General features: G+C 40.4%; 4 protein-coding genes across 7 annotated transcripts; 2 read left to right on the top strand and 2 right to left on the bottom strand.

Moving 5' to 3' along the window:
- Positions 1-13,166: 13,166 nt before the first annotated feature.
- On the top strand, positions 13,167-14,084 carry LOC130565171 (olfactory receptor 51I2-like). Its single transcript, XM_057351755.1, has one exon. It carries the CDS (start codon positions 13,167-13,169, stop codon positions 14,082-14,084), a length of 918 nt encoding a protein of 305 aa, XP_057207738.1.
- A 2,502-nt stretch (positions 14,085-16,586) lies between these two features.
- Positions 16,587-24,743, top strand: LOC130565202 (olfactory receptor 1D2-like). The gene is made up of 4 exons (XM_057351787.1): positions 16,587-16,601; positions 16,736-16,985; positions 19,913-20,196; positions 23,796-24,743. The coding sequence occupies exons 1-4, from the start codon at positions 16,587-16,589 to the stop codon at positions 24,741-24,743; spliced, it is 1,497 nt and encodes a 498-aa protein (XP_057207770.1).
- Positions 24,744-27,014: 2,271 nt separating this feature from the next.
- On the bottom strand, positions 27,015-40,688 carry pgm2l1 (phosphoglucomutase 2-like 1). 2 transcript variants are annotated; one of them, XM_057351795.1, is made up of 14 exons: positions 39,992-40,688; positions 38,602-38,769; positions 36,299-36,405; positions 35,072-35,156; positions 33,208-33,291; positions 32,766-32,959; positions 31,914-32,103; positions 31,100-31,197; positions 30,813-30,993; positions 30,585-30,678; positions 29,727-29,856; positions 29,250-29,439; positions 28,835-28,968; positions 27,015-28,613 (listed from the first exon to the last, which is right to left on the bottom strand). In XM_057351795.1, exons 1-14 carry the CDS (start codon positions 40,091-40,093, stop codon positions 28,511-28,513), a joined length of 1,860 nt encoding a protein of 619 aa, XP_057207778.1. In that variant the 5' UTR covers positions 40,094-40,688; the 3' UTR covers positions 27,015-28,510. The 2 variants fall into 2 exon arrangements, with proteins under 2 accessions (XP_057207778.1, XP_057207779.1); XM_057351796.1 differs by lacking the exon at positions 29,250-29,439.
- Positions 40,689-41,173: 485 nt separating this feature from the next.
- Positions 41,174-49,188, bottom strand: LOC130565149 (interferon-induced GTP-binding protein Mx-like). Of its 3 annotated transcripts, XM_057351727.1 has the most exons (14): positions 48,528-49,188; positions 48,316-48,371; positions 45,858-46,066; positions 45,624-45,758; positions 45,378-45,532; positions 44,954-45,092; positions 44,363-44,561; positions 44,125-44,203; positions 43,129-43,251; positions 42,918-43,050; positions 42,667-42,825; positions 42,329-42,405; positions 41,961-42,227; positions 41,174-41,708 (listed from the first exon to the last, which is right to left on the bottom strand). In XM_057351727.1, exons 2-14 carry the CDS (start codon positions 48,363-48,365, stop codon positions 41,484-41,486), a joined length of 1,950 nt encoding a protein of 649 aa, XP_057207710.1. In that variant the 5' UTR covers positions 48,366-48,371; positions 48,528-49,188; the 3' UTR covers positions 41,174-41,483. The 3 variants fall into 3 exon arrangements, with proteins under 3 accessions (XP_057207710.1, XP_057207711.1, XP_057207709.1); XM_057351728.1 differs by having other exon boundaries at positions 45,858-46,055; positions 48,316-49,188; XM_057351726.1 differs by having other exon boundaries at positions 48,316-49,188.
- Between the last annotated feature and the right edge of the window lie 22,901 nt (positions 49,189-72,089).

Here is a 72,089-nt window from a genome sequence, read left to right on the forward strand (position 1 = left end):
GATTGACAGTGTGATGCAATCATTTTGCTCTCCAGTATAGAGCACTTCATCGGACGCGTGCGCGCCTGACCCCCAGTTACCTTACGGTTTGTGTTTGGCTAGTGTCTAATAATAACTATTTATACTTTATTTAATTTATGTTAATATTCATTAATATTATTATTTTACTTTATAATAATTGTAATAAATAAACGATTTGTTGAATTTTGTTGTCTGTTCACTTTATTAAAAAAAAACTATTTGTTGAATGGGTCCTGTAGTTCGGTCGCATTTAAACAAACCGTATGGTACACTGACAGCTAGTGGTTGAGCTTGGTATCGCAGTCTAAATTCAAAATATTGGAGAGACAAGTTTAGCCAAGTAACGATTCTTCTCGGTTACTTTTGATTGTTATCATAAATAATCTACAGGCACTCTACTGTTTGTGAATGTGTACCGGAAGTTCAGTTGGGGTCACAAAAGTGCGTATGCGCAGGAACGTTTGTTAATGTTGTTAAGATGAAACCGTCTATAAGCATATCGAGTTTCATTTAATTTGATTCCTTCTTCACTACAATGTTTCAAAAGTTCAACATTGCTATTATATTAAATATTCATGTAATATATTGTAGGAGCCTGTTTGATTTTGGGTACGTTTTACTTTTTGAATAATATTTGTTTCTGAGGCTCTCAAGACTACATGCAGCTACTATCACTTTTAGCCAAAAACAGTGGTAAATGATGGTATATTTATATGATCATTGTTATTGCAATATACCAGACAATAGTGTGATATTGTTTTAAATCCAATCGCCTGTCCCTAGCTTGGAACAGATTATACGTACATAACCAACTGTCTTTGGTAAACTGTAGTTTTATAGATAAAATGGTTTGTCTTAAAGCAAATTAAAAACACCACATAGACACATATAGACACATTAAACTTGAACTTAATTTTAACCACAACGCTGAAAATGTAAAAGGCAACCAGTTGAGGCCACTAAGACATTTTATATTTTATAATTTATACAGGGAGAGGGTAGATGACAGTTTCATATAATGATCAGTCTTCAAAGAAAACCCTTCCACACACTCACACACAAAATCCACTTTTATTTATATTTTTGTTCATAAACGTCCTTATATATATAATAAAAGACCAGCATTACTTCCACATTCCATTCTCCCAATGTCTACGGGAGTGTCGCAACTCTGTTTTTTTAACGGCTCTGGGATAATTTATTAGGCCATAAATGTCTTCATAGTCAGTGTGAAAAATAAAATAATTAAAACTTTCTAGTGAAGTTAAACCTGGTGTTTAATCTACACACAGAAATCAAATAACCAGGAAATATGTAACATTTTTATTACATGTTTTATTAAATGTTTGTATTGCTTTAACAATGTCAAAAGAAAGGGTTTGTGTTCTTCATGCAAATGTATCTCATGACACATTACAAGAAATAAAAGTACAAGCACATATACTGGTGAGCCATAACAACAGACGCAGCGATACAGAAGTAAGTTACACACATATTCCAGGGAAATGCTGAGATGATCATTAGGAATAACACAGAAAGTATTTCAGTGAAGCAGTGTTTGTAATATGTGTTTACATGGTTAAACATTTGTCTGATATTGATACAAAATGGATATATTTTATTAATATTGTTAAAATACTTACAATATAAACAGTACACAATACTTCCATATAACATTTTCAGAGAGTTGATTTGCTTTACTGCATGTACTTGATGCATTTTATAACTAAACAGTTCTATTATTTTGTTTCTATAATGTAATCTTAATATAAATATTACAAATCGTTTCAAAGCAGCTTTATAGAAAAACAGTTGCAGTTAATGCAGTTTAATGAATTGAATTTCTATATTCTTCAGCCACCCGTGAGGAAAGGTCAACTGTGGCAAGAAATAAACTGAAGTCAATAAAACCATATTGTGTTAATGGAAAATCAAACATATTTTTACTTCATGTTGTTTGAAAGGCTTGGACATATGTGATATGCTTTGTTCAGTTTGGGGTTTGTTTTATACTGTGTCATTATATTCCTTAATGCACTTATTATTCTTGCAGTATGTCTGGAAAGGACGTTGCACCAGCCCATGTACATTCTGATTTCATGTTTGTCCATTAACTCTGTGTATGGTACAGCTGCCTTTTATCCCAGGGTACTGACAGACTTGCTGTCTAATACAAACATAATCTCCTTTAACGCGTGTCTCTTGCAGAGTTTTGTTATTTTCTCATATACAGCAAATGAGTTTGCAATATTAATGCTAATGGCATTTGACAGATTGGTTGCAATCAGTAAACCTTTAGAATATCATATCATAATTACTTCCAGGCTTCTAATTGTTTTAATAGTTGTAAACTTGATTTATCCATTAATTTGTCTTGGTATAGGCAGTCTTTTAACTGCCAGACTAAAAATGTGTGATAATAAATTGTGGAATGTGTACTGCCACAACTATGAAATTGTCAAGCTCTCTTGTGTGAACTCTTTACTTTTAAATATTTGGGGCTTTTTTATACTGTTTGTAAATGCTGTTATCCCTTTTATTTTCATTTTTTATTCGTATGTTAAAATTCTTATCGTTTGTCACAGAAGCTCATCAAAGTTCAAGAGCAAAGCTTATCAAACTTGTATTCCACACATAGTGATTCTTCTAATTTTTTCACTCGCTATTGTTACTGAAGTCACTTTGAGTCGGATGGTAAATTTAGAAATTCCTAAATGGCTGTCAGTGCTTCTTTCGTTGCAGTTCATTATTGTACCACCCATCCTCAACCCACTTATTTATGCTTTAAACTTCACTGATATTCGCAAAACAGTTCTTCTCCATTTAAGGGTATCCAGGTGATGTGTTGCTGCAATGATTGATGTTACACCAAATGTTACAGATTGATTGCAGGATTTGTAAACTTGGTTATTTGTAAGCTATTTTTAAGTTTAAACCCATGTAATTGTTGTAAAATATGCTCTATAATTGCATACTCTACATGCTAAACCACACGTTTTAAAAATATTAATTAGAATAGAGCTCTTAAATGTGCCGAAAAGTACCTGTTATGTTACCTGTTGCATATGTAACGATTATAAAATCAATACATCAATACATCCTTGCCATTCATTCTTTACTGCTGAAGTTGTTTTTTTAATGCTTTTTATATGATATGATATGCATTATTACAACACTAAATTAGTCATTTTACCCTTTCTATCAATTATATAGCCTATTTTGCATAGTTTAAAAAAGGCTTATACTATATATTTAAAAGCGGAAAAATAAAACAGAAATGTGCTGCATTTTTTTATTCTGCAATACAAATATACAAACGTTTTCAATCAAGATACATTTACTTGAGAAGCAAGACTAAAGATATTGTTTTCTAAAGAAATTATTAGAATTAAGTGAGTTTATGCTTAAAACAATAATAATAATACAAATAATAAACTTTTTTTATCTTTTAAAGTGTATTTTTCTTACCCCACTTGTAGATATTGTTTTAAGTATAAACGTGATGTTTTCTGAAAATAACTTAATATATAATGGAAATATAAATATAATACATGCAGTATATATTATATAAATATTTTAGGACATTGGATCATTTTCCCCAAAATCGTCATGTTTTTAGTCAGTTTCGTAAAAAATCATTAACTTTCTAGTGGAATGAAATTCCAGCTTCCAGATCTGCAGCCTTAAACAATAAAGCCTAGTTGATGACATATTTCTGTGTGAGACCCATTCACAGCTCATGCGGAGCGAAAACAATTAAGTAGATGTTTAAATAGATGCCTGCTTCATACAGGACGCGTGAGCAGAGCGTACTGCGTGCAGCAGTGGCTTATATTTAATAATTTTAATACACGTAGGCTAATCAGGTCCGGGCCCATATGCAAAAACTTCTAAAGGGCCCCCTCCATCTGTTTGCGACCGTGTTGCGAATAACTGGACATCGGTTGTTTGCCTACTTAAATGTTGATGCGCTAAATCTACGTGAACAACAATTAGGCCTAGATACAACATATACGCACAAACACATAATACAGAAACGAAGAATGAGTGTGTGTGAGGGAGAGCGAGCGACCACATGGCATCCTAGCAGTTAACATCTGGACATCTGTTAAAACAATCACATTTCAAAAGCTTGAAAACGGGCTCGACTTAAACGTGTCGACTTAATAGATACTTAAAGATAACAAGGGTTCTCTCAAAACAAGGCGAGTCAGCGTTTAGCCATTACGCCACCCGTAGCTGGAATCTGCTTCCAGAAGACATCAGATGTTCACCAACAGTAGCTACTTTTAAATCCAGGCCAAGATAAGAAGACCAGAATACTTGCATTTTCTCAGTTAAGAAGCGCAGTTTATGTACATGTGGTTATGCTGTTTAAGTTCCACGTCCCGAACCTGTTGCAGAAAAAAACAACAACGGGGCAAATAAATCTCCAGAAAACTTCATATCATATAACGATAATTGTCCAAGGGGGCAACATAAAATTGGTGTTTCCGCTCGGTTTGCGATGGATTTCGGGAGAAAAGAACAGCAAATGCAGGCAACGGAGCGGCCTTTGAGTAATGAAGCGACCCGTGAGTGCAGCGCGTGAAAAGAAACCAGCCGCAAGTGCAGCGCGAGCAGAGAAACGAGCTGCAAGTCACGGAGAGAGAGAGAGAATAACTATAAATCTGAGTTGTCTATGTGAAATGCTCAAGTTTAATGTTGGGGAGGGTGAAACGCTCACGCCTCGCGCACTGAGAAGACGCATTCTGCAGTATTTGGAGGGAGATTATGTTGTTTCACTTGAAGATGAGGGGTTTTCTGTGTTGCCTGCATTTGCTGTTCTTTTCTCCCGAAATCCGTCACAAACCGAGCAGAAACACCAATTTTATGTTGCCCCCTTGGACAATTATCAGTCTGGTTTCCGTCAGCATCACAGCACAGAGACTGTGCTCATAAAGATAATGAATGATATTCGATGTTTTGTCTCAAACCAAGATTTGGAGAAACTAGTTCATGCTTTCATCACCAGCGGGGTGGATTACTGTAATGGACTCCTTACAGGTCTTCCCAAAACGACCATCAAACAACTGCAGCCAGGATTCTGACCATAACCAAAAAATCTGAGCATACCACTCCAATCCTCAGGTCCTTACACTGGTTACCAGTTACTTTTAGAATCAACTTCAAAGTATTATTAATTGTCTATAAATCACTCAATGGTCTAGGACCTAAATACATTTCAGATATGCTTATTGAATTTAAACCAAACAGACTTCTCAGATCATTAGGATCAAGTCAGTTAGAGATAACAAGGGTTCACTCAAAAAAGGCGAGTCAGCATTTAGCCATTACGCCACCCATAGCTGGAATCTGCTTCCAGAAGACATCAGACATTCACCAGCAGTAGCTACTTTTAAATCAAAAACAAACTTGTTTAGCTGTGCATTTACAACCTGAGCACGTTTACATCAACTGCACTTCTATTTCTAATTTATTTTTCATTTGTTCTTATTCTTTTTATATATACACTCTCTTTTTTAATCAATGTTATTGCTGTTTTATTGTTTCTTAAAATCTAAAGTTGTATTTGTGATCTTAAATCATGTAAAAAATGTCACACTCATGCATCCAGTTTACAAAAAATAACGTCTCGGTTACGTTTGTAACCTCGGTTCCCTGATGGAGGGAACGAGACGTTGTGTCGAACCGACAGATGGGGTTCGTCCTGCATCTGTCGGTTCGACACAACGTCGAGAGACCGACAGAAAGGGAACGTCTCGGTTACGTTTGTAACCTCGGTTCCCTGATGGAGGGAACGAGACGTTGTGTCCTCTTGCCACAACACGTGCTGTCCACTGCAGCAGTCGTGAGAGGTCTCAGGCTCCTCAGAACTAAGGTGAATGAATGAGGCACGCCGTCTCCCTTTTATACCCGGATATCCGGGGGCGGAGTCCGGCATGCAAATTTCATTTGCCAATTTTCATTGGCCTTTTCTAAGAAATCGGAAGTGATTGGTTCTCAAGGACGAACCCCATCTGTCGGTTCGACACAACGTCGAGAGACCGACAGAAAGGGAACTGAAAATAATTGGACAAATTGGCGAACCTGGTCAAAGAGACAAATTAAACTTTACCAGCCTTGACAGACAGATTCACAGAGCATGCAAAAGAGGTTATGATGAAGGAGAGATTGTTGAGGCAGTCATCCAAGCTATCGTACCAGGTGTCAGTTTGAGAAGCTACCTTGAGAGTAGAACAGATTTAACATTACCTGTCTTAAACAAATTCTCAGAGCACATTTCATTGAAAAAGATGCAACAGAATTATTTCACTCACTAACACGTGCAGTTCAAGAGCCAAAAGAAACCTATCCAGTTCTTAGTCCGAGCAATGGATCTCAGGCAGAGGATTTTGTCAGTATCTGAAAATGTAAAGACATGATTAAAATACAATCATGAACTAATCCAGAATCCATTTTTGCAGACAGTCCTGACTGGCCTTCACAATGACAGTATCCGCACAGATTTAAAGCCCTACCTGGAAAACCCGCTTGTGGAAGATGAACTGCTTTTGGAGAGGATGAACATGTCATATGTCTGGACCTGGAAAGAAAATCCAAGTTCTCAGCCACTCGACCCAAGATCACCAAGGTTTTCTCGGTCAGTGAGAAGAGACATTCACATGCACATGCTGCACAAGATCCGAGTGTCAGTGTAAAGAAAGAGAAAGCTTCAAAGCCTAACACCCTGATGGAAAAGCTGGAGCCAAGGTACACAGTGATCTTTGGAGCAATTCAGAACCTTACCTCTCAAGTGGCGAGCCTTACTCAAACATCACGACCTCAGCCAGGTAGAAGCAGTAACCAACGATTCACTCGTAATCAATTTCCATCTGCTCAAGCAAACACTAGACGCTGTGCACATTGTGAGCAGTCCAACCCAGATGGAAAATATGAACACTGTTACAAGTGCGGAAGTAGTGAGCACTGGGCAGCAGGCTGTCGGAAACAAACAGTGACCAATGCAACATCAAATAAGATTGAGATTGCAGCAGGCGTCCTGGAAAGTCTTCCAAAAACGTGCTTACCTAAAGGTCTGTGGTCAACCAAACAAGAGAAGACAGCCAGTTTGGTTGGACGAAGGTGCAAATAGGAGGTGTAAATACATCAGTGCTCTGGGACACGGGGTTACAAGTTTCAATTGTGGGCTCAGAGTGGAAGAAAAGACATCTTCCTGATGCAGAGGTGAGACCGGTAAGAGAGCTGCTTGAGGAGGGAGAACTCAACCTGACAGTGGCAAATAGAACCAGCATTCCACATGAAGGCTGGATGAAAGTGGAGTTTTGTCTGTCTGGAAACACTGAGGACGAAGGAAAGGGTAAAAACTAGGGCTGTCAACGTTAACGCGTTAACGCATGCGATTACTTTTTTCAAATTAACGCGTGAAAAATATTTAACGCAATTAACGCAGCATCCGTTTGTTTTGACATTTTTTGTCTAGCGTTACATTATGTAATCACGCTCTTATTCGTGTACAGGCTTTTAAACCACTTAAGCGCCATTTTAAACAGTTGCTTTGATGCGTTCAATGAAGATAGACAGCTTCTAAACTGTGGGACGCGGCAAAACGCAACGCGAGGTCCAGTCTGGTGTAAACAATCATGGGCTGAAGGCTGCGTTGGTGAATCTCTGTCAGACAGCGCATCCGTGTTAAGTTCTCTTTCGTGCTTGAATGGATAAACCCCCACAAGATTATGTCAGAAAGCCCGTTTTGTCTAGCATTTTCTTAAGCAAGTCTTCAAAGTGTAAAATAAAATCTTAAATGAATGCAAAGAGTTGAGAAAATGGGAGTGCGGTGACGGTCAGATCTGCGTACTGAGACAGCTCTTAAAGGGGCCACGTTCTTAAACGTGCTGCTGTGACTCCTGTCACTAATGTTAATCAAAGAACAAAATAAAAGAAGAAATCAATGTGATTTTGTAGCTTTAATGAGAATTCTTCTGCATTTAATTTATAATTTAGCATTAAAGACTGTAAAGTGTTTGAGAACTTCCTTCAATTTCTGTATATTTCATGATAGCTCTCAATTATATTGTTGAATGGCTATAATTAATGTTAAAATAATCAATTTAATAGAGACATCAGTTACAGTACTAATATCAAAATGTTTTCTTTCATTCATAAAATGATGCTGTTAAAGAAATATGTTGTTTCTACATCAATTTGAAGATTAAATGTGAAATTATTCAAATGTAAAAGTATATTTTAAAATATTATTGTTATGTGTGATTAATCGTGATTAATCACAGAAAATGTGTGATTAATCCGATTAATTTTTTTAATCGATTGACAGCACTAGTAAAAACCTAATGGCACCAATTCTAACTGTACATTTACATTTATGCATTTGGCAGACGCTTTTATCCAAAGCGACTTACATTGCATTATCCTATACATTTGTTTCTAAACGTAACCAGTGCGTTGGAGAAACCAATAATTGGCTTTAATGTGATTGAGGAATTGATCCAAGCCAATGCAGTCCAGCAAATTCCTTTGAGTTTCATGGTGAGCATGTTGAGTTCATCTCTGGAAGTTAGCCCTAGGAAAGCAAAAGCTGTTGTATCACTCCTTAAGAAAAACAAAAAGCACAGTGGCTGTCATATTGCAAGACTGGGACAAAAATCCATCATCCTTTCCGAGGTGCACAAGAGTGAGTGTCAGATGTGGCAGACTGAATAAGACGAATTCCCCTGGGATCACATGTGATGCTGGTGCCCAATCCAGAAGAACCCTGGCCTGTAGGGATAAAAGCAAACAAACAGCTCATTCAAATGCCACTGAAAGATAATGACAACATCACAGTGATGGTGGGAAACACCACGGATAAAGAGATGACCCTTGCCGCACGGACAGTCCTGGGGTGGCTGCATGCAGTGGATGCTATCCATCAGCTGGAAGTGAAATCAACGCCTCTGACTGAATCCCAACCTCAGCCATTACCACATGACAATAACCCACCTCCAGAGACTCAGCTCAGGGTAGAGGAAAGCGAAGAATGGGACCCTGCAGTGGACCTTAGTCACTTACATGTGAAACAGCAGGAACGTGTGAGACAGCTATTGAGAGAAAATAGCGGAGTGTTTGCTCAGGATGACTGGGACACCAGATGTATTCAAGACCTTAGAATGGATATTAATTTGAAAGACAACATCCCTGTCCAAAGACGTACAACGCAATCCCGCGACCCCTGTATCAAGAGGTGAAGACCCACATACAGAACTTGCTAAGTCAGGGATGGATCCAACAGTCGACATCATCCTATTCCTCGCCGGTTGTTTGTGCAAGGAAAAAGGATGGGAGCTTGCATCTATGTGTAGACTACAGGCTGCTCAATGAGAAGACACACCCTGACAGGCAACCCATCCCACGGATCCAAGAATTCCCTGAGAACCTAGGGGGAAACTCCTGGTTCACGGTGCTAGACCATGGCAAAGCCTATCCTCAGGGCTTTTTGAGTGAAGACAGTAGGTACTTTTGCATCCTCTTTCGTTTCTGCTACCGCCTTCCTCAAGATACCGCCTTCCTCTAACTCTGATTGGCCCTGAACAGGCGCGGATTAACGCACAGGCTTGCCTAGGCTGCAGGCTAGGGGCCCCCCTGTTAAGGGGCCTCTGATTTTCAAGATTATTATTTTTTAAAATTTACTTCAGCGAGAACAAAAAATATACTCTCATTGGCCCATAAGAAATATAACAAAAAATAAGCCAGTGATTGGATAGATGTGACATTTGGGTTACATCTGTCCAATTAGCTGCAGGTGAAATCATGTCAATAATTTTCATTTACGTCATTGCTATTGCTAGACGGCATAGCAGCAAAATGTCCGAAAGAAAGTACAATAGTGGAGCTACAAAATCGGAAAATACAAAGGTTAAAAGAACAACGTGACTAAGATAGCAGGAGGAGGACTGGCAGCTCGCATTGGCTGATCGGTTGATACAACTGCAGCGGGATCCTTAGCTGTTGCAGCAGTTAGCTCATCATGTCATTGGTAATATTTCAGGGAGTTATTCCACAATGACACCCATATTATACAGGTAGGTTTTTAATTATGGCTTTGTTTTATACACAGTTTATGTAATGCACAGTGGTTTGTGTCTCAGTAAAGATCCACCGAGGCGTTTTTAGTGTTTCGCGTATACTTGTATAAAACTGGAGCTTGCGCTCTCCTGGTGTTTGCCGTTGCAAAGTAACCAGGAATGTAGAGGAAACACTGTAGTATTTGCTGTCTCAATGTGTGTGTATCCGAGTGCGATTGTTCTGACGCCCCTCGCAGCGTTGGTTTGTGTCTCAGCTTGATTCTATCGAACGCTGGTTGTTAAATTTCTGGTTCCTTACGAACACTAAATTTCTTTCTGTGTTTTGGATCACCAGTAAAATCAAATCATAAATAGGTTGGATGTTGTGAGAGAATTCTTCTGCAGATCTGGGAGCACAAAAACAAGACACAGAGAGGCATCAAGCTTTTGAACTCATTTATTCTAGAAACTACAAGTCTTTATATACGGTGCCAAAAGACATCTGGCAGGTTTCATATGTCCAGGGATTCACAGAATGACCAAATAAGGTATAGCAGTTCGGACAAAGAATGTTTAGCTTAGAAGGAATCCCCTCCTCCCAGGAATAGCCAGAAGGAATCCCTTGCTCCTATATAGCCAGCAATGTATTCAGTGAGCTTAACAACTTCACAATTCATTATTTTGTGGGCTTGTATTCATTTATGCGGAAATTAAATCTAACAGTTGCATTTGCATTCTTTTACCTCATCACAAACGTGCATGACACATGATAGTAAACAGAACACGGGTCAATATATTGTGTCTTTTATTCACTTGATGCTATTATGCGCAGTGAAGAGTAAACAACACTTGGTCTTACTGTATGTTCGCTTAGGGGCTGTGTCCACCGGGGAGCTTTTACGCGGCTGAAAACACTGCAGCGTTCTGCCCCAAGTTGAGCATTTTTCAACTCTGGGCGCCTGGTCGAAAGCTGGTGCTGAGCGTGGGAAAAACACAGAGCGCAGGCGCTGAGCGTGGAAAAAAACTGCCAGTTGCTCGCGTTTTCAAAAAATGCAAAAACGACTGGAAACATCGTATTACCATTCATTTGCCGCTCTGATTCCACTCGCAATGCACAAAACAATGCAGGCTCACTCTTGCTCAAATCCAAGGTAAATTACCAACGCCATCATCTCTTACATGTGTTTTATTGAATGAAATACATTGTAATCGGCTAAAGCGCATGCGCAGGGTTCGGTTCCCTGGTGTGCACCTAAGTTAGTGTGACAGCTTTTACATTAGCGATTTTTCATGCAAACCGTGCTCCGTTTCCGAACTAAACTGCAAACGTGAAAGGCACCTGAAAGCCACCTAAGGGGGGCCTCACCCAAAGAGCAACCTAGGGGCCCCTGACCCCCTTAATCCACCCCGGGCCCTGAATAAGAATCAGAAAGAGCTTTATTGCCAAGTGTGCTTTACAAACACAATGAATTTGTCTTAGTGACAGAAGCTTCCAGTGCACATATATTTGAAAGTGACAAGACATGTAACAAAAAAGTAAAACAAATAAAAAGAAATATGTAAAGACAGTACACTTTTGACCAAAGAAAATATATGACAAAAGAGCAACAGAGTAACAGTGTATATTGTATAGATGTGCTACATACAAGTTGTAATGTGCTATATACAAATTATGTAAGGGAATTGTAAACAGTATTAAATCAGTAGCCTAAGTATAATAAATGGATATGAGTATAAGTAGTTGGTATTACACATATTTTATTGCACAGTGGGGGAGAACATTTAACTGTCCATGAGGTAAATGGCCTGAGGAAAGAAACTTTTCTTACATCTGGCTGTTTTGGCGCTTAGTGCTCTGTAGCGCTGGCCAGACGGCAGCAGTTTAAATAGAAAGTGTGCAGGGTGTGAGGGGTCCAGAGTGATTTTGCGAGCCCTTTTACTCACTCTGGGTAAACTTGACAGTATTAAACAAACCAATCAAACCAATGATGGCAGCGAGTATTAACCAATCAGGGGTATAATAGGACAAGTCTTATTCACAGAATGCAGGTGGCATGATTTTTATGGGACGCCGATTTAAGACAACTCGGAAATGCGGGACAAACCCCATCCTGTATTGATTCAAAACGGGACGCGCTATTTCATTCTCAGATATGGGACGATTCCGTATTTTGAGGGACAGGTGTGGCAACCCTAAGTGTTTGGGAAACACTGAAATAAAATGGGCTTCAGTTCAATGTTTGGAATTATAAAGCCCTACATGTCACAAGTTACTTCCGCATTCCATTCTCCCAATGCACATATGGGAGTGTTGCAACTCTGTTTTTTTTACGGCTCTGGGTTAATTTATTAGGTCATAAAGGTCTTCATAGTCAATGTGAAAATAAAATAAAAACTTTCTACTCAAGTTCAACATGGTGTTTAATCTACACAGAAATCAAATAACCAGATAAGATTTAACATTTTACAGTTTGTCTTATATGGTTGTATGGCTTTAACAATGTCAAAAGAGGGGGGGGGTGTCTTCATGCAAAGCAAGCCATGTGTCTCCTGACACATTACAAGATATAAAAGTACAAGCACATATACTGGAGAGCCATAGTTCCTCTAAAACAACAGACACAGGGATTCAGAAGTAAGTAACACACATATTCCGGGGAAATGGTGAGATGATCATACAGAAGGTATTTCAGTGAAGCAGTGTTTGTAATATGTGTTTACATGGTTAAACATTTGTCTGATATTGATACAAAATGGATATATTTTATATTATTATTGTTAAAATAAATGAATCAGGCCAAATTCCTTTTAACATTTTCAGAGAATTTATTTGTTTTACTACATGTACTGTACGTACTTAATGCATTTTATAACTAAAGAGTTTCACTATTTTGTTTCTATAATGTAATATAAATATAATGTGATATAAATAATGTATATCGGTTCAGCTTTGTATAAGAACATATTGTACTGTTTTTAATGCCTTATTAAGCAGTTTAGTGAAATTTCCTCAATGTCTCGAATTTCTTGTCTCCAGCCACCCGTGAAGAAAGAACCTGAAGTCAATAAAACCATCTTGTGTTAATGGAAAATCAAACATATTTTTACTTCATGTTGTTTGAAAGGCTTGGACATATGCGATATGCTTCGTTCAGTTTGGGGTTTGTTTTATACTGTGTCATTATATTCCTTAATGCACTTATTATTCTTGCAGTATGTCTGGAAAGGACGTTGCACCAGCCCATGTACATTCTGATTTCATGTTTGTCCATTAACTCTGTGTATGGTACAGCTGCCTTTTTTCCCAGGGTACTGACAGACTTGCTGTCTAATACAAACATAATTTCCTTTAACGCGTGTCTCTTGCAGACTTTTGTTATTTTCTCATATACAGCAAATGAGTTTGCAATATTAATGCTAATGGCATTTGACAGATTTGTGGCAATCAGCAAACCTTTAGAATATCATAACATAATAACTTTGAGGGTTCTTACAGCTTTAATCGTCATACACTGCACTTTTCCAATGTTTTGTCTTAGTATCTCTGTTCTTTTGACTTCTAGACTGAAAATGTGTGATAATAAATTGTGGAAGGTGTACTGCCACAATTATGAAATTGTTAAGCTCTCTTGTGCAAACACTTTAATTAGTAACATTTGGGGTATTCTTTTATTGATTGTAACTTGTGTTGTTCCATTAATTTTAATATTATATTCATATGTTAGAATTCTTATCGTTTGTCATAGAAGCTCATCACAGTTCAAGAGCAAAGCTTATCAAACTTGTATTCCACACATAGTTATCCTTTTAAATTTCTCAGTTGCCATTGTTTCTGAGATCACCTTAAGCCGGTTTGTGAATTTAGAAATGCCAATAGGGCTGTCTGTCCTTATTTCATTAGAGTTTATTGTTGTACCACCCATCCTCAACCCACTTGTTTATGCGTTAAACTTTACTGATATTCGCAAAAAGATTATTTGCCTCATGAAAGCATCCAGGTAGATGTGTTGTGTTGTGTAAATCTGGTAGAGAGTTTCACTGAACCTATTTAAATTGTAAAATCAAATAAATGGTAAAAAGTAAAGGACAAATGGGATCCCTTTTTCGAAATCAAAGTTTGCTTTTTGATGCAATCACATTTTCCAGTGTTTATGTATGTTTGGTAACACTTTAGTATAGGGAGCAATTCTCAGTTTTAACAAATTGCCTATTAGCTTGCTTATTACTATCATATCGACTGTTATGTGTACTTATAAAGAACATATTATTCTGCATGACCACATTCTACATCCCTTATACCCCGCGCCTAAACCTAAACGCTACAGCTACCTTTAATACCTATTGGCATGATCACAGATACATTTATAATATACAATTTTCTAAAACAACAGTGTTATAAGCTGGGGTCTCAAAACACTGAAATACCACAAAAATACCAAGAAATTATGCACATTTACTTTGCAAATAAGGAAAGCAATTTTCACTACATTTCCTTACAACTCACTTTTCTCTACATTAGTCCACTTGAAAGAATAAATGAAAATGATTAAGTGAATTTGGCCACTCGATAATATCCACTACAAATTCAGACTGCCTGATATTTACACTCTTTTACGTGATACATTATACATTTATATAGCCAATGCCAGTCTTAATCTATTAAGCCATGCAAGTTATCATAGCAGGGGTAAAAAATATTTATAGTCAAGCTAAACTTCGTGTTTGATGCTAATAATGCAAAAGGTCTTATTTAATAGTAAAGTAATTAAAATTAAGCTTAATTTAAAATTAAAAAGAAAATTACAAATGTTAAGCCGGTTTGTGAATTTAGAAATGCCAGTCGGTCAGTCGATCATTATTTCATTAGAGTTTATTGCTGTCCTCAACCCTCTTGTTTATGCTTTAAACTTCACTGATATTCGCAAAAAAAAATTTCCTTTATGAAAGCATCCAGGTATATGTGTTGCTGTACAGATGTGTAAACCTTGTTGATCAAAGGAGTTACAAGCAACCTCTTTTACAAAATCCTTGACCAATGAAAAAAATGTTTTGCTTACATGGAAAACAGAATGCCATGAGGCTCCACAACAGGGTTACATCCATCCTCCAACTCCCCTGCTGCTTTGATTTTCTTCTTTGTGGCCAAAAAGGATGGAGGTTCGAGGCCTCAGAGGTATCAATTACTAAGCTCTCAATAATATCAAAATCAAGTTCCACTATCCACTTCCCCTCGTCCCAGCAGCTTTAGAACAGCTTTGTGGAGCCAGGATCTTCACCAAGTTGGACCTCAGAAGCGCATACAACCTCAAGTGGAGGACGGCCGTTATGACCCCTACTGGCCATTATGAATACCTTGTCATGCCATATGGACTTGTCAATGCCCTCTCCATATGCCAGGGTTATATAAATGAGGTGTTACGGGATTTTATCCTTTTAATCATTTGAACTGATTCGTGAACCTATTCAGACGGTTTTGCCCATTGTTCAACTAATGCTTTAAAATAATCGACTCAAAAGAATCAATCACTGGGGAATGCCACAGTAAAAAGAGACGACAACCTTGAAATAAACGACGCAATTTATAATGCATATTTTAAAATGAAGGAACGTAATGCAGTGTAATGAAGTAAAAGTACAGATTTTCTATTAGAAATATACTCAAGTAAGAGTAAAAGTACCCACTTTTAATTTTACCTCAAAAGTACATATTTTCCAAAATGTTACTCAAGTAAATGTAACGAAGTAAATGTAGCGCGTTACTACCCACCTCTGATTCTGAGGTCCTCCAATGGCTCCGCAAACACCATCTGTTCCTCAAGGCAGAAAGGTGTACATTTCACCAATCAAGTATTCATAGTCCCATTCATCATCAAGTAGGACATGTCAACATCTGGAGTAGGAATTGTTCTATCTCAGCAGTACTGGAAGCCTCCTCGCCTCCATCCATGTGCCTTCTTCTCCAAAATGTTCTCCTGGAAAAATAAATATGACAATGAACTTCTAGCAATCAAGCTGGCCCTAGAAGAATGGAGGCACTTTCTGAATTGATTCTCAGTACTATTCATTGGTCCCTGGATGAAGAAACTGCAGCTGTCAGTGCCTCCAAAGACACTTCAACAGGGTGTCCTCCCAACCACAAATATATTCTAAGAACCCAAAGAACTCTATTGATTCAAACCACTCACACATCCCTGGGCACTGGTCATTCTGGGGCCAATGATACCCTCTCACTGCTAAAAGGCAGTTTAACTTCTGAGGGCCAGGAATGGCAGAGGATATCAGAAGGTACAGATGCCAGGTGTGTGCTATGTCTAGGACACCCCACTACCTACCATCGGGCAAACTACTCCCTCCTCCCACTCCTTGACATCCCTGGTCACTCCTGGGACTTTGCCTTTGTCACAGACTTACCCTCCTCTGAAGACATATAACAACTGTATCTTGGTGGTAGTCCGATTCTCAAACACATGTCGTCTGGTTCCCCTGAAAGGCCTGCCTACAGTCATGGAAACTGCTGAGGTACTGTTTAATCATGTTTTCCGCAATTTTGGATTACCAGAAGATATTTTATCAGATCAAGGTCCTCAGTTCATCTCACCTATGTGGAAAGCTTTCTTTTCCCTGCTAGGTGTGACCGTCAGTCTGTCTTATAGATATCACCCTCAGAGGAACAGCCAGACCAATCAAGGAGACAGGCCATTACCTCCGTACCTTCTGTCATGACCACCAGAACTCCATTAACCATCTACGAGCCTCACTCTATTTCAGTGCATACTCTGCTAACCACCTCCCCCTCCTCTCTTTCCCTGATCTGGAGAACCTTCCGATGTCCCATCTGTTATCCACTGGTTCCAGGAGAGCAAGAGGGTCAGGGACTCAGCACATCAGCACTTAAAACAGGCAGTACGACAATAACAACTGCATGCAGATTCCAACGAATGAGGTCAGAAGGTTTGGCTCTCCGCTTAAGACATTAGGATGCCTCTACCCCGCAGGAAGGAGTCCCAGATTAATTGGCCCCTTCACCATCATTTGCCAAATCAACCCTGTCACTTATGAACTTCAAATCACTGCACAATACAAGATCCACTCATCATTTCACAAATACCTACCATTATCTACTTGCCAGTACAAAATTGCTTCTTGAATACAGTAAGGTATGTAGTTCACCAGGGATCTTCAAATACGGTCCTGGAGGGCCCACTGCCCTGGATAGTTTAGCTTAAACCCTGATCAAACACCCCTGAGCACGCTAATCAAGGTCTTCAGGATCCCTAAAAATCACAAGTAGGTTGTTTTGATCAGGGTTTGATCTAAACTCCGCAGGGCAGTGGCCATCCTGGACCGAATTTTAAGAGCCCTGAAATAGCAGGTGATTGAAAACACATAAATAAATACCAAGTACTTCAAAGTTGTACTTGATGTTTTTATTTTCACATGAGGTATCTGTCAACTGTTAACAAATTCATTCTAATCTTTAAACTACAGGGTGGGTTACTGTACACTGGCTAGAAAAGTTTTATGTGGAATATTATGGTATTTTCACTGTCCCTGCCTGCATGTACACCACTGGACTACATTTTCCATAAGCCATCTTGATTACACATGCACCTGTCACTCACCGGACTTCTGATTGCACATGCACCTGTTCCCCATCAACCCGGACTCTTTAAATACTCACCAATGCCACTTGTCCTTTGTCAGGTCTAGTTTTAGTACACCTACCTGTTTGAGACTTACCTGTTTGATACCTACTGGTGGCGAGATGAAGCCTCATGAAGTATTGAAGCTTTTCAGCCAAGTGGTTCACAAAAGGGTTCATTTCTCTAGGCTTCATCTGGTGGCCAAAGAGTGTAAAACAAGCAGATTGTGTCGGGACCCAGACTCGAACTCTGGTCCCGGAGTGAGAAAAAGTCCCTTAGCCGGTTGAGCCACTAGAGGGGAGTTTAACCCAGAAGGTAAGACAGCAACAGTACTAGACACAGTAAGTCTAGTAATGAAGTTTATTAAGTGAACATATAATCCATAAGGCAACGAAGAATAATTCCACAAGGTAAAGTAGTAAATCCATAAAGTAAAAATATGATAATTTGAAAAATTGGAAAAAATGTCAAAACCAAGAAAATCAAAAGGTTTCTCTGAGGGAAAACAAAAGGGTACTTTCCGAATAATGATAACGTCCACAATTCCACAAAGAAGTCCACGGGTAATGGGTACACATACTCAAACTCAGAGCGAAGAACTAAAGAAAACTAAAGAGAACTTAAATACACTGGGGGAAACAAGACACAGGTGAAACCCATAACTCAAAAACAAAGGGAACAAAGGAAAGGAACCAAACAAAAGCACAATGGGGGCCTCTGGTGGCCAAAACAGGTAATAATAGGCAGAATGCTGACAGGTACATTACAGATGTGCCTGATGTGGTCTGTGATACACTATATTTTGTGCCAGTTAAGGCTTAGTAATAAAAATAAAAATAAATCCACATAGACTAATCTATTTATTTGGTCATAATAGGCAGAAGGGGCAATATTATTATTCTAAAACTGGAAAGTGTCTGGGTGTAACTGGGCAGAGGGCAGTGAATGAAAGATTCGAACTACTTATTGAACCACTCAGGCGGAAGAGAGGCTTCAGACGTCATCAGTGTTGGGTGTAACTAGTTACTAAGTAATTAGTTACTGTAATTTAATTACTTTTCCCTTTAAAAAAGTAAAGTAAGGGATTACTCTTATTTTTTTCTGTAATTTAATAACAGTTACTTCGGATGTAATTGAACTAAATACTGTGTAATGTATACAATAGTGGAATTGAGATTAAAATTCAAAGTCTAACTTTAAAATGCATGCATTAATGTATTTTTCTCACATTTGTAATACTTTGGTCAGTTACTAAGAGTACTTCAGGTAGTTATTTGTTATTTATTTGATATATATATCTCTTAACTACTCAAGGTTGATAGGATATAGAAAGTAATTAGTAATAAGAAATTAAATAATTTTGGAGATATTAATTTGTATAGTAATCTAATTACACTATTGAATATGTAATTAGTAACTAGTAATTAATTACTTTTTCAGAGTAATGTACCCAACACTGGACTTCATCTATGACGTCATTGGTCTAAAGCCTCGATATGCACTTCACTGAAAGCTTCAAGGATTTCTCGACACACGCTCTGAAGCCTCGGCACAGAACGTAACATCACTATTGATACCTGCCCATTTGTGTCATGATTCTGCCTCTTTTGGTCATGTTTTTCTTAGTCTTGTGGCAGGATCATGACAGACCCACGTGTTTAGTGTGAGAGAGGCATGGCATTGTTTTTTTTGGCATGCCATGCGCTCTCTCCGGTCTCGTCCTTGTTCCCTCCCTCTCGTTTCCTCATTATTGATTGTTAATGATTTCATGCCCCGCACTTGTTCCCCTCTTGATTTGGTTCCCTATTTAATGCCCCTGTATTTTCTGTCCTGTGCCTGTTTGTTTTTGACTACATATTGTTCCTACTCTGTATCTCATAGTTTAGTCGAGTCTACATCAGTTTATGTCTAGTGTTGTCTTAGTTCAGTCTAGTTAGGTTATTGTTCCTGTTGAGTCTGTGAGTGTTATTACCTTTGTCATAGTTGTTTTACCCCCTCGTGGGTTTTTTGCTTTGTGTTTTGTTATTAAAGTCCTTGTTATCTTCACATCTGTCTGCCTCTGGGTTCTCTGTCTGTGCTCCTCCTGACAGAACGAACAGGCCAGAACTGAACCCAGCAGACAGCCGTCAAATCATGGATGGTGCATGATCAACCCTGCGATCCCGCCAAGCCCATTTGATTTTTAAGCTCCGTCAGGGGATCGCGAGATTCGGGAGTTCGTCAAGGACTTCTCGGCGGTCGCGAGGGAGACCGAGTTTGGTGAGGCCGAACTAAAGGTCATTTTTGACGGCTGCCTCACCCACTGCCTCAAGCCAACGGAGAGGGAGATGCTGAGACCCCCGGAGTTTGGCGATATGGTCAGGTACGTGATCAACCAGGACGACCCCTTGCCCGCAGTCCCAGCCTGGGGACTCAACACCTTCCGCCTCAAGCTCCACAGTCCCTGGCCCTCCTGCCAGCATCCATGGCAAGTGGGGTAGGAGAGCTTCATGGGGAAGTCTTTAGACTCCTCCGGGCAGAGCTTCCCACGCCCCCCACCGCTCCTTCACAGTCAGCCACTAGCCTGGTGGTCCGGCTAAGGAGGAAGAGGCGACGGAAGGGGCAATCCAGCCCTGTCCAACCGGCCCTCCTTAAAGTGACCAACAACCTTTTGTTGATTTCGGACTCTGGGAACTCTACTCTTTTAATATTACTTGATTTAAGAGCTGCTTTTGATACAATCCATCATAGCATTCTATTAGATCGCTTACAGCAGGAAGTGGGGATTAATGGTACTGTTCTGCGTTGGTTCTCTTCCTATCTGTCCAATAGGTTGGTTTCAGTTACAATTCGCAACCATTCCTCTCCTTCAGCCCCTGTATTTTGTGGGCTCCCTCAAGGGTCAATTGTAAGTCCAATTCTGTTTTCTTTATACTTTGGGGTTTATTTTTAGGAAATTTGGGATCGCTTATCATTGCTATGCCGATGACACGCAATTGTATGCTCCATTAAACCCAGTTGACAAGTCCTGTTCCACATTGGTTGAGTGCCTGACGGAAGTAAAAGCTTGGATGGCTAAGAACTTTCTCCACTTAAATGAATCTAAAACCAAAGTGGTTGTGTTTGGTCCTCTAAATTCCTCTCCACTTATTTCTAGCCATTTGGGGTCTCTATCTCGAAACATCCATCCTTATGCAAAAAACTTTGGTGTATTTTTTGACTCAGAGTTGAACCTTGTAAAACAAGTCAATAGAGTGGTGAAAATCAGCTTTTACTTTATTCGGTTAATAGCCAAGATAAAACCAATGCTGTCCACTAGTAATCTGGAGACAATCATCCATGCATTTGTATCAACCAGGCTGGACTATTGCAACGCCTTGTATTTAGGATTGTCTCAATCAGTGGTACATAGATTACAGCTTGTTCAAAATGCAGCTGCCAGATTATTGACTGGAAGGAGAAGGAGGGATAGAATAACCCCAATTTTAGCAAACCTACAATGATTTATAGGATCGATTTTAAGGTACTAGTAATGATTTTTAAAATCTTAAATGGTCTCTCACACAGCGTATCTGTCAGATATGGTTACTCTGCATAAGACAGTAAGAAACCTATGATCTGCTGATAAATTACTGCTCCATGTTCTGTTGGAAAGGCGGAAAGGTGATCGGGCCTTCTCAATAGCAGGGCCTCGATTATGGAATAACCTTCCGCCAGCCATTCAATCCGCCCCCTCTTTACCTGCCTTTAAATTTGCTGTGACAAAGCATTTCCTTAGTTTGGCGTTTGACCCTGATTAAGACGGCTTTGGCGAAGTATTCTGGTGTATTGAGTATGTCTAAGAGGGATGTAACATTTGTAATTTATTTTTTATTTTATTTTAATCTCTTTTAGGTTGTGTGGTGAACTGTGTAATGTGTTTTCCTTTTTTTTGTTATGTTTCTTGTTTTATGGTTATTGGATGTATTGTACAGCACTTTGGGCTGTCCTAGTGGCAGTAGAAATGTGCTATATAAGAAATAAACCTAAACCTAAACCTATATTCGAGTTTGCTCCGAGGAGAGCTAAGGTAATTCTTCACCCTAGGCTGGGTTATGTACCCCTTGTGCCCCTGAGTAACTTGCTTCAGCCTATCAGAAGCCCGGAACCACTGTGTTTCACATCCGTTTTTGTAGCTTCCAGCATCCATGGCAAAAATCAGGTCAATACGTGGTCACCTAGTGCCAATCAGAATTGGAGTAGTTGCTCAAACTCTTTAGACACAATCTGTCATGATTCTGCCTCATGTCATGTTTTTATTGGTCTAGTGGCAGAATCATGGCAGAGCCTCATGTTATGTGTGGAGAGAGACATATTATTGTTTTCACGACATAATATGCGCTCTCTCCGGTCTCGTTTATGGCCCCGCCCCTCTCGTTCCCTCGTTAGCTTTCCATCATTGTTGATTCCATGCACCTGCCTTCTGTCAACTTACCCTTGTTAGTTTCCCCTTATATGCCCTCATGTCTATTGTCATGTGCTCGTTCGTATTGTCTACTAGTGTTTACGTCTGCTTACCAGATCGTACTAGTTCTTGTTACTTTGTGTTGTTTGTTCCTGCCTGTTCATACCTTGTGGATTTATTACCTTGCCTAGTGTTACCCAACCTTTTGGATTACCTTGCCCCGTTGGACTTCCTACCCCTGTGTTATTTCCTACGTTGCATCACAGTCGTTGTTTAGTTTTGGTTCCTGTTTTATCATAGTCTGGTTTATTCTGTTCCTTTGTTTTATCCCCCTCGAGGGAAGTGTTAATTTTCAGTTTTATCATTTAGTCCAGTCCTTGTTTTACCCCATCGTGGGTTTTTGTTTTGTCCTGTAGCACCGCTGCCTGCACTTGGGTTCTTCCCCCGAGTTGCTCAGAGAGCCCTGACACAATCGAACAGCATCCATTTTCTTAAAGAGCTTAGTCCCAAACCTGATAAAACACTTGCACAAGCTAATCAAATTCTTCAGGAATAGACGTGTTCAACTTAATGCGGATCTGCGCGGATTGCTTGGCGCATTACATTAATATATCGCGAGAGATTCCAATGCATATGGAGCAGTCTGCAGCTGAATCACTGAATCAAAGACGTTGATTAGCTGTGTTGATTCAGTTGTGTTTTATCAGGGTTGGGGCTAAACGCAGCGGAAAAATGGATCTGACGGGCCAGAGTTGAGAACCACTGCACTAAACTTTTGATTGGTAATTATGGTCGAACGTCATTTCACAATGACACTTGCAACAAAACTTTTTAGTTTTTGTAACTATTTTTTAATAAGCTGCTTTCGAAAATGCCTTGTCACCTTGTTTTTGTAGGATTAAAAAATGTGTCCAACTTGATTACACTGTCTTAATCAACAACTCTGAACTCTTTTTACACTATGAATATATGTGCAACAAATGCATTCATTTAAGTATGGAATCTATGACAAAACAATTTGATATGTCATGCAAGTACGCACATGCCTTAGCAAGTCTTAGCTATTCTCTGTTGTGTGTCCAAGTATTTGAAGCTTGAGTATTTGTCACTATTGTTCTACTAAGAACATCAATTTAAATACTAATTTAGTTTCAAGCAGGTTTCATAGTTGTGTGGTATCAAATATTTTTATCCAAATTTTGATCTTAAACCATATATGGACCAATTATACAGGCAATACAGGCAATTATCGCAGCATCAACAAGCAGAAAAGTTGCCTTTAGAGAGCTTGTTAAAGCTGTTTGTCAATGTTTGTCATCATGGGAATTAGCCAGACCAGAGTCCATATGTAACAAACCAAATGTAACCCTCAAGTCATATGACAAACATACAAACACAGAACATGGTAAGATTTCATGCTAACTGTTTTATCACTGACAGATCATTGAATGCTACTGCTGATATCACAAAGTAATCATCAATTAGCAAGAACAAAATTAGATAACAGTACACAATAAGTTACTTTTTTTCCAATTGAGGAGCTGAATAAGGAGTCTAAAGACATGACAGTTAAGACTAAACCATTTTAAACATATATAAGTTGTCCATTACCTTCATAATAACAACTGTATTTGCATGTCATTACAGATACAGTTATCATTGGAGAACATTTCTAGTGTTTTTGAATTTCAATTGTCTGGACTGAATGAAACAATGGAAAACAGATATGTGTTTTTATCTTTGACTGCGCTGTATTATCCTCTAATGGTTTTGTGTAATGTAGCTGTAATTTTCACTATTATTTCATATCAGAAGCTTCACGAGCCAATGTACATATTTGTGTGTAATTTGTGTATGAATGCACTTTTTGGCACTGCTGGATTCTACCCTAAATTCATGTATGATTTATTATCTGAATACCATGTCATTTCATATGCTGGTTGTCTGATTCAGATATTTGTCATTTATTCATCTGCTTTGTGTGACTTTTCAACATTAACAGTGATGGCATATGACAGGTATGTGGCAATATGTAGACCGCTGGAGTATCATGCAAAAATGACCAAGCAAAGGGTTCTTCAGTGTATATTGTTTTGCTGGCTGGCTCCATTTTGTTGTATGTCTGTTCTTATTGCATTGTTATCCAGACTCACCTTATGTGGCTCGAGTATTGAAAAGCTATATTGTGAAATTTGGGCCGTTGCAAAACTTTCTTGTTTTTCTAACACTGTAAATAATGTGTTTGGGTACATTGTAATTCTTGTATACTTTGGTCATGCGGTATTGATATTTTGCTCATATATTCATTTGATTAGAAAGTGCAGGAAGTCTATAGAAGTCAGACACAAATTTGTACAGACGTGTGTACCACATCTGCTCTCATTGTTCAATGTGACTTTTGCTTTGCTGTTTGATGTATTTTTCAGCCGCTATGGTTCAAAAAGTTTGCCTCAAGGCACACGTAATTTCATGGCACTGGAATTCCTTGTCATACCCCCCATTTTAAATCCCCTCATTTACGGACTAAATCTGACAACAATACGCAAACAAGTTATGCAACTATTTTTCAAGAAACAAGTTGGAATATCTGAGTGAATGGTTGAAGACCCCTCGCTTTCCTTGTTTTGGAATTGTTTGTATTATTTTAAAGCAAGTTTTTTTCTCAAATGGCTTCAAATATTTTCTTATTTTCTTATTGTTATTATAATTATGCCATTAGGCACATGAGATTGTGTTATAATTATTTTGTCACATGTAGTTAGGGGGTGCTGTTAGGTCAGTAAGTGCCCAAAACTTTAAATAATGGGACTATTTTAATACCACACACCCCTGCTGGCTTATGCTTTCTAGGAACAATGGTAACTGCAGTGTGTTAAAATACCATATTCTGAATAACAATAAACAGCTCTGTCAGATATAGTTTTTAACAATTCATTGTTTTTAGCAATTATGCACATATTTTCAAAACAAGAAGTGTGCTTTATGGGGAATAAGCACAGTATGTAACCACTGGTGCTCACTGAATATATAAGAGGTAAATGTCAAATGTAACAACAAAATATTTAAAGACACTCACAGGGGGTGAAAAAAAATACAAAAAGCATAAAACAAATAACATAATAAAAACATATTTTGGCCTAACACAGGCTTCCTCTGGATACACATCCATTGTTCACGCTATAGTGTCCTTTTACAAATGTGAGTGGCTGTATGACGTACATGCCTACATATGTTATGGTTGCCTTATAACTACAAAAAAACTTTAATTAGAAACACATTCAAAATGCCCATTAGTATATTTTTGGTGATGTATAAAGGGTTGCACCCACAGGTTAACTGAACTGAAATACAATTTTAATTTCTGTCTTGTTTGTGTCTCAGGGACCAGTGTTGTCTATGTTATGCTTGTGTTGGACTCTCTGTTTGGATTCCTTCTTGGATTTATTAATGACTGCCTTATATCTTTATCTGTGCCTTTGTGTGTATAACAACATTAGCAGTATCCCATGACAATTCTGAAATGCATTTTATCTACATCAAATTCATGCGAAAATAATGTTGTTCTTGTCACTCAAACCTTTTGTAAGTCCAGGAAAAGGATTAGGAAAGCTTTTTGCTACTTGTATTAATGTATCCCTTTGTGATTTTTAGATTAAAAGTGACAGCCGCCTTGGTATTTTTGTTATTATTTAGTGTAGGCGTCGTATATGCGACGTTCCCTTACTTTTTTCTAGTTTCTAGTATTTTTTAACATTGTGCATTTGTAAATAAATTAAAAATGATCATAACCATCTTGCTTGTTTCCTGGTGTGTCTGTTTGCCCCAGTGTCAATTGTATTTCACTCAACTGTTCAGAAGACATCCCCAGTAACATCAGGCACGTAACACACCCCTGTAAGAGATTTTTGTAATTTGAACATTTTGTAATACTTACAGTAAAATACTGTAACCAGTACAATAATGTAACTAGCAATGGATTCTGGGTATATGCTCACTAATTCTTTGATTTGCAGTGGATAAACTGCTACCAAAAAAGCAAAATACTGGCAAGGGAAATTTCTGACAAGGGAAACACTCAACAAAAAGAATAAAATAGTTAAAACTATTACATAATTATTTTGTGTAAAACTGAGACATTCCCAAGCGCATTCAGCAAACAAACATAAGTAGAGCAAAATAAGGTAGACAAATACTATGTTTAACCTATCCAAAACATTTTAGTAATTAAATAGATTGGATAACTTAAATATTGTGACATTCTTTCTTTTAAATTGATTAATCTGTAGATTAAGCACCATTTATACGCATTTATACGTCTTGAATTACACTCAAAAATAATTTTCCTCATCTTCCTCAAGTGTTATTAAACATTGCAATAACATTAACAGTTCTTGAATCAAGATGCATTTTATTGATGAGCAAACTGACCTAAGAAATTAAGTCTCGTTTTTAGTCAAAAAATATGAAATTTCAGTGAATTTGTGCTTAAAACAAGCAAAAAAATCTGCCAATGGGGTAAGAAAAATAATCTTGAATAAAGGTTGACCTTTTTCTTAGTCACTCAATTCAAGATTATTTTTCTTACCCCATTGGCAGATTTATTTGCTTGTTTTAAGGACAAATTCACTGAAATTTCATTTTTTTTACTAAAAACGACTTATTTTCTTAGGTCAGTTTGCTCATCAAAAAAATGCATCATGATTCAAGAATATTTAGACATTTTTACTGGAAAACAAGAAAAAAGACTAAGAAAGTCATTTTTTGCAGTGTGACTATCACACACAGCCATCATGAACCTACAAAATACTTTGAAAAATATTCAAAATATTTTCAATACTTTGAAAATACAAAATACAAGCCTTTTTGTAAAAGATTTTTAATGTTTCAACTAAACACAGATTATATTTGTCATGTGCACTCAGTATAACAGTACAGCTGCAGTCTTGCTATTCAATGGCACATAATAAAAATTAAGAATATCCCCAATTTATGAAAAGTCAACATACAACTGTAAAAACAAAACGATGTCAGAAATGCATTATTAGTCAAACAGCAACAAAATAAATATATGGGGCAGATTTATTATTGCATTGTCAAAGGTTATACATTATAATTTATATACAAAGGTGAGACTATTTCTTGTCATACCTCCTGCTAACTATTGGACCAACCAAATGGGTAAAGACCGCACGTTTTTCCTGACCTTTATCTGTGGGTTCAGTACAATGAGCTCACGTTATCTCCGACATGCTGTTGACAGCGATAGTTCACCCAAAAATGAAAATTCTCTCATCATTTACTCAACCTCTTGTCATTTCAAAACTGTTTGACTTTCTTTCTTCAGCAGAACACAAAGTTATTTTGAAGAATGTTGTTAACCGGCACCCATTCTCTTGCATTGGTTTTGTGTCCATACAATAGATGTGAATGAGAGCCTGTGCTGTTCGGTTACCAACTTTCTTCAAAATATCTTTTGTGTTCTGCAGAAGAAAGTCATACAGGTTCGAAATGACAAGAGGGGGAGTAAATGACAGAATTTTCACTATTGGGTGAACTATCGCTTTAAACAAGACGACAGGAGCTACTGCTTGACAAGAATCATAAACTGAGTAGGGCAATGTCAGGCATCCAGTGCATTGTGTATGCAACCCACATCTGTTAAACAAACTAAAATGTGCACAGCAGAAACAAAATAGGTTTCATAAACAAGATGTCGGCTCTGTTCTTTAAGATATTTGGCTTGTCATTGACAGCACCAGCTTTCATGCTAAACCTTGCAACCACAGCAACGCCAGATGCTGTCCTGCTCGCCTCCTGATTATCAATGCTTACAAACACTGCATAAAGTGTGCCAGCATAAAAACACACACACATGTACATATATACACAAGCTCATAAGTATGCAGAAATTCACGACTCATAAACCTTGAAAAGGTAGCAGCAACTCTATCAATAAAGTCTCTGAAAAACATTGTGGACAAGGTGGACTAATACAGACTATCAAATGAGTAAACTAGAAATCAACATATAGTCAAATCATGACGCATTGTCAAGGTAGTTTGTCTAATGTGAACTAACTTACTTCAATAGTAATAATGTGAAAGCAAAGGAAAAAGGCCAATCTATGTTATCGATAAACAGTACAGAAATAAAAGTTTATTCTCTGACTGAAACACATTCAGTTGTTCAAATGAAAACTAAAATGAAAAAAAACTATTTTTGTAAGAGGAGTTCTTTGTTTGTGAGCCCAAGTGATAATTCTTCAAATTATTTCACAGTGATAAAACAACATTCACAGGACGGTTCACTTAGAGACTTTTGGGACTGGTTTTAAACAAGACTCCACTCTAACTAAAATAAAGCTATACTGATCTGCGGATCAGGTTGTTTTTATCAGGCTCCAGAAACTCTTCGACTAGAGCTGTTGTCACTTTTGTTAATTCCTCTTCCAGGCTGGAGATATCTCTGCAAAAATACAAAAAGCAAGCAAATAAAATCAAATGTACCATAATCAGTTTCTGCTTTTAACAACACAAAAGATCTAGTATGTCAAAAAAAAGGATAGAAAAGTTTCTAGTTTACCCTCAAGCAAATATGTTATCAGCTGTCCAGTAACCAGAACTACAATAATCTAACTAATCCAACATCATTATCCTTTTTTATTACTTTCAAAACAAGACACAAACCGTTCTCCTGGTGATGCACAGAATTCTGTATAATACTTGATCTTTGGCTCAGTCCCGCTGGTCCTAAGAGTAGCAACAATGCCATTCTGAAATGTGAACGTGACCATTTGGCTGTTTTTTGACAATGGAAGGACCTAAAGCAGAAATGTAAAAATATGAACATTTACATAAACATTTATTTGAGTCAAACTTGGAATACAGATAAATGGGTAGTTCACGAATAAATCGTACATGTGTCCTATGGTGTGACAGCAAAATGTAGAAAACAAACGGTTAATATTTTATATTATTAATATTTATATTTACCATATAAAATAGCATAGGAGAGATTTACCTTCATTGCTAGTTTTTTTTCTAAATTTTGGCCGACAAATATGTCAACTACCCAAAATACAGAAGAATTAAATGGACCTACACATTTTTTGTCAGGCTGGCTGCTGTCATAACCAGTAGTCACATCTCTAATGTGTGTGATGCAGTAACCACCGCATACTCCTGGATATACACCCTGACCTTCGAAGTTTCGCAGACGGCTAAATATTTTATTAATAGTGGGTGGGTCACTGCACATGACATAGGAGGTTCTGGAAATGTGATAGCCATATCTGATAGACAAAAAGTGGGGAAAATAAATAAATAAAAACAGTTTTGATTTATTATTCATTAACTATATTAAAACAATGTGAACAAAGCTAAGTGATCAATTCTCACTAAGCCATGGGAACCATGCTAAAGTTTATCAATCTGTGAAAATTTAAACACTTTAAATAATACAAAGGAAAATTACAGATTATATAATGATGTATCCATTGTATTCATAAAGGTCCATCATCATAATAGATACATAATGAAGTAAAACGTAACATAAACGTAAAAAGGAGCAGATACTTACATTTCATAGATGTTGCGCAGCTGTTGGCTCAGGGAAAGATTTTTGGTGTGTAGATAAGCAGCCATCTCAGCCACAATCGCAGCTGTGCTGACTCCATCCTTATCAAGAACCATGTGACCACATAGAAACCCTGGCACCAAAATAAAAGATCAAGCAAAACTTTACTGGATTCTGACAGGAATTTTACAAAATAAACATGAATGTTGCATAATAGGGATGTATGTAACAATATCAAAATCTCACTGTACGATAATATCTCGGTATTGTGCCCACGGTACGGTGGTACGGTATTTGTTGCGGTATTTAAAATGTCAAATGATGACTACAAAACGTGCCATAAGCATCCTCTTTTCTTTATCCTCTGGTCATAACTGTTGCTTAATGGTATGAGTTATAGTATAAGATGGGTCAAATGACCTAAAAATACCTTTTATTAAATAATTGCACCAGACGGACCTTGCCAAAGGTAACAGCTATTATTTTTTCTAACATTCTCTATGTTAGGCCCAGAAGACCTATTGCTTCATACAGTCATGTGACCACGATAATATTGAGACAATTTTGCTATTGCAAAAAACACGATATCGATAATATTGTTACATCCCTAACGCATAAACACGGTGTCTGGTGGGGGATGTACAAAACAACACATTTTTAAAATGAACTAATTGAAATTGAGATTGGTTGCCTAGGCTGTACTAAGAGTGGTGCTGTAAAGAAGATACATTTAGAAATTCAACAAGAGATTATTTCACTGTGCTAAAAAGACACGCTCTAAATGCGTGCTGGATTATAATAAGTAATAACCTAGTCAATGACCGGATGACAAGTTAACAATATCTGAAAAAAAAAACTCACCTATGGATTCTTCAAATGAAAAAATGACCTCCTTTCCCATTTTTGATAACTCATAGATTCTGTTTCCAATCCACTTGAAGCCAGGCAATGTTTCCTAAGGGTGAGAAAAAAGAAGCAAAAATATTGATATTCAGTCACCAAACCATCTGATCGGATTGATGTTTCTCCTAGGTTTCTCTTTTAAAATTAAAAAGCATTCCGGATGTTCTTGGTTCACTTTTCACAAACCTCAAAATGAAAGCCTTCTATGCGTGCAAAGGCCTTCAATATCTTGGAAGAAACAGTGGTGGCCAACATGTATACTCTCTCTGTGTCCGATGGGTCTGGGTGGGCTTCCTTCCAGTTAAATAACACCCACCAGCCCAGCAATGCAGCTAATTCATTTCCCGTGAACACTTTCCAACCGTAACTGCGCAGCAAAATATTAGACACAGAGCAATGAGCAAACCAATGAAGAATACAGTTTTTTACTATCATTCAAATGAATGTGTGTAAATGACCACATGATAACATACTTGTCATTCTGCTCTGCAACAGCTAAGCGATCAGCATCGGGATCTGTGGCCACAACAATGGAGGCCCCCTCTCTTTCAGCCAAACGTAATGACAGCTCCTACAAAAAAAACAAATCACAAAAATAGTGCTGTCAAATCGAATAATCATGATTAATTGATTTCAAAATAAATGCTTGTGTTTATATAATATGCGTGTGTGTGTGTGGCCTGTATATTATATGTATGTATATATAAATAGTAAATACACAAACATACATGTTTATATTTAAGAAATATGAGTAATATATATATATATATACAAAATGTAAATTATATTTAAATATATTTTTGTAAATATTTGTTATATATATATATATATACACACATGCATGTGTGTGCATTTCTATGACCAAATAAATATACACGCCATACACATACTGTATATTATACAATCACTGACATTTGTTTTGGAATCGCTTAATCGCGCTTAATCGATTTGAAAGCACTACAAAAATGTAAGCATTGATAAATGATGCCAAGATCCTAAACATGTGAAAAGTCTGCGGTGTTTAGGGGCTGTGTCCACCGAGGCATTTCTGCCGGCGTACGTCGTGTTTTTTTCAATCGTTTCCAATGCAGTTGGCAGTTTTTTTTCGTGCTCTGCGTTTTTCCCACGCTCAGCGCCGGCGTTTGACTGGGCGCCCAGAGTTGAAAAATGCTCAACATGGGGCAGCGGGTGTTTTCAGCCGATCTCCTGGCGTTTTCAGCCGCGTAAAAGTGCCTCGGTGGACACAGCCCCTCACTGTGTGGACTAAAATTACAGCAGATCTTTTACCAAAACTGATTCTCCTTCCTCTGGGTTAGGACAGCTGACAGTAGAAAAATCTGGATCTGGATCTTTCTGTTCTGGAACAGGAATGGGAGGTGGGAAGCCAAACTGCTGAAAAGCTTTCTGGACGTAACTGTGACCGACACCATGAAAGGATGAATGCACAAACTTCAGCGGTGACCTTGCGTTAAGTTCTCTGTAATGAGAAAGACTTGAAGAATGAACTTTCTGATCATAGACATTCCCCCCTAGATATTAAAACTTTATGTAAAGCCTAATACTCTTAAAAATGTAGCTGTAAAGCAGTTGGAAAGACCGAAGGCAAATTACCCACTGCTGATATCTTACAGTTCTGCTTCTCTACATAAATATTATTACGGATATATACAAAAGGCAGAGTTCTGTTCTAAGTTATATAACCCAGCCTTAAAGGGACAGTTCACACAAAATTTAAATTCTGTCATCATTTACTCACCCTAGGGTTGTTCCAAACCTGTATACATTTCTTTGTTCTGCAAAACACAAAAGGAAGATATTTGGAAGAATGCCAGTAAACAAACAGATCTCATTCCCCATTTACTGCCATAGTAGGGAAAATAAATACTATGGGGGTCAATGGGGGGTGAGATCGGTTTGGTTACCGAATTTTTTCCAGATTTCTTCCTTTGTGTTTAGCAACAAAGAAATGTATACAGGTTTGGAATAATCTGAAAGTGAGTAAATGATGTCAGAATTTTCATTTTTGGGTGAACTGTCCCTTTAATACTAATGCTGTCTGGTTATATGTAACGTAAATAAAAACATTATAATTGCCCTAGGTCTCCCCTATTTTCTCTTAGTACAGGTGGGAGACTGCACCTGTGAAAGCAGACAGTGCTTAGCTCTTCCATGTACCAGCGGCAAATGTCTTCCAGTGGGTCTCTCCTCAGCGGACTGCTTTCAACTAGGTCCTCATTCCAAGACTCAGGCCAGGGTTCAGTACTCTCTTCAATGCAACGCATGATCTCCTTGTCATGCGGCGAGGAGATCTGTGCACTGTTGTGCCAGTAAACCTGAAGAAAAACAAGAGACAAATGACATGTAACAACGTTCACTTTCCAGAAGGTAATCTGCTCCAAACTAACATCACAGGTTGAGCGTTAACCCTTTACTTGATTACATTCCCGTTACATTTAACAATCAAGAAGTACCAGACTGTCACAAAATGTAACTAAATAATGAATGGACATCAAACAAAACAAATCCTTACAACACAGCAGTGTGGTCTCAATAATTGCATATTATATTTTTTAACGCTCACCTTGTATCCGTTGTCTTCTTTTCTGTTATGAGAAGCAGTGATCATGATTCCAGCAGCAGCGCCAAACTTCATCACAGCGTATGACTAGACAACCACACGTGAAAGGACAGTTCACATTTATTTCACTTTCTCTACTGTATATATTTTATATAACATTTCCATACAGTTTAATTACAAATTAGTTGACACCCACCAAGCGGTATCATCATCTATATTACATCGGTACTAAAAAGGATTGGCTATTGTCACGACCAAAACAATACCAAAGTTCAGTTCTTGACCACAATTCTTGGGTAATCCTGCCACTGCACTGAATCGATCCAACAAGACAATAATTATATGATATTTATATACACTGAACAAAATTATAAACGCAACACTTTTGTTTTTGCCCCCATTTTTCATAAGCTGAACTCAAAGATCACAAAAAAATCACAGGTGTGGCATATCAAGATGCTGATTAGACAGCATGATTATTGCAGAGGTGTGCCTTAGGCTGGCCACAATAAAAGGCCACTCTAAAATGTGCAGTTTTATCACACAGCACAATACCACAGATGTCGCAAGTTTTGAGGGAGCGTGCAATTGCCATGCTGACTGCAGGAATGTCCACCAGAGCTGTTGCCCGTGAATTGAATGTTCATTTCTCTACCGTAAGCCGTCTCCAAAGGCAATTCAGAGAATTTGGCAGTACATCCAACCGGCCTCACAACCGCAGACCACGTGTAACCACACCAGCCCAGGACCTCCACATACAGCATCTTCACCTCCAATATCGTCTGAGACCAGCCACCCGGACAGCTGCTGCAACAATCGGTTTGCATAACCAAAGAATTTCTGCACAAACTGTCAGAAACCGTCTCAGGGAAGCTCATCTGCATGCTCGGCATGCTTGTCATCCTCATCAGGGTCTCGACCTGACTGCAGTTCGTCATCGTAACCGACTTGAGTGGGCAAATGCTCACATTCGATGGCGTCGGGCACTTTGGAGAGGTGTTCTCTTCACAGACGAATCCTGGTTTTCACTGTACAGGGCAGATGGCAGACAGCGGTCACACCAGATACTGACTGGTTTTCGGACCCCCCCAATACAGTAAAACTGCACATTTTAGAGTGGCCTTTTATTGTGGCCAGCCTAAGGCACACCTGTGCAATAATCATGAGGTGGATGGATTATCTCGGCAAAGGAGAAGTGCTCACTAACACAGATTTAGACAGATTTGTGAACAATATTTGAGAGAAATAGGCCTTTTGTGTACATAGAAAAAGTCTTAGATCTTTGAGTTCAGCTCATGAAAAATGGGGGCAAAAACAAAAGTGTTGCGTTTATAATTTTGTTCAGTGTAGATTATTACTTTAACTTCCACCCTCTGAGTTGCATGCAAATGTGGTCGCGTGCAGTCTCTCAAATTCTTTTGCAACTACGTAAACAAACAGAGTTTATGGAAATTGGCTGGAGGATCCCAGACTTTCAGTACTGAAAGGAGTAGTTCGCCTTCAAAATTAAAAGTCTGTCATCATTTACTCACCCTCTTGCATTTCAAAACTGTATGAATTTCTTTCTTCCGCAGAACACAAAAGAAGATATTTTGAAGAATGTTGTTTACAGCCCCCCATTAACTTGCATTGGTTACAATAGAAGTGAATGGGGGGGGTGTGCTGTTCTGTTACCAACATTTTTCAAAATATCTTCTTTTGTGTTCTGTAGAAGAAAGAAAGTCATACAGATTTGAAATGACAAGAGGGCGTGTAAATAATGACAGAATTTTCATTTTGAAGGTGAACTACTCCTTGAAGTACCAGATGATGTACCAACTCTATAATGTCTCATTGTTAAACATATCCATCAATAACACTGTCTTACCACAAACGGGGTAGGCACATACTTAGAGAACAAATAGACAGGGACGTCTTTACAAAGCATAACAGCTGCGGTCAACCTCGCAAGTCTGCAGATAAAGCAAAGGGAAAATTCAATGAAGAATGTATTATTATTTTAGATTTTTGAGTACTTTATTTACAGCCTTATACTATTGCAACAACACAAACACATTAGAAAACATTATATTATTTTATAAGCATTAGAAATGTTATTTGGACATGCTCATTGTCACAGCAGCAATGTTATGCCAAAACACAGCACGTTATACAAAGCAAGCTGTTTAAAAATTTCAACTTACGAACAAGTTCGTAAAGAATGTAAACAGTGAACGGGCTCAGTGTGTGCACTATTGTCCCGTGCAGGAAGCCAGAATGGTTCTCTTATTTTTGCTCACCCATGAATTTTACTAGCAAATTGGGATTGTTACTACTGTACTATATCCTGCCAGCAGTACAACAGATGTACAATCTGAATTATGTTCTTTCAAACAATGCAAAGGTACTGAGAAAATGCACAACACGAATGTTTTTGCACTATCTGCCTGACCGGGGGGGCTGCTTTAGAATCTTAAAGCTTTACTTAATTAATATTGCATATAGGAATTTATTATCTGTTATATTTGACCTGTGCTTCTCTCTCCTTTATCCTAATTGTGTGCTCTCACTGAGCGTGTGTGTGTGTGCGTACTTGTCTGTGTACGTACGTGTGTGTGTGTGTGTTGTGTGTGTGTGTGTGTGCGTGCGCATCCGTGTGTGTGTGTGTCTCTGTGTCTGTGTGTGTTGGTGCGTGTGCGTGTTCTGTGTGTGGAGTGTTTTGTGTGTGGGTGTGTCTGTCTTCTGTGTTTTCAACCTTTTCTTGTTTTTGCAGGTACAACTTTGATTGTTTTGCTTGTAGTCAATGTGTCTCATGTACAGCTGCTTTGTAACAATGAAAATTGTAAAAGCGCTATATAAATAAAGTTGAGTTGAGTTGAGAATGTGTGAGCTGCTTTAGTATTTTATCAGTCCTACAGCATGTATATTTCAAAACACAATATATGTTTGCAACACTTTAGATCACAGCACTTGTATGTGCAAAGCAACAGATATTATTATTATTATGGCATATTCATATATTTTATTATAAGATATAATATTAGTCTCAATGATAATGTTTAGGTAAAAACATATTGGTTGACATTTCTAATAGGAGCTATGAAGGTAATCCTACCGTTCACTAGTGCATCCACTGCTTGCTTGGGCACGAGTGTCATATCCGACCACCAGACCTCTTGCGTTCAGGTCAGGAAAATATTTGCCTAAGTATTTGTACACCCCCTACAAGGATAATGAGGGACATGTAGTATTAGCAACATTAAAAGAAAAACAGAACTGACCACCAAAGAGAAAACAGCTTATAATGTTTATTTTAAAACAGAATTGTTAAAATCCCAGTGAATAAAAAATTACAATGCCCATTTTTTCATGAAATATTGCAGCGTTTATTGTAAATAGTTTATCAATGTGGGTCATTCTCTTTTTATGTGCCCTCATAATATTTAGTTAAAATCTGAAAATGCACTTCCGTCCTGTAGTGACTATCCATCTTAGATGACGTATGTTAGACAACTTGGGGGAGCAACCGTTAATTCCTCCCCTTTAACTGTCTGCTGCCACTTCCATTTAAAATGCAACGGCTGTTTTTATACATCCAATCAAATCGCAGAGAAAGACGAAAACCACGCCCACTATTTTTCCTCATTCAAAATTCCATTTCACTTGGAAATGCGTCAAAATACGGAAGTAAAAACGATCACAACTTCCGGTTCTCGGGGACTTTAAATAACTAAATAACTAAAATGTGAGTGTGAAAATATGAACAGATTTTAATAAGGGAAAACTCAAAAACACAAAAAAGTGATCGCTTTATTTGAGTTTTTCTCTACTGCTGTGTCAAACCCTCAGCTTGCTCGATGTATTGTTATTTGTGGGTTGGTGTGAAGGTTTATTCTCACTGAGAATTTGATGAAATTTGTCTAGAAACAAGCAAAGATTATTTTTACTCACATAAAGATCAGTGTTAATTTCGTTAACGAAAACTATGACGAAAAGTATTCGTTAACGACATGTTTTCACTGACGAAAACGAGACGATAACTAAATAAAAATGAATGCATGATAACGAAAACTGTAATAAAAATATACTGACATTTTCGTCAACTAATAAAAACGAGACGAAAATATTCTTGTCCCACCTGGCGGACATCAGTTTGCGCGCATGTGCTGCTTATCTCATATAAACGGCAGAGAGAAGTCTCTGGGAGAAGGGGAAGCACACACATGTATTCTGTGTCTCCACGCGGTTTACAAAGCGTCTTATTTTCTTCACGATCGCCGGTAAAACGCCGCAAACTTGAAGCGCGACTGCAGGCGAGTCACCCCGAAACACATTACGAAGGCAGCTCAAAGGTTTTTATATGCCTATGTTAATTTAACACGAGCTGCTGCATAACGTGAAATGCAACATAGAGTCAGCCAAAAGAAACCAGCGCTGTCCTCTACTGATTATAGAAGTGATGAAGTGAGTCAAACTGTACATTCCAACCAAATATGTAACATGTTTGCATGACTAAAGAAATGTAATACAATTTATATAATATGTCTTTTTGAAAGCTATTCTCATTCATTGCTGTCTCAAGCAAAGACAGTGCGCTCTTTCTTCAAATAGGCATGCCATGAGCCAATAGCCTTTGAGTGTGAGCCCTGTCAGAGCGTTTCATTGGTTGAATGAACTGAATGAATACGCCCTACTTAACGAGTCAATTGAGTCAAATGGGATTGAACGAACTGGAACATGTCGTTCATGGTCTAATACTCTGCGTTCCAACAATGCATATCTAGTTACTGGAATTTTCTGAAAAATAAAGGTAATGACCTGGTTTAATTTCATTCTAAGGTGAAGTAAATTATGTCAAAACAGTTGAATCTTTGTATGGAACATTTAATTACACCAAGTAAATGATTTAAACCATTTAGATTTTAGTAGACTAAATATAATGTATATTTAGTCGACTAAAATGTTTTTCATATTTCGTCGACTAAAACTAGACTAAAACTAAAATGATGGGGTTGACTAAAATGTGACTAAAACTAAATTGCATTTTCGTCAAAAGACTAAGACTAAAACTAAATCAAAATTTGCTGTCAAAATTAACACTGATAAAGATAAAAAGCTTACCAAACAATAAGATAAACACTTTTAGGTCATTTTACTTGCATTTCAGATAAATGTGAAGCTGACGGTTGTTCATATTTTTTCTCTCCGAAGAAAAGAAACGTATAAATGAACAAAACAGTGTTAATAAGTAGTGATAAGAAAAGCAAATGCTGAAAAATAAAAACTATGTTTTACTAAAACAGTTCAGCTGTAAGACCACCAGAGAAAACAAAAGAACTTTATACACAGATATTCTGTAGCAAAGAGGTAAATATTTAATGTATTGTTTTGATCACTTCTGTATTATTCTGAGCTAACCTGTGTAGACTGGATGACAGTCAGGTCATTGATGCGAGCAAACCCCGCCCCCATCGCAGCTCTCAGGCCGGCTGTCCCAAACGTCATCCTGGAGCACAACCTCCTCCTCAGTTCTGCCACGCGCCCCTCTCGAACAAGACTCAAAATTTGCCCCCCCGTCTGAGGATTCTAAACAAAACCAAAGACATTCTGTAGTGGTGGCTCTGTGTTAGTGTACATCATCTAGTGCACTCATTTAATCCCATAATGCAACAGATGTACAGTCAACACATAGCCACTTCCCACTGTGTGGTTGGCACCAAATGAACACCTGTCTCGGTGGATGGAGGCGCTCACTCGGTGTCCGAATTCACTGATTTGTATTTGCTTCTTCAAGTGGAATGTATGAGTGAAGTAATTCAGAGAATAGTGAAGGAGGGTATAGGGGGCAATTTCAGACAAGGCCTTAGTTGGATGGATTTCAACGGACATGCAGGATTCTGGGACATTGTATTCTATTGATCATATCAAAAACCGATAGGTTGTGCGTGTCCTGACAGAGAGGCCATCGCCAGACCCTCTTCCCAGTATCTGCATTAGCACGCCTGGATCTGTGACGAGTCAGTGTTTGAGTAATGCATTAAATCATCGATTTTCCTCAATAGTCAGGATGGAAAATGAATAATTCCCTTTTTCCGTTGCTGAAAGATTATCTCTGTGGCCTACGCAGAACAGGCTTTGAATTATTTCTAGCATTTAAGCTAGATGAGCCTCCCAAACATGTGAAGAATTTCAACTAAACTACGAAAGCACACATTCAGCACAGCACCAAAGGTAAAGCACAACTTTCCATCTATTGTTGTTGCACTTTTATTTCGACCAGCGTGAATTAACAGCTGGTCGCTCTGTACTGTACTACTATATAAAACAGTCCTGCACTGCAAGCTTGGCCTGACATTTGCAGGGGGGGGTCAGCCAGACATACAGTATGCAAAGCTGTAATCGGTAGGCAAAATCTTCAATAGACTTTACCAAACATAGTCCCATTACTGGAATCAAACCGTACATAAACAGGTGACATGGTCGAACACATCTCAGAGGGATTATTTACACTGTAATGGATATGATGTCTGGATTGTTTCAAATGCTTTAAAGCACAATGACACTTAGGAACATACTAAATTTGAATGACTCAAGATGGCACTACAATGCAATTTAATATTGAATTTTTGAAGAGGTTTCTTTTTTTACTTTGCCCATATGCTCACGCACATAAAATCACGAGCATTATTTCAAACATTATGACAAACATCTGAGCAATACAATACAATGGAATTGTACAGAGATCTTATGTAAATCAGCTGACAGCCGCAATGGCTGTCATCCCTAATCGCACCAGTTACATTCTCACCTTATCCCAGGTAATCCACTGACGGATGGCTTTGTCGAGGATCACATCCCCGGTGCTGCCGAGACACTCCGAGTTTGCGTTGAGGTCTCCGTTAGACCCCATGACAGCAGTGACTCAAGACCAGCGTCCTAACACTGGAACTTTTTAATGATCCAGATGCTTCTAACCGGCGCCAGCGAACGTCGTTGCGCGCGGCGTGATCGGATATTAACGATTAACCGAGTGACGTAACGGATCGTGTCACTCAACTCGGTCACAGACAAACGTGGGTCTGTGGATCAGTGCGACAGCGTCAACCCATCGCACAGTAGCATGCGTATCAAAGAGCAACTGCTGCGCGTGTCGTCAATAAACCGAATCGCTGTTCGCCATTGGTTCGTTTGAAATGCTCGACTTTCCGCCGCTTGCAGAATCAGTAAAAAGTTGTACTGGTCTGATATCGTCTTTGGTTCAGTTTAAATGCAACCACACACTTTCTCACGAAGAGCATTTGTTGAGCCGCACGCAGTTAGCATTGGCGGTGTATTTGGCCTAAGTGCGCTTGTCGGTGATCGATTATAAATGCACGTTATGATATAAAACAATAATGCCATGCGAATGTCTGTCTAGAAATCAAATAATTTCGCAGCAGCTTCGCATCGCTTCACTTAGAAACTGCTGTAACTATACGAACTGTTATGTAGCGAATACTGAAGGGGAACTCAGGAATGGGTGGAGCTTATAGATGATGCATGTTGGGAAATGTCGTTTTTGTCTGGATGGTTTGGAAGGACAAAGTTAGCGTTTACAGATGTTACATTTGGCATCTCCCTTTATAAAAATACGGCAGTATACTATAACATAATTAATATAGTTTAGTAGTACTCTGTAGTATTGTTTTTAGCTCATGTAGTCATGAGTCATGACAAAATGTTAAATTCTCTCATTTTTAAGTTGCTTTGGACAAAACAATAAATGTAAATGTAACTGTAAATTTATTTAGAAAGGTTCAATAACACTAGTAGGCTTTCTAGTAATATTATATAGCATTGGCAAGAAAATGCCCATACATTAAAAAATCTGGGTTAAAGCATGCGTGTGTGTGCTATGGATTTATAGTATTTACATGTAATTTATAATTGTCACATATTTAGTCATAGAAAAATCCATATGGATAAGCAAAAAACTTTTTTATTCTGTCATAATTAAATTCCATAAATTCATAAATAAAATAATCACAGTTTATTTTTTATCTGCTGGTAATATGGTAGAGATGGGGCATATTTTTCATTTTCATTACAAACTTAGAACTAAGATGTTAGTCATTTGCATTAATTTGCTATAAACTTTGAAATCACAAGTATAAATCACAAATACATCATTTCATATTTTAACCAAGATATCATATTTTGCAGTTACATTTGCTATATTTATCAATAAAAAGCATTTAAAAATGATTTATTTCTCCCTGATGCTAAAATGATTCTGATTCATGTTGTATCAGACAGCAGTATTAGAGTCTGCTGCTGATCAGATCTTGAGCTTGTGTCAGGCGTTCCAGACGTTGCTTCAGATCAGCCCTCTTGCATCCTCTCTCTGATTCTTCACTGAGCAGTTTGACCAAATCTGCTTCGATTCTCAGTTCCATCGTTTGATGGCGCAAAATCTTTGCTGCGGCCTTCAGCATGAAGAGAGTTACCAGCATGGGCACATAGTCTGTGAGGCGTTGATAGACTATCTGTATGAAGACAGCGTGAATCAATGTAACCATCATTGTTAAAATATACTTGAGTCAACTTTTGGGATTTTGCAGATTGCTGTATTGGTGTAACCCTTTAAAGAACATCTACACTTTCTCTCTCAGAAACCTCTGTTTAAACTTGAGGGTGGTAGTTATACTTTGGATATATTTGATGTTTTACAGGTGTACTGATTGTATGATTAATTAATTGATAATCAAGTTCTTATCATTATATGTGTTTCAACTCACTGTATAATAGAGAACCAGTTTGTCTGGAGTTAGATTTCTGGCATCCAGTAAGGCACAGCCTTTGGAATTAAAAATTCTCTCTTCAGTGTTTTCATAGAGGTTCCCATCACTGGTGTCTAACCCAACCTCTTTAGGGACGTCAGATTCATTGAGTTTCTGTTGTAAAACTGTGTCCTGGGTAAAGACCAGTTGCTCCATATAAATGAACTCTTTGATTCTTTTCTCCACTTTGGTCTCTTGTTTTGACTGAATGTCATTAATCATGTTCTATGAAAAAAAATAGAGAGATTAAATATACAAATAGTAGTACAATAGTTAGAAAAATAACAAAGTAGTAGTATAGTAATAATGCTAATAGCTTTACTCACAGAGACTATGTATTTCAGTTGAGGGTATTGTTCAAAAGATAAATCACAAATCACCTTGAACTCATTCTGAACAATCTCTGGGAAAAAAAAAACATTTATTTGGCTTTGTCAGATTATGAAAATGATCTGTCTTGATCTATCCAACCCACTGATGAATTCATCCTTGGCTGTTTAAACACTTTACCGTTTAAAATTTATTTTTTGGTGATTTATTAATTTTGGTGCCAGGTACAGACCATTTTCTCATCACTGGCAAAAAGACTACAGTAATGTACGGTTTTGTTTTGTTTTTCGGCTAAAGGCCTACATGCTGTAACTTTATCACATGAAGACTGTACCTCTTACTTCCTTCAGTATTCCTATAGCTGGTTCTTGAAGAGCTGCCACATGCTCTTTGATGACACGCTCAAATTCAGAGAAATCTGAGAAAGTTAACAACTCTCTCCCACGATGCATCTCATTGTACTTCTCTATCATTTCCTTCACTTTCTCTGTGACTTAAGTTAAAAAAATAAGTCTGTTTAAGAAATCATGTTAAAGTGATTTTTTAAGAAAAATGATACAAGTGTTACAAGTGATCATTACTCACATGACACTTGCGTTTTTCTCAGATGGATGTCCCAATTCATGAACACAGGACGTAGAGAAGCGTAAATGTTTTCGTATTTTGAATGTCCTGTACTACTCAGTTCATGTACTAGATCACAAAACTCCATTGTTATCTATGTAAGAAAAAAAACAATATAGCTATATTGTACTACAGTATTATTTAAGAATGAGATTTATTGTTGATCTCTTACCGAACTGAGAAAGGGTCCCATCAGCTCCTCTTCCATAGGAGGACCTTGCTCGTAGTTTTTAAGCTCTCTTTGCACATTGAGCAGTCTGGTCTGAATCTGCTCAGTCAAGTATGGCAGCGATTTCTGTGTGCAGGAGAAATATAGATTAGATATAATATGCAGACCAATTTCCAAAATAGTACTATGAAAACACTGGAAGAAAGTGCTAGACCCGCGTTCTAACATTCACAAAACTCTTTGAAGTGAGAAAGTTGTGTCAAAAGTGCAAGAGTGAATAGAAGGAAGATGGATACCAGATCATTTCCACGAGACACAAAGGATGAGCATTTACTCAATTTACTTATACTCATGTACAGTTTTATTAAAACAAAACTTGCAAATGTTTGCTTTTAATTTACTTTTTTTCTAATCTTAATATGCGTATCAATTTTTTTTTACTTTTGTTGACACTTTCACCATGCTCTCTTTCCAGTTTTCCTATTTTTTGTCTTGTTGTCCTGATTTGTGTATACAGTATAAGCCCCTGTGTTTCATCAATGCCTGTGATCTGATCATTCCCCTCAGTGGCCACATGGGGGCACCCTTGCCTAAATTATGAACATGTTCTCTGGCACACATTTTTTCCCATTTCCTAATATTCAGTACATGCACTGATGAACCAAAACATTATGACAAGTCACAAGTGATGCTAACATCATTAACAATCTCCTTACAAAGTCATATATTAAGGTTTGGATAGATTAGAAAGTAAGTAAACAAGAATCAACTGAGAAATGGGCAGGAACAAAGTCATCACGATGTTTTCACTTTAGCATATAGACCTGGTTTTCATACTGTACTGTTCTTTGCAGACTTGTGTATCTCTATGATTCCTCTTTTCATTGCTTTATGCTTGTTTTGGTTCTGGTTTTTGCCTCTTTATGTTTTACCATACAAGCCCCGTCTGCTAAAAGTTTAATCAGTATATAATATGTTGTGTAATTGTTTAGTGCTTGCCTTGATATGATCCACCAGTTCTTTTGTCAGCTTGTCTGCAAGGCATTGAGTAGATGCCTTACCCTCATTCAGCAGGGAGCTGTGATGAAAAATAAAATAAACATTTTCACATTTAAATGTACTTTCAAATATTTTCTATTATGCAGTTATTAAGTAGGTGAACTACTGTACTGTAATGCACACCATTTTTACATACAAGTGAAAAGTACATATATACAGCTGTGGAAAAAAAACATACCTGAAATAACGGTGATTCCTAAAGAATGTTATTTCATTTTGCATGGCTTTATCAAGGGAGATTTTCTCATTGATGTCACTCTGACCACGACATCTCACAATAATGTAACCCTTGCTGAGAGGAATGACTTTGCCCTGCACAACGTTTAAGACATCAGTCTCAGCTCCTCTGTCAATGAGATCTGGCTTTGTGAGAATTGCTAACCCATGGAAAAAAATGATGAAAGGTTAGGATTAGCAGGAATCATAAAGTTACATTTAAATGTTAAAATACCATCAAAACTACGACTTTATTCTAATATAACTCTTGTAGCTATTTACCTGCAGCATTAAATAAAACCAAAGTCTCTCTCACTCAGTATGTGTTCATTTTTAGGAATCACCTTTATTTCAGGTGTGTATTATTTCCACAGTTGTATGTACCTTTCACTTGTGCGTAAAAATGGTATAGTGTACAGTACAGTACAGTACAGTACAGTACAGTAGTTGTTAGCCTAAATGCCTCATTCGTTCATTCATGTTTTGCTATTAAGTGCTATAAGTGCTACTACTTATTAAAGTAGCTAAAAATGCTATGTTAAAGTTGGCATACCGAGGGTTCTGTGTCCATCTGGGTCTACTTCTTGTGCCATCCTTAGTGCTTCTGTTGTTGCTATGTCAATATTACAGGGTACAACAACTAAATTGATGGTTGCACTCTTGGAGATGAATGACAATATTAAGGATTTAATCTAAAAAAAAATAAGATAAAATGTTCAAATGGTCAACAAGGGGAGAATTTAAAATGAGCAGACAAGCACTGATCACATGAAATACATATCATGTGAATTTTACAGAAATAAATGTCAGATTTGTACCTGCACAGAAGACAATAAATATATACTTAACTACTAAACCGAAAAATCAATAAAATAGAAAAAAGAGGCTAATTTTACACCACATAATCTCCCTTATATACATTGATAACAGATAACTGTTTTAGATAGTACATTACACAATCTAAAAAATACACTCACCTGTTCCCCAATATCACCAGGTTGACCATGCACAGGTACACGGGTTATACCAGGAAGATCAATCAGCGTGAGGTCACACACTTCAGGAGAGAAAATCTCCAAAGTGATGAGCTCATGGCAGATCCCTACCGTATTCCCAGCAAGCTTGTTTTGAGCTGTTTAATATATACAAACCATTACTATTTACAAAAAATAAATTACTAAATATTTTTGTATGAACATACTATTTTTTATTTTCTGTCATACCTTCTCTAACAAGGTAATCCACCTTTAACGGGTCATGAAAAGTCTCACTGTGGTCGCCATAAGAAATAGTCCCTGACCACGGCCCTTTTTTGAGTTTCCGTAATTTCAGCTCAAGAGGACAGCGAGTGACGATACCTGAAAATAAACACATTATCACATCATCCAATATAAGCCTCATTTTTAACACGTTTACTCTCACTTATATCAAAGCAAGAATTTGCTATAGAGTCTCACCGCTTCCTCGAGGCAGAGCTATTCCAGAGAGTGCTTCTAAAACCGAACTCTTCCCTGAACTCTGATCTCCCACAACAGCAATGGATGGAAGGCCAATGTCCTCATCAATGCCAATCAACCTCAGAGAGTCAATCAACTCAATCAGAGGTCGAACAGACTCGATGAAAGGATTGTGGAATGTTCCGTGACTTTCTGGGTCTGAAAAATAGCTTTTTATAAAAGGGACAAAAAGAAAGAAAAAGTCTAACACCATTATTTCATGGCAATGAATCCCTCGAATTATGATTAATGGATGGAAAAACAACTTAAATGTTCAATATATTAAACATGTCAACAGAATATTTCATTATTACGTTAATAATCTGTTGAAATGTTATGTTAATAAGCCCCATTGTGTCAAGTAAGGGATAATGTATACAGGCAGCCAGTTGTTATCGCAGAAATAAGCCCCGACAGTGTGATCAGGACTTGTATCACACTGAAGGGGCTAATTTTGCAATAACAGTTGGCTGCTCTTTGTACATTATCCCGCTTATTGCACGGCTACTTGCCACATGAGAAAAAAACTGGACATGAAATGTGAATTTGAAATATTTTATTAGCTCATTTTTACCGGATGCAGACCTTCTACGAGGAAAAGCTGTTTACTTCCGGTTCTAAGGTAAGAAACGACGTTCAAATGTCACAAACAGGCAATTTGGTTTAATCATTTGTAAATATAATGTCATATTATGTTATTAAAAGACATATTTATAGTTAATTTGTAAAGAAAACTGTCAAAATGATTTGCTGCATCCGGGTTACCGTGTGTTATTAGTTTTGAGGGGTTGTTATCTGGGAATAACGAACCTGCAAATGTCGCGACTGGCCAATCAGAATCAAGCATTCCAATGAGCCGTGTAATAAAATGTGTTGAATGATAATGAAATGAAAACAATGAAAATTCCATAAATTGCAATGATAAGTGCAATGACAATATCAAAATTGACGAGTATAATTGTTTTATAATTGTGCAGGGTAAGTTGTTACATTCATTCTCGATGTAACTGTACGAGAACAGCAGAGGGAACAAGGCAACATGAACTATATGAAAAGTTTATAAATGCACAAACTGAAAGTCAAACTAAATGGGACACAGGTAAATATAATGTGAAAGAAAAATATGACAAAGGAAACAGAGAAGGGACTAAAAACGGATAATGTCATTAACAAAGAAAACAAGAAAAACAACGAACAGAACAGGCAATGAATTACACTGTAAAATGTCTGCAAATACTAGTCAGGGGTTTCTTTTTTATTAGCACTGTAAGCCCTAATGAAGTGAAAGTGAAGTGAAAGTGATGTTATAAGTAACTCATACTTTAATATGTGACCTCTGCATTTAACCCATTCAGTAAGCAGTGAACACATACACTGCAAGCCATAAATGCATTCACAGAGCAGTGGGAAGCCATTCACTGCATAAAATGCCTTTGCTCAATATGTTGTTTGTCAAATAACAATTACTCATAGATTAAATATTTTAGTGCATTTAACTTGTAGTGCAATTGACTTAACATTTTCATTAATAACCCATAAGCCTTTGCACCTAAATAATTTCAAAAATTAAGAACTCTGATTTTATGACGTTAAGTGGTGGTTAGACATTAAGGTTTAGACTCTTTTGTATATCATTGATGTAGTTTTATTGTTGAAACTTTTTTTGTGAAGTCACCGTTCATGTTATTAGTGTTTTCTTTAGTAAACACACTGTTCAGAATATTGTGTTTCTCTCTAAAATAGTAAAGATGCATGTTAAAATGTAGTTTGCCATGTATTTTTGTGGAGGCGGAGACACCAATTAATTCAATGACTGACATGAAATCAGTAATTAACTTTTATCTTTGTTTTAATATCATGCATGATAAAATATGATGAAACACCAACTTAAGCAAACCTAAATAAATTATATTGATATTGAGCAACTTATTATGGTTTTCATTGTTGATTTTAAACAACTTGAAATGAGCTCATGGTAAAGAAGGTTGATAAAACGCATTTATTTGTGTATATCTAACAAAGGATTTTTTTTTATCTACTCAAGTCAAAGTTATTTTAAAATAGCATGCAAAAAAGAATGTATATATATTTTAAATAACCCCAACACATATTTTTTACAGTACTACAACTTCAGGATATGAAACTGTTTTTTTTTTAATACTTTCATTACATTGTTACAATGATAACTGAACATGCAGTAAATTATATTCAAAGATAAAGTACACTTTACAAACACTGTACACTTTTTTTTTTTAAGTACTATTTTACTATTTGAAAGTATGGTAAAGGTTAATTGTATTGTTTTTGAAAGACAAAAAAGCAAGGAAAAAACAAATTTCCCCTTTAGAACAGTTTAGTAGTCTTCAGTACCTAGTAGCCTTTGAAGTATTAAAGTTTAAAACAAATATTTTTACTGTACCTTTCTTCATCTTGAGATGTGTGGTCTGAAAGTTTGTCGTGACCTTCCATAGTTTTCTGAAATTTAGTCAATAAATTCTGAACTGAATTTGCACCGAATTCTCATTATAAAAGTAATTGGTTAATGTTGTAAAACCCTACAAAGAATACAAAGACAATAATAGAGAGTGCATCATCTCCAGTACAGTAGTTATCAAACAGTTGTCTCCTTACCTTGAGCTTAACTTAGGAAATGACTTTCAGGATCACAGGTATTTATACTGTTGTACTTCCATGTTTTATTTTTACTTCCATGCCATCCGTTTGCATGTTTTTCCCAAAATTTAACCAATGAAACTATTAAAAAGAGCTTGTGACTAAACCTCGTAACTCTATTGGATGTTGGTAACACCTCATAGCTCTACCCCGCCTCTATTGTGAATGAAGTGCTGCACACATATTGGAAATTCTGCCATAGTCTCTGCTTGAATGCAAGTGTACATGAAGAAGTGTGTAACTTTTTTTCTCAACGAACACTAAAGGCATATATGTATTTGAGGAACAGAAAATTGCATCTTGGTCTAGCAGTTCACAGCAAAATTTCCACACTGGCGATTTTGCTGTGTTGTTATCATAGCCAAAATACCATGCATAGAGAATTTTTGAAAAAAACAACAACAACAACAACAACAACAACAAACATGTCATAGAAGCAGAAAAATAGTGTTTATAATAAAGAGGATATGCACAGAGTACCAAGCAAAGACAAAGAAGAAGTGGTTACATTGATAAAACCACTTTAGCGTACATTTAACAATACGTCTTGTATTCGCTGGTCAAAAACCATTGAAGTATATTAAAGGGATAATTCATCCAAAAAAGTGTCATCATTTACTCACCTCCGAGTTGTTCCAAATCTGAATAAATTTCTTTGTTCTGATGAACACAGAGAAAGATTTTGGAAGAATACTTGTAACGAAACGGTTCTTAAACTCCCATAGTAGGAAAAATTACTTTACATATTTTTTTGTTCTGTTGAACACAAAAGATATTTCGAAGAATGTAGGACAGCAAACCGTTCTGTGGCACTTTTTGAGTACCATTGTTATTTTTCGTACGATTGTAGTCAATGGGGTCCAAGAACTGTTTGATTACAAGCATTCCAAATATATTTTTCTGTGTTCATCAGAACAAAGAAATTTATACAGGTTTGTAACAACTAGAGAGTGAGTAAATCATGACAGAATTGTCATTTTTGGGTGAACTATCCCTTTAAATTCGAGTGTCTGGCCATATGTAAAAATCCAATATCAACTTTTATCAACACCGCATTTGATATTTAAAAATACAGCTTTTTCATTTGGTGAAAACAGGTAGTTTTAGACATAAAAGGTTTCCAACTGCAGTGAAATATATGCTATTCAAATGACCTCGGTTTTAAATGTATTTTATTATACCAATAAAAATATTGTTTTAGGAACTGAATCTTTTATTTCTCCTTTCTATGAAACAGGCATATAACTATCCAAAATACTTCTGGCTAAGCCATGTGATTGACTTACATTTCCAAAAGCATTGTTAGCTATTTATGTTTGCAAGTTTCCCCATTACAAGCATACCTGTAGAAATGTGGTGTATTACAGATGCCTACATAAACCTTTAAACCTCTTCCAAACCGAAAGTTCATTTTTTAACTAGTTTATATTATATTATTATTAATCAATAAATCTTTTCATGCCATTGCCCTTTACACCTTAAAGGGGTCATATTTACATTTTTAAATTTGGCAGATGCTTTTATCCAAAGCGACTTACATTGCATTAGACTTTACATTGTATCTAAGTATGTGCAATCGCCTGGGATCGAACACATGACCTTCGCGTAGGGCTGCACGATAATTTATCGTGATACCACTAAATCCTATTGAAATCAAGATGGCTGCGATATGCAATGTGTCGATATTTTTTTAATGCGTACCTTGTCCGTGAAGCATGTCTCTGGGATCAGTGGGAAATGCTGCTCGATCTAAAAGCAGTGCGAGTTTGAGTCGCTTATAATGTGCATTTGAAAAAGCAACACCCATCAAACATGATCATTATAAATATACTTTATTATCATAAAAATACCTGATGAGGCTTGAGTAACAGTGATAAAAAGATGTCCATAGGCATTTCCTAGATTCTAGAACGTGTTATGGTCTTCTTCTGCAGTGCGTATTTGGAGTTTCCGCACGAGAGCGCCCTCTGGCTTTCGGATGCAGCAGCATTTTCCCGTACTTTACTCAAAAGTTGTGCATAAATCACGTGATATTTATCGTCGGTTTATCGTGACAGCTCTACCTTGGCATTGGTAGCGCCATGCTCTAGCCACTGAGCCACAGGAAAGCTATGGTAAGAGGTGTTACATTTCCATCACACGCTTGCAGTATTCGACCAATCACTACGCACTGGTTAACTGGCCAATCATAGCACACCTCGCTTTTCAGAGCGGTGAGCTTTGTAAAAAATCTACGCGTTTCAGAGAGGCGGGGCAAAGAGGAGATACAAACATGCACGGTATATGGAAGATACAGTGTTTTTGAACCTTAAATCGTGTAAACACATTGCATTACATCTAAAACAAACGATAATATTCGTTTTATCCGTGTCATATGACCCCTTTAACATTGTGTAGCCATGGGTTCTGTCAGGTACTTTGGTTTTCCATCAAGTCCAAACCCATCAGACACTCAGGTTGAATTGGAGATACTTGCTTATAAAATAAAATCTTAAGTAAATATACAATGTGTGTATAGGTAGGGGTTAATGTGATTTGCATTGGCCTACTGTGGATATACTTCTTCCAAATATCTTTGTGTCCAACAGAACAGGTTTGGAACAAATTTGGGTGTGGTGTAATTCATGACAATGTTTTCATTTTTGGATGGAGTATCCCTTTAAGATGTTCTGGTAGATGAATAGTACAACATTCCAGTGTTCATATTATTTTGTCCCCTGTATCTGTTTAAGTTTCCAGTCACCATCATGATAAGGTATTTGAGCATGTATTCATATATTTTGGAAAAAAAACATTTTTGCAATATATAGGAGTTTTCATGAAATTGCCATCTTTACATTGGGCATATTTTCAGTTTGCGCAATGTGAAGGGTTATGGAAATGCAGCTATTGTCATATCTCAAGAAAAGTTCCACCCTGGTTTGAGAATCACCCAATGATTGTCAACATACCAATAAAGTTAACATGTAGGTTGCTTTTACTTTCTTTTTGCATGTTTTATGAAAGGTCTCTTTCTGATTTCACTTCACTTCAACCCTATCTGACACAACTCGCAAAACTCCAACATCTCACCACTAAAGTTTCTCCTTCTCACAACTTTTTTTACAGTCACTTTCATACTCTTACCAACCTTACAACTATTTACATATATTAACTATTACAGCTATGAACACTAGTTTTAACTGCTTGGATACAAAACACATAAATGTACTATAAGATCAAAGTCTTTTTGAGCGCTTTTCCACCATCGCGCCAAACCGTTGTAAGCACAGTCTGAAACGGTTAGTTATGTTTCCATGTGAGCCTGGTTCGACACAGCACATTCTCGGCTCAGAATTTTTCAGCACGGTTGTAGACTTTTTGAAGCTCCAGAAAGTGCATGCATCGATCAAATAACTGCTCGACACGGCTCCATGGTCTTAACAAAGGTCTTCTGAAGCGAAGTTTGTTTAAGAGAAATATCCATATTAACAACGATATTAACGATAATGTCTAACATCCGTTATCCCTCAGATCCAGGTGAATGAGAGGCATGTTTTTCCGGCAAAAGACGGCGACAAAAGCTCCCGCCCAGAGGAGGCGGTGTCCTATAGGCTGAAAACGAAAAATGCAGTGTTCGTCACAGGAATCTTAGGGATTTCTCCTGGATCTGAGGGATAACGGATGTTAGACATTATCATTAATATTGTTGTCAATATGGATATTTCTCTTAAATAAACGCATCAATTCGCTTCAGAAGACCTTTGTTAAGACCACGGAGCCATGTCGAGCAGTTATTTGATTGATGGATGCACTTTTTGGAACTTCAAAAAGTCAACACCCATTCACTCCCATTTTATCGCTTGGAAGTAAAATGATACTTGGTATTATTACTCTGATTGCATTATTCTTCAAGATGAAAACCATATTCAGTTAGGATGCCTTGAGGGTGAGTAAAACATCGGGAAATTTTGGTTTGCTAGTGAAATATCCCTTTAAGTTAATTGAAACAGCTTCTCAAAATGATGAGTAATTGTTGCATTTTATTTCAATTGTTCAACAGAAACTAAATTGTTCTATTATTCATAGAACAATATTCTCTGTTTAAATTAGGACATTTTGAGATAACAAAATCTATTGACACCAACTGCATGATCTATGGATAGAATGATGATTTCATCATCATTCTTTATCAGACTGATGATCCATGTACTCTTTTATTAGGTCTTGTGATTCCAGGCTTGTTGGCTATGGATTTACTTTTGTTTCTTTACTATCCAATCAAACAGATGTTTAGAGAGAAAAAAATAAAAACTATAAATAAAAATAATTATACCCGTTTTATTACAAATTTAAGTAACTGTACTGTACATACAATTATTTGCCATGTGAGGTTCCCATACATCATGCTTTCTGTTCTGCTATTTTTGTTTTTGCGGGTCTTAAACTTCTGCTTTTAAGTTGGAAAGTTGGTTTGAAGAAGTGTCCTTAAAACTAACGTCTCGGTTACGGATGTAACCTCGGTTCCCTGATGGAGGGAACGAGACGTTGTGTCGAACCGACAGAATGGGGTTTGTCTTGAGAACCTATCATCTTCTGAGTATTTAGAAAAGGCCAATGAAAATTGGCGAATGAAATTTGCATGCCGGGCTCCTCCCCGGATGTCCGGGTATAAGAGGGAAGCCGGCGTGCTCATTCATTCACCTTTGGTCTGAGGAGCCTAAAGCATCCTCCCCCGACCGCTGGGGTGGGCGGCCAGTGTTGTGGCATGAGGGACACAACGTCTCGTTCCCTCCATCAGGGAACCGAGGTTACATCCGTAACCAAGACGTTCCCTTTCTGTCGGTCTCTCGACGTTGTGTCGAACCGACAGAATGGGGTTCCTATGGAAAACGCCACAGCACTGAGCCGCGTCACAATCTCTGCGGAGCGACGTTGACTGGCCTGGGCGAGTCAGACGAACACGCTAGCGCAAAATTATGACCTTCCAGTGGAGAGGAAGGGGGACCCAGAGCTTTCCACAAAAAGTTGGGAAGCCCCCTAACGCCGGCCGTCACGGGCGGAGGCCTAATTCTCTAAATGGCGAGAAGCCGCCCGGCACCGTACGGGCCACTGGGTAAGCATCATTCCCCCCTGGGGGAAAAACGCTGCAGAGGCCACTACCTACCGTAGGGAGGAAATAGTGGAGACACCACATGGTCTCACCATCAGGGGAGAACTCATGGGAAGAATGTGCGGACTGCAGGAGTTAACCGCAAGGTGGGAGTCCACCTGGGGAGGTCATGGGTTGCCAAGGTGGGAACCATTCATGAGGATACATCAGACGGAACAGCCCACGGAGGGGGGGTTACCACGTCTGGAGCACTAGGTCCGGTTAGAGCTATGTGGGAGATAACTCAACTGTTCCCCGGCCTAAGGGGGCAGGGCTGCTCTGCCCAGCCTGTCCCCTGGAAGGGTGCTTAGTGATGGATGGAATGCCTATTCTTTACCCGAGGGGAAAGAAGTGAGGCTGGATCGCCACTGCTCCCCCCGAAGGGGGAAGGGCTTCCGCAGGCGTACGCCCAACGGCTGCCGGTCCTACCTGTTGCCCTGCAGGACGCGGGCTGACACCGGTTCAACGCGGAGGTTGTAGAACCTCGCGAAGGTATTGGGCGTAGCCCAACCCGCAGCTCTGCAGATGTCTGCCAGAGAGGCGCCCTGAGCCAGTGCCCACGAGGAGGCGACACCCCGAGTGGAGTGCGCCTTAACTCCTAAGGGGCAGGGGCGATCTTGCGACCGGTATGCCAAGGATATGGCATCCACGATCCAGTGCGCCAGTCTCTGTTTGGAGACAGCTCTCCCCTTCTGCTGACCTCCAAAACAGACAAAGAGCTGCTCAGAGCTTCTGAAGCCCTGCGTGCGGTCCAAGTAGAGGCGCAGAGCGCGTACTGGACACAACACGGAAGGGGTTGGGTCTTCCTCCCCGGTGGGGAGCGCCTGCAAGTTCACCACCTGGTCCCGGAAGGGAGTGGTGGGAACCTTGGGCACGTAGCCGGGCCGTGGTCTCAGGATAACGTGAGAGTCTCCAGGCCCGAATTCTAGGCAACCCGAGGACACAGAGAATGCTTGTAGGTCCCCTACCCTCTTGAAGGAGGCGAGCGCTACCAGGAGGGTCGTCTTTATCGACAGGCGAGAAAGATCGGCCTCTCCCAGGGGCTCGAAGGGAGGCCTCTGGAGGCCCTCCAGGACCACTTCGAGGTCCCAAGAGGGTACGGGGCGCGGGCGAGGCGGATTCAACCGTCTCGCGCCCCTCAGGAACCTGGTAACCAGGTCGTGGGAACCTGGGAACCTGCCCCAGAGACTTACCAGCAACTGGATCGTGATGTGCGGCTATAGCGGCAACATACACTTTCAGTGTGGAAGGGGAGAGGTTCTTCTCAAGTCTCTCCTGGAGAAAGGACAGTACGTACCTGATCGAGCATCTCTGCGGGTCTTCTCCGTGAGAAGAGCACCAAGACGAGAATAGGCGCCACTTGAAGGCATACAGTCTCCTAGTGGCCGGAGCCCTAGCCTGTGTGAGGGTCTCTATCACCGCCGGGGGTAGGTCGCTCAGGATCTCCTCTTCCCGTCCAGGGGCCAGACATGGAGGCTCCAGAGGTCTGGCCTGGGATGCCAAAACGTGCCCTTCCCCTGAGAAAGGAGGTCCTTCCTCAAGGGAATCGGCCAGGGGGGAGTTGTTGTCAGGCTCACCAGCTCTGAGAACCAAGTCCGGTTGGGCCAATAGGGCGCAACTAGTAGCACTTGATGCTCCTCTTCCCTGACCTTGCACAGGGTCTGTGCAATGAGGCTCACTGGGGGGAAGGCGTACTTCCTCTTGTCCCGCGGCCAGCTGTGCGCAAGGGCATCCGTACCGAGGGGACCGTCGGATAGGGAGTACCAAAGCGGACAATGGGTGGAGTCCGGGGAGGCAAACAGGTCCACCTGTGCCCGACCGAACTGCTCCCATATGAGCTGAACCGCGTGAGGGTGGAGTCGCCACTCTCCGCGAGGTGACCACTGACGAGAGAGCCTGACTGCTGTCTGGTTCAGGTCGCCCGGGATGTGTATGGCTCGCAGGGAGCTGATCACCTGCTGACTCAACAGGAGGAGGCGTCGGGCGAGTCGTGTTAGCTGCCGTGATCGAATACCACCCTGGTGGTTGATATACGCCACGGCAGCTGTGCTGTCCGACCGGACCAGCACGTGTCTGCCCTGCACGAAGGGTAGGAACCTCTTCAGCGCAAGTAGCACAGCCCACAACTCTAGGCAGTTGATGTGCCATCGCAGGCGGGGGCCCGTCCATCGCCCCGCTACTGCGTGCCCATTGCACACAGCACCCCAGCCCTGAAGGGAGGCATCTGTCGTCACCACGACGTGTCTCGATACCTGCCCTAGGGGGACCCCCTCCCGTAGGAAGGCCATCGACGACCAAGGGGTCAGGGTGCGCCGACAGAAGGACGTTATGACCATACGCCTGCTGCCGGTGTGCCACGCTCTCCAAGGAACTCGACTCTGCAGCCAGTGTTGGAGCGGTCGCATGTGCATCAACCCGAGGGGGACCACCCCCGCCAAGGATACCATGTGCCCCAGGAGCCTCTGAAAATGTTTCAGGGAGACCGCCGGCTGCCTGAAAACCTTCAGGCAGCGTAACACTGACCGGGCACGCTCTGTAGTCAGTCGTGCTGTCATGGAGACAGAGTCGAGTTCCATACCGAGAAAGGAGATGCTCTGTGCGGGGGAGAGCTTGCTCTTTTCCCAGTTGAGCTGTAGCCCCAACCGATCTAGGTGCCGGAGCACCAGGTCCCTGTGTGTACACAACAGATCTCGCGAGTGAGCCAAGACGAGCCAGTCGTCGAGATAGTTGAGTACCAGCACACCTTCTTCCTTGAGGGGAAGAAGGGCGGCTTCCACGACCTTCGTAAAGACACGTGGAGACAGGGACAGACCGAAGGGGAGGACCCTGTACTGATATGCCAGTCCCTCGAACGCGAACCGCAGGAACGGCCGGTGTCGAGGGAGGATCGAGACATGAAAGTACGCATCCTTCAGGTCGATTGCCATGAACCAATCCTGACGCCTGACTGATGCCAGGATGCGCTTCTGCGTGACCATCCTGAAAGGCAGCTTGTGTAGGTGCCTGTTCAGAACACGCAAATCCAAGATAGGGCGCAACCCCCCGCCTTTCTTGGGGACAATGAAGTACGGGCTGTAGAACCCGCTGAACATCTCGGCCAGTGGGACGGGCTCGATCGCTCCCTTCACCAGAAGGGAGGCGACCTCCGCCCGAAGCACGGGAGCATCCCTGCCTCTGACTGAGGTACAGAGGACGCCCTGGAACTTGGGCGGACGTTTCGCAAACTGAATCACGTAGCCGAGACGGATCGTCTTCCTCAGCCAACCTGACAGTCTGGGAATCTGAGACCGCTTCTGCTTCCGCGACGGCTGCTGACGGGGAGGCGGTTTCCTCTTCGACGTCCTTCTCTGGGAGGCAGCCTGAGAAGGGGGCACTGGAGCCGGATCCGGAATCGAAGAGGTCCGGGGCTGCCGGGAAGCAGACGCCGCTCGGGATCTCGGAGGCCTGACGACGGCCGAGTCACGGCGGGGCAAGATGTGCTTGATGGCCTCCGTCTGCTTCTTCACCGTTGAGAACTGCTGAGAGAAATCCTCAACGGTGTCACCAAACAGCCCTCCCTGCGAGATGGGGGCGTCGAGAAAGCGAACCTTCTCAGCGTCCCGCATCTGCGCAAGGTTGAGCCAGAGGTGCCTCTCTTGGACCACCATGGTGGACATCGCCCGACCCAAGGCCCGTGCCGTCACCTTAGTCGCCCGTAGAGCGAGATCGGTGGCGGTACGGAGTTCCTGCATAACCGTTGGGTCGGTCTTACCCTCGTGGAGCTCCTTCAACGCCTTGGCCTGGTGGACCTGCAGGATGGCCATGGCGTGGAGGGAGGAGGCGGCCTGACCCGCAGCCATGTAAGCCTTCGACACCAGCGATGCCGAAAACTTACACGCCTTGGATGGGAGTCTAGGCCGAGCCCTCCAGGTGGCCGCTGTCTGCGGGCATAGGTGCACCGCGACAGCACGCTCCACCTGGGGGATCTCGACATAGCCCCTGGCCGCCCCACCATCGAGGGAAGTAAGGGCGACTGAGCCTTTCTGACTGGAACGAGCCGTGAGGGGCGCGTTCCAAGTCTTACTCAGCTCCTCATGTACCTCCGGGAAATACGGGACCGGCGCTGGGCGCGGCTTGGAGCCGCGCTCAGACCCCAGGTACCACGTATCCAACCGCGAGCGCTGGGGTAAAGGCGGTGCTGTGCACTGCAGCCCAATGCTCGCGGCGGCCCGGAAGAGCATGGTTGACATCTCAACGTCCGCCTCTTCCTGGGCTCGTCCCCCCGGGGGAGGGAGCTCCGAGGAATCATCGGGGTCGGATGCCAAGAGGTCGCCCTCCGATGCTGTGATCGACATCTCATCTTCGTCACGCACTCCCGAGTACGTGGCGGAGGAACAAGACGGGGTAGGACCGTCTCTTAAGGGATGGTCAGACAAGCGTGACGGGGCGTGAACGGTCCGTGAGCCTGTGGCTGGCGGTCTAACGTTCACGGTGATCCCCATATCACCCCCGGTGTTAACTGAAACGGGCGGCAGGGCCGTAGTCACTGCCGTCACGGATCGGGTAACAGACGAGGTGGTGGCTTTACCCATAAAGAATACAGCCACCCGTGACCGCAACGTCTGGATAGGCATCCTCCCGCAGTGCGGGCAAGATGTATCCACGAAGGCTGCCTCAGCGTGCTGGAGACCCAAACACGTGAGACAGACATCGTGTCCATCCCCTTCCTCAATGAGCGCGTCGCACCCAAGAGAACAGCGGGACATGCCACGCTGGAGAAATTTGCTCTTTTAGAAAAAAAGTGCTCAGACACTTCTGGAACTGCCGAGACGCCCAGGGGAAAGTCGCTGCAGGAAGGGACCGTCCGCTGCACCACGTCGTAGATTCCAGCAGGATACCAGCGAAGAACTGGAAGACCAGCGAAGATCTGGAAGATCAGCGAAGATCTGGAGCTGCTCATCAGATGCGTAGGCTCTGAAGAACAAAAGGTGAATGAATGAGCACGCCGGCTTCCCTCTTATACCCGGACATCCGGGGAGGAGCCCGGCATGCAAATTTCATTCGCCAATTTTCATTGGCCTTTTCTAAATACTCAGAAGATGATAGGTTCTCAAGACAAACCCCATTCTGTCGGTTCGACACAACGTTGAGAGACCGACAGAAAGGGAACAAATGTTACCCTGTTAAACATTTTAAGAAATGATAAACCAATATTGATATAAGATGCTCATTTTGCCAAGTTCACACAGAAACGGACTCATTTATTTTGGACCTCTCATATACATCTGTGAAAAATATTAACACTTAGAAATGATAGTATCCAACAATGTACAGCCATTACTTAAACATATTATTTTACTATGAATCTGATGCTACTAAAAAAAATGTTTTTTAGTATTTATTATGCATTTAATTTACTTTCTTGCAAACTTATATCCATAAATGTACGTACTCCAATAAAAAACAAATGTTTACGAGAATTATCTCAACACCATTTCATCCTCAGTAAATAGGAACGCAAAAAGAACAACTTCAATTTGCAATGACTTTATTTGTAGAGGTCGGATGTCTGATTTCCAGTACCGTTCCAGACGGTTATTTCCAGGTTTGTGAGATGTCTGGAAACCAGTATGAAGTGCCAACACTAGTCTGAATGCAAGTAACGATGATGTCTGAGTGATGTAACTAATATGTTAATTAGCACATGACATCACCCAGAGCCTAGTCTCACAAAATCCTGTGGAAAAACACTGCAAGATGCACCTTATCTCACCTACACACAGTACACATTTGTAGAGGATTCAATGAGGAACAGTATTATTTAAACACTATTCTTCACCAAATTTGTAAGAATTATCATGAGCTTTGATCACAAATATAAGTAATATATTCTCCACCACCCTTTGTAAGGGAAACAAATATCAGCCCAAATTGGGATGAATTTAATTGATTATGATCAATTATACTTATCTGGATCAAAATTCATTATTTGGGGAAATCACTTAGCATTATGAGCAGGTAGCAAGAATCTGCATGTTTAGGGACTCCGGATTATGAGCATGAACTACAAACAACTTCACGTGTGACATAAAACAGGACTTTATTTAGACTAGACGCATACTTATCTAACATACACACATATACAGTTTAGCATTGGAAGAAGGTTGAAGTTGAAGCAGAGAGAAGAACAGAGCATGGATTTATGGCAGCATTTGATATTCAGATTAATAGCCTGAACAAAACATCAGTTTCTTACTTTTAAAGCACCTTTGTTAAAAGGATTAATGATGCTCTATGCATCCATTAATAAGACTAAGCATGATACTTGCATGTCTTGCCCATCAAAAGAAAGAAAGTGTCCTGATGCAGTTTGTTGAGGCTCCAGTTGATCTTGGCTGGAAGTGATCAGAGAGAACCAATTTTATGCAGAGGATCTGTATCTGGAAAGGCGAGGCCGCAACCTGGCACAAACTTAGGGGTCCAGGTGAAGTCTTCTTCAAGTCCATCCTTTAGAGATAGTTCTACCCTTGTAGAAGTGGCACGGACAGAACCCGGACAAAAAGAAAAACAAAACGCAAGAAGAGAGAGGAGAGAAAGAACGACTATGGAATAGACGATGGTCTCCTTTAAACTGTAAGGATGTCACATCCTACAGGCGTGACTGACCCAATCAGGAGATGGCACCTTTGGAGGCAAAGTTAATTGTCTTTGTCTTCCAACATGGTGTTTTGCATGTGGAAGTTGATTTGATGTTCACTAAGAAAACTTCTAAGAGTTTATTAAAACTAATATGAAAAGAGTTACCAAAACAAAACAAACATTAACATTAAGGAAATCATAAAAGCAGCTCATAGAAACCAAACATGATCTACATATCATCTTGGTTAAATGAGTTACTACAAATCTAATAATTCTAGTAGTTATACACATATTCATTCAAACTACTTTGGATTAATGTTTAAGACAGACATAACAACAAGAATTTGTGTGGGTTGCTAATAAGGGTGTGCAAAGCAGCCGGTATTTGTATCTGTATTTGTATTTGTTGAGGGGGGAAAGTATTTGTATTTGTATTTGTATTCGAGTAAAATTCAAAATAGGCGTAAAAATCCAGTTTTTTTGCGTTACACTTCTAATTTACGTTATAGTGTACGTAAACAGAGCGAACATGAGAGCACCCGACTGCAGACGTCAATAATGCAGCATAATGGAATAATCTCCCGATCAAACTCCGCTTCCCGAAAGTTATAAACTGCCTCCGGAACCCAGTTAAGGTACAAAAATCTATTCAACAAAAATAGTGATGCACGCAGTGAAGTCTTTTTTCGCTCAGCCGAGCCTTCTCTGTTGCTGTGTGGAGCAGCCTGTGTCAGTCACCTCTTTTAACCACCCCCCCCCCTAGCGACTAGCTTGCTGGTTGGGTGAGGGGTGTTGTTGTTATATTTTAGAAATATAACTAGTTATTGCGTGTCTGATCGGTTTCAGGCCCTACATAGGGTCCTCAGTTTTCCTCCCGGATCTGGAAAGAGTTTTGTAGACAGATCGGGGCCGCTGCCAGTCTGTCTTCTGGTTTTCACCCCCAGACCAACAGGCAATGCGAGCGGGCCAACCAGGATCTTGGTAAAATGCTCCGGTGTCTGACATCCAGCAACCCGCACCCAGCATCTCACACCCGAAAGAGATAAGTTATTGGTACCATGCGTGACCCTCAAATTTTGCATGGAGTTCTGTTACTTCATACGCCGGCATTGGGTTGCAGTGCACTGCACTACCTGGATACATGGTACCTCGGGTTTGAGCGAGGATCCATGCGGGCCAAGCTGCCTCCTCTCTCCACGCTATGGCCATCCTGCAGGTCCATCAGGCCAAGGTGTTGCTCACGCAATGCCTTGCTCACGTTGCTCACGCAGAAGCGCATCTTGGCATCTATCAGATGTCAAGATTGGTTCATGGCAATCGACCTGAAGGACACTTGCTTTCATGTCTCGATTCTCCCTCGTCATCGCCTGTTCCTACGGTTCGCTTTCAAGGGTCGGGCATATCAGTACAGAGTCCTCCCTTTCGGTCTGTCCCTGTCCCCACGAGTCTTCACGAAGATCGTGGGGGAGCGTGGAAGCCCCTCGGGGAGAGAGGTGAGCGGGTACTAAACTATCTCGACGACTGGCTCATCTTGACACACTCGCGAGATCTGTTATGTACACACAGGGCCCTAGTGCTTCGGCACCTAGATCGATTGGGACTACAGGTCAACCGAGAAAAGAGCAAGCTCTCCCCTGTGCAGAGCATCCTCTTTCTTGGTATGGAACTCAACTCTGTCTCCATGACAGCGCGACTGACTACAGAGCGCGCTCAGTCAGTGGTGAACTGCCTGGAACATTTCAAGCAGTCAGCGGTCCCCCTGAAACAATTTCAGAGGCTCCTGGGACACATGGCATCCTCAGCAGGGGTGATACCCCTCGGGTTGATGCACATGAGACCGCTCCAACACTGGCTACAGAGTCGAGTTCCCTGGAGAGCGTGGCACACCGGCAGCAGGCGGATGGTCGTTACGCCTCTCTGCCGAAGCACCCTAACCCCTTGGTCTTCAATGACCTTTCTACAGACAGGGGTCCCTCTCGGGCAGGTCACGAGGTGCGTCGTGGTGACGACAGATGCCTCCCTGCAGGGTTGGGGTGCCATGTGCAACGGGCACGCATTGTCGGGGCGATGGACGGGGCCCCGCCTGCGCTGGCATATCAACTGCCTAGAGTTGTTGGCTGTGCTACTTGCACTGAAGGGGCTACAACCTCTCGTGCAGGACAAGCACGTGCTGGTCCGGTCTGACAGCACAACTTCTGTAGCGTATATCAACCGCCAGGGTATATCAAACGCCTGTATCCCAGGCGTTCGCTCACGGCAGCTAACACGACTCGCCCGATGCCTCCTCCTGTGGAGTCAGCAGGTGATCAGCTCCCTGCGAGCCACACATATCCCAGGCGACCTGAACCAGACAGCTGATGCGCTCTCTCGTCAGTCGACGCCACACGGAGAGTGGCGTTTCCACCCCCGCGCAGTCGAACTCATTTGAGTGCAGTTCGGGCAGGCTCAGGTAGACCTGTTCGCCTCCCTGGACACCACCCATTGCCCGCTATTGTACTCCCCATCCGAGGCCCCCCTCGGCACGGATGCTCTAGCGCACAGCTGGCTGCGGGACAAGTGGAAGTACGCCTTCCCCCCCAGTGAGCCTCATTGCACAGATCCTGTGCAAGGTCAGGGAAGAGGAGCATCAAGTGCTACTAGTTGCGCCATACTGGCCCAACCGGACTTGGTTCTCGGAGCTAATGCTCTCAACGACAGCACCCCACTGGCCGATTCCCCTGACGAAGGACCTGCTTTTTCAGGGGAAGAGCACGTTATGGTATCCCAGGCCAGACCTCGGGAACCTCCATGTCTGGCCCCTGGACGGCACGAGTAGATCCTGAGTGGCCTACCCCCTGCGGTGGTTGAGACCCCCGGCCCCTAGGCGGCTATACACCTATATGTGGCGCCTCTTCTAGTCCTGGTGCTCTACTCGAAGAGAGGACCCGCGGAGTTGCTCGATCGGGAAGATGCTGTCCTTCCAGAGACTCGAGAGTAATCTCTCCCCTTCCACACTGAACATGTATGTAGCTGCCATTGCCGCTCATCAGAACCCAGTTGCTGGTAAGTCTCTAGGACAGCACAACCTGATCAATAGGTTCCTAAGGGGCACGAGAAGGCTACCACCTCGTCCGCGATCAGTAACCTCTTGTGACTTTGAAGTGGTCCTGGCGGGCCTCAAGAGGCCCCCCTTCGAGCCCCTCGGAGATGCTGCTCTTTCTCACCTCACGATGAAGACGGCTCTCCTGATGGTGCTCACATCCAAGAGGGTAGGGGACATACAAGCATTCTCCATGTCCACAGATTGCCTAGAACTCGGGCCCGGTGATTCTCATGTTATCCTGAGACCCCGGCCCGACTACGTGCCCAAAGTTCCCACCACTCCCCCTAGAGACCAGGTGGTGAACTTGCAGGCGCTCCCCCACCGGGGAGGAAGACCCAAACCCATCTGTGTTGTGTCCAGTACGCGCATTGCGCCTCCACTTGGACCGTACACAGAGCTTCAGGAGCTCTGAGCAGCTCTTTGTCTGTTTTGGAAGTCAGCAGAAGGGGAGTGCTGTCTCAAAACAGAGATTGGCACACGGGATCATGGACGCTGTCACTTCGGCGTACCGGTCCCAAGACCGCCCGTGCCCACTGGCAGTGAGAGCTCACTCAACTCGGAGTATAGCCTCCTCGTGGGCACTGGCTCAGGGCGCCTCTCTGGCAGACATTTGCAGAGCTGCGGGTTGGGCTACACCCAACACCTTCGTGAAGTTCTACAGGCGCTGCGTAAAACTGGTGTCAGCTCGAGCCTTGCAGGGCATCAGGTAAGACCGGCGGCCAGTGGGGCGTATGCCTGCGAAAGCACCTTACACCTCCTACGTGGGTCAGCATGCTATTTTTGCCCCCCCCTTCTTCCCCCACTGGGTGAAGAACAGGCATTCCATCCATCACTAAGCACCTCCTGCGGGCGGGCTGGGCAGAGCAGCCCTGCCCCCTTAGGCCGAGTACCAGCTGAGTTATCTACGCATAGCTCTAACCGGACCTAGTGCTCCAGACGTAGTAACCCCCCAGCAGGGTGGTTCCATCTGACGTATCCTCATGATTGGCTCAAACCTTGGCAACCCATGACCGTCCCTAGGTGGACCTTCCCTAGGTGGACCTCAACCTTGCAGTAAACTCCTACAGTCTGCACATTTCTCCCATGAGTTCTCCCCTAAACGGCAAGACCATGTTGGTATCTCCACTAAACTCCTCCCTACGGTAGGAAGTGGTCTCTGTAGCGCGTCCCCTATTTGAGGAAGTAGCGCTTACCCAGTGGCCTTACGTTACCGGGCAGCATCTCGCTGTTAGAGAAACAAGGCCACCGCCTTTGAGGGCAGAAGGCAGGGGCTTCCCACCTTTTCAAAAAGCTCTGGGACCCCCTACATATCCACTGGTAGGTTACAATTTCGCGGTAGCGCTCACGGCTGACACGCCCAGGCCAGTCACCGTCGCTTCGCTAGAGATTGTGACAGGGCACAGTGTTATGGCATTTTCCATAGGAACCCCATCTGTCGGTTCGACACAACGTCGAGAGACCGACAGAAAGGGAACGTCTCGGTTACGGATGTAACCTCAGTTCCCTGATGGAGGGAACGAGACGTTGTGTCCTCCTTGCCACAACACGTGCTGTCCACTGCAGCAGTCGTGAGAGGTCTCAGGCACCTCAGAACAAAGGTGAATGAATGCAGCACGCCGTCTCCCTTTTATACCCGGATATCCGGGGGCGGAGTCGGGCATGCAAATTTAATTCGCCAATTTCATTGGCCTTTTCTAAACTAGTCAGAAGTTGATAGGTTCTCAAGGACGAACCCCATCTGTCGGTTCGACACAACGTCTCGTTCCCTCCATCAGGGAACTGAGGTTACATCTGTAACCAAGACGTTTTCCCAAGTAGATCATATGTGGATCTACTTGTGAAAACAATACAAATACAGCATCCAACACATGATTAAACAACATAAAAAAACAATATAATAACTGTGTGGGGGCAGTTGTAGCCTAATGCTGGGGCCACACCAAAAGAGTTTTTTAAATCTCAGTTTTAAACGGTGAGAGACCACAAACATGAGGAGAAAAAATCCTAGATATAATCATTTTGCTCCTATAATGTGTGGTGCGCCCAGTGGATTTGACCTGCTTTATAGAACCTTGTTTATAGCCTTAGCCTTAGCCTCAGTCTCAGTCTCAGTCTCAGTCCTAGTCAAAGTTTCGTGCATCTAGTAGCTCCCTCAGTCTTCTTTAGCCTTAGCCTAGTCTTACTTTCCGTCCTACACCCGTCTCGTTTTAGCCTTCTTTTGTTAAATTCCTCTGCCTTCTCATCAGTACCCGTTGGCGTCCCGGAGTCGCACTCTCACCACAACTAGCCCCAGCCTTCCATCTGTGGTTTATTCCCAGATGGGATCAGACTTTGGGATTCTTACACGCTGTGTTTCGTCGGGTCGAGCATTCTCCCCGCACCAGGACTTCTCTGGTTCCCATTCTCTCTGGTCCAAGGCTTTCCGGTGTCTAGCGGGTCGAGCCTCTCCCCGCCATCTGTCGGGGGCCTGGTGGTGTCTCCAACTATTGTGCTGCGTGCTTTCAATACATTTCTGATTTCTTTCTCCGCAACTGAGTCTGTCGCTCATTACTCATGACATTTTCAAACAGAGTCCTGACTGTGAACACAGGAAATCTCGCAAATTCTCTCGAGATTTCAGAATAAGTTACTTCACTGTTTATTATATATGTGTTCAATATAAACAAATGTGTACATATAACATTTTAAGTAATTTCAAAAATATTATTCATCGTTGAGAAATTGCTCAAGCAGCGTCGTCTAAAGCATTTAAGGTGGCACAGCACTAGATATAATTTTATTGCAACTCAAATATTGTTGTATTTATTTCTTCACAGTAATTAAAAAAGAATATTAATACAGTTTTGTAAAAGGTAGCTGCTGACATTATCACCCGAAAGAGTCTATTGGCTCCACTAGACCTATTTTTTCTGTTCCACCTTAAAGCATCCGCACACTCGGACTCCAACCACTACGGTCACTTGCACATAGCCTGGTTTTTATAGAAATTATTTGTAATTGCGATGATAGTGTTTGTAATGCTTTTGACAGAAAATTGACAGAATAAAGGTTGAAGTGATAACTACGGTTGTTATACTTCTGTCAGCTGGCTTTCTAATAGGGTATTGTTTTGTTCCAAGTGACAAACAGAGTTCTTGTGTGTTTGTCCTCTGGGTTTCCCCCACACATCAGGATTTCTGATCATAAATATTCCACATGTCGAATATTTAAGATTCGCGATCGGGACGGCTCCGATGTTAAATATTGGGTCGTTCACCTCACCTTCTGCGTCCATCCGTTATGGTGTTCCTCAGGGTTCCATTCTTGGCCCTTTACTGTTCTCACTCTACATGCTTCCCCTAGGCTCCATTTTCCAGAAATATAATATTAACTATCATTGCTACGTCGATGACCTCCAACTTTACCTTCCAATCAAACTTGAAAATGATTCTTCTTTACAACTTCTTGTCTCATGTATTGACGAAGTAAGAACATGGATGGCTAATAATTTTTTGCAGCTAAACACTGACAAAACTGAAGTGCTTTTGCTAGGCCACGCTCCACTCAATACTACTCTTAGAAGTACACTGTTAAACCTCGCTGTAAATTACAGGGTTAATAACTTTAAAATAGGCAGTGTTTAACTGTAACATTGGGAAACAGTAGTTTACTGAAACATGAGGTGCATTTCTGTAGCGCAAATAATATATTACATTTAATTACTACATACAGTAAACTCATTACAGAGAACAGCTGTAATATTCAGCTGTAAAACACTGCCTTTTTTACTACACTACTAATTGCGGCACTGTTACGCTTTTGGTCCAAGCAGGAGAACACACTCAGGAGTACCAGTGAACAGGGTTTAATGAACAATCCAAGGTGAAAAAACTGCAGACAGGTGAACAAAAACAGGCAAAATCCAAAGCACATAAATCCACACAAAAACGGGTAATCCAAATCGGGTATCGAATATCATAAGCGTAACTATCAAACAGGTATGCGAAACAAAGTCAGACTAACAACAACACTCTACAACTAGCTGAAAATTGGGTAGGGTATATAGAGTCCATGAATGAGGTGCAGGTGAGTATGATCAGTAATCAGGGGAGTGCGAGCGGGACAGACTGTGAGGGAGTGACGATGTAGAAGGCGTGGCTGACGAGGGAGAATCCGGCATTGTTACAGGCACTATTTATTGCCAAGAGTAAAATTTTCCGGCAGAAAACAAGGATTTATGCATTAACACACATGTATGTGCACTGACTGCTTAATTCTTAACGCAAAGGTGTTGCCCCTTTAAGGGCAGCCAGGTGTGTGATAGACTCTAAGTTTATGTTCTTTTGCTTGTGCTGCGTTAATTATCTTAGTGACTGGATTTTCATGGTTTAAAACTTAAAATGGAATCGCCAACAATGACTGAGTAAACATTTCAAATATTTAGAAGGTTTGTTTTGTAAATATACTACAAATGTAGGTCAAGTTAATCATTTCTTATTATGTGCTTCAAATCTTTTGGTTCCAAAAACTACCTGTTAGCTAGCTTTTAGTGTCTCACAACTTTCAGTATCCCTTAGTGTTGAACATTATTTTTATCAGCAGCTGGCCCCACCGCTTGTTTCTTTATTCTTCCTGTATATTCTTTTATTGTGTAGTCACATTCGCCACAATGTACAGATGCAAACTGTGCGATTTGCCTTTCCACCAACTAGGTGTTTTTTATACACATGTTAAAAAACACCAATACAGAGCGAATTTTCAGTTTGCCTGTGGAATGCAGCAGTGCCCTTGTATGTTTAAGAAATTCTCCTCATTAAGGTCACATGCACAGAAACCCCAGGCAGTCACAAACACAGGATACACATAGGCACCCACAGGCTATATTCCACTGTCAGCTTCCAGGGTGTGTATTTGTGGCTAGTAATTTTTCAGAGCTGTGCATACACCTGCGGATTTCATATTAGAGATGGTAGAAAAGTTGGTTGCCCCGTTGAAGGTTGCTTGAAATATTTCAGAGTGAGAACATCTTTCACCACTCATTTATCACGAAAGCATAAGCAGTCAATTCCAAAGCAGCAGTTTTATCTCCTCAAACAGTGTGATACAGCAGCAACAGACAGACAAGTTAATACTTCAGATCAGTCGCTAAATGTTGACGGTACCATCAACATCGACACTTGAAAGTGATATAGATACGCTAAATGAAGAGCCATTTTTACACAATCTGGCTATGTTTACCTGAAGATGCAGGCAAAAATGTTGTTGCCTGCCAGTACAATTCAGTCTATCATTGAGGAATTTCAAGCAGTACATGACGAAGGAATGCAGGCCATGCTAGGTAGACTTAAAGAAAAGCTGTCATCATTAGATATACCATCATGTGAGATTGACAAAATTATTGATGAATTACTTGCACAAGATCTGTTAACTTTGTACAACAAAGGTGAGTTAAGGTCTGACAAAACCAGAAAATGCTACTTCAAAAAGAAGTTCAACTTTGTTCACCCAAAATAGATATATCTGGGCAGTGACTATTGTGCATAATTCTGATCATTTTGTTGATTGTTGTATTTGCACATTGCACTTTTGGGCTCTGTTGTACATCCCACTTATAAGAAGTATTCATAGGAATGATATTACCATAGATGTGTTAATAATCAGACCAATGATTGAGTGTTACAAGTGAATATATGAAGATGATTTAATGATTTAATGATATAATCAGTATACTTAAGCAATGATTGAGTGTTGTTTGAACATACAAGTATATTTTAATCATTTTAACCAAGTATAGAACAGATTTCAGCAATACAAAATCCAGTGATGTCTTTGAAATCTGTTTACGGCCTGACCTAGATAAAGTTCAGAAGGTTGAACATGTTGTTCACTTTGTGGCCTGAAAACTGGTACCAACAGGAAAACTTATTTTTAAAAACCAAGTGAAGGCCGACATTCCACCATTAGATACAAACCTTGTTGCCTAGAAAATAATAGTGGCAGACAAGAATGATTGGATAATAAAAAATAAAAGATAAAGGGAATTTACCTGATTGGTTTAGGAAAGCACCTCCTTTCCTAAGTTTCACTATAACTGTAGGCTGGAAAACACCAAGTTTTCAGATGACTTGGGACATCTCACTTTGTTTGGCCTGATCAAATAAAGTTAACTCCTTGACACCTGAACCTTCTTTGTCTGAGAGATTTTTTGAGCTTCAAGATCGACTTCTACCACATCATGACACAGCTGGTAAAGAACACTTATCATTATGTGCCAGTTATAGAACTCTAAAATCTCTGTTTAAGCAAGCATCAGTGAGGGAGCAGTACAACCAGTCAAAAATGCTTGATTATGATGACAAGGTAATGGAGGATATAAAGGATGGCACATGCATCACGCAAAATGCCATCTTTCATGAGAATTCATTATCAATTATCTTGTGTCAGGATGCATTTAAGGTGCAAATCCACTTGGCTCAGGTAAAAGGAAACAAAATCCTAGCAGTGTACATGACCCTAGGTGAGATTCTGCCACACAACCGCTCCTTAGTTGACCGAATGCAGCTTGTTTTATTGTGTAGAGATGTGGACTTTAAACAGTGGTCAGGAGAAGGTATTTTCCAGACTTGTTGCTGATTTGAAACATTTAGAGGATTCTGGATTTCAGTCTGTAGATGGCACTATTCTTAGGGCAGGGCTTATTGCCATTTGTGGGGATAACCTCGGATCTCACAGTATAAGAGGTTATTCAGAGAATTTCAGTACCAACACAATTTTTTGTCGGTACTGTTTAATTGACAGAGAGACATTTAACCTAAAACCTTTAAATGTTGGCCCCCAAAAAAATCTGCTCACAACTACCGATCAACATGTAATAGATGGCATCAAATTCAATTCAGTTTTCAATTCCCTTGAATGGCGGACTCCCTCCATGCTTAGGCCATGATTTACTTGAAGGTATTGTGGCTAATGACTTGGAAGTTTACATTAAACATTTGGTTGAAAGCATTTCACCTACAATGAGTTGAATAGAGTCGTTTCACAATTCAGGCATTTAGGAAGTGACTGTAACAATGTACCATGTGCAGTTAAAGCAGATGGCAAACAAATTAAAAATCCAATGGATAGTGAGGTTTGGAAATTGTGCCTTAAACTGAAGGAAATGGTTGAGCTGATTTGTGCTCCCAAAATTAATCATATGAGATTAGCTACCTCAAGATTTTAACACAGGAGTATGTCTCTGAAAGAAGTACATTGTTTCCTGATGAGAGACTGAAAGCAAAGCATCATTACTTGTTGCACTATGCAGACCTTATACTACAGTTTGGACCGTTGATTCGCTTGTGGACTCTTAGGTTTGAATGCAAACATTCATATTTTAAGAACTGTTTAAGGAAACTACATAATTTTGTGAATCTTTGCAAAACATTGGTGGAAAGGCACCAGTTGCTCCAGTCATTTCTAGCTTGTGGCCAGTTATTCCCTCCTAAAATTCAATCTGTTAGTGAAGCGCGTGAACACAATGGGCAGTTATACAATACAAAAATACAAAATGCAATAAGGATGGCTAACTGTGTCACTCAGAGTACTTCAGAGGTATCAGGTGTTGTTTATAAAGGAACCAAATATTCCAGTGGCCTTGCTGTTGTTGTAGGCCACAACAACTGTGGGTATATCTTTGGAAAATATTACTGATACTCATTAGTCCAACTGATGTTCACTTTGTTTTAGAAATGTATGAATCCATGTTTTTGTCTGACCTTGGAGTTCACTCTCTCCACAACTCAAATACAGATAACATGTGTGTTAATGCAGATAATCTCTTGGATTACTACCCCTACCAGTGTATGATGTGGCAGACCTTTTCTGTGGTGTCATTACATCACTCAGTATGTTCTTTTTAACTCTAGACACAGAGGTGATTCAACAAGAAATCAAAGGAGTCCTTCCAGAATTGGACAATACCAAACTTCTCACAGTAGTCAATCATCTATATTTTGTGGTTGGAGTTGAGAAGACACAGGACCTTGCACTAGTGGAGGTGACAGACCTTCAGGACTTTTTATTTCCCATACAATGTCGAGAACTCATTATGGATGAGTCAAACCTTTATTTTCCTTTAAATTTGTATGCCATTTTAGTGAAACACACGAAACAGATGAACATTTAGATAGAACTGTTCCATGTGAAGTATGTAGTCTATGAAGAGTCTGAAGTTTTTTACTTCTTTTACAGCATCTATAAGCCAAGTGGATGTGACCACAGTAACCCCACTACCACCACCACCTGACTCTGACATATCAGAACAACCTTAAACTTCTTATACTCCTGCAAATTGTGTCTGGCTCAGTATGTTCGAGGTTCCTTGGAACCGCATGCCTGCAGCCCTTTTTCATGCAGCACTTAATAAGGAGAAGGCTCCACTTGGACCAAGGAGAGAGTTTGTAAGAACTGTTGTGGCAGCCATGAGGGAACTTTGCCCAAACCCACACTTAGCTGACTGTGGGGAAGTGGCAAGAAACATATTTACCAAACATCCCTTAACCTTTGGGGACTTTTCGGAGGAAGGTGAACAAATAGGAAAAGGTTATAGTTCGCTTCAAAGACAGCTGAAAACCAGGGTGGAACATGTTAGAGACAATGTAACGCACAGGATACAACCCCCCCAAAAAACAGTGCATTCTCAGTGTTTCTCATGATTCTGTGTTTGATT

Source organism: Triplophysa rosa, linkage group LG14, assembly GCF_024868665.1.
Source record: "Triplophysa rosa linkage group LG14, Trosa_1v2, whole genome shotgun sequence".
Taxonomy (NCBI): domain Eukaryota; kingdom Metazoa; phylum Chordata; class Actinopteri; order Cypriniformes; family Nemacheilidae; genus Triplophysa; species Triplophysa rosa.

Excerpts from the sequence above, each read along its gene's own strand:
- LOC130565202 (XM_057351787.1), top strand. Across the intron at positions 16,986-19,912 it reads ATCAGCACTTAAAACAGGCA|CTCCGTCAGGGGATCGCGAG; the intron begins GTACGACAATAA and ends TTGATTTTTAAG. Across the intron at positions 20,197-23,795 it reads CCTGCCAGCATCCATGGCAA|ATACAGTTATCATTGGAGAA; the intron begins GTGGGGTAGGAG and ends ATGTCATTACAG.
- LOC130565171 (XM_057351755.1), top strand. The coding sequence starts at position 13,167 with ATGGAAAATCAAACATATTTTTACTTCATGTTGTTTGAAAGGCTTGGA.
- pgm2l1 (XM_057351795.1), bottom strand. The coding sequence starts at position 40,093 with ATGGGGTCTAACGGAGACCTCAACGCAAACTCGGAGTGTCTCGGCAGC. Across the intron at positions 30,994-31,099 it reads GTTGCAGAGCAGAATGACAA|TTACGGTTGGAAAGTGTTCA; the intron begins GTATGTTATCAT and ends TTTGCTGCGCAG. Across the intron at positions 28,969-29,249 it reads GCCAGCCTGACAAAAAATGT|GTCCTTCCATTGTCAAAAAA; the intron begins GTAGGTCCATTT and ends TTTCTGCTTTAG.
- LOC130565149 (XM_057351727.1), bottom strand. The coding sequence starts at position 48,365 with ATGGAAGGTCACGACAAACTTTCAGACCACACATCTCAAGATGAAGAA. Across the intron at positions 45,093-45,377 it reads CTGGTGATATTGGGGAACAG|ATTAAATCCTTAATATTGTC; the intron begins GTGAGTGTATTT and ends ATTTTTTTTTAG. Across the intron at positions 41,709-41,960 it reads AACTGGTTCTCTATTATACA|ATAGTCTATCAACGCCTCAC; the intron begins GTGAGTTGAAAC and ends GTCTTCATACAG.